The sequence below is a fragment of the Aspergillus fijiensis genome, assembly GCF_003184825.1.
Source record: "Aspergillus fijiensis CBS 313.89 unplaced genomic scaffold BO72scaffold_58, whole genome shotgun sequence".
Classification (NCBI taxonomy): Eukaryota; Fungi; Ascomycota; class Eurotiomycetes; order Eurotiales; family Aspergillaceae; genus Aspergillus; species Aspergillus fijiensis.
Window position 1 is genome coordinate 1 of NW_024469034.1, and position 59,624 is coordinate 59,624.

The 59,624-nt window shown below is 52.5% G+C and overlaps 25 protein-coding genes across 25 annotated transcripts in view; 9 read left to right on the forward strand and 16 right to left on the reverse strand.

The window, feature by feature from the left end:
• Positions 1-805: 805 nt before the first annotated feature.
• Positions 806-4,210, reverse strand: BO72DRAFT_480103 (telomere length regulation TEL2 family protein). The gene is made up of 6 exons (XM_040947610.1): positions 3,326-4,210; positions 2,932-3,276; positions 2,786-2,872; positions 2,193-2,736; positions 1,432-2,142; positions 806-1,365 (listed from the first exon to the last, which is right to left on the reverse strand). Exons 1-6 carry the CDS (start codon positions 4,179-4,181, stop codon positions 903-905), a joined length of 3,006 nt encoding a protein of 1,001 aa, XP_040797552.1. The 5' UTR covers positions 4,182-4,210; the 3' UTR covers positions 806-902.
• A 382-nt stretch (positions 4,211-4,592) lies between these two features.
• Positions 4,593-6,137, forward strand: BO72DRAFT_471495 (NEDD8-activating protein UBA3; the record flags this gene model as incomplete). Its single annotated transcript, XM_040947090.1, has 5 exons — positions 4,593-4,621; positions 4,674-4,775; positions 4,888-4,967; positions 5,025-5,321; positions 5,386-6,137. The coding sequence occupies 5 exons, from the start codon at positions 4,593-4,595 to the stop codon at positions 6,135-6,137; spliced, it is 1,260 nt and encodes a 419-aa protein (XP_040797553.1).
• Positions 6,138-6,247: 110 nt separating this feature from the next.
• On the reverse strand, positions 6,248-7,792 carry BO72DRAFT_412157 (DNA-directed RNA polymerase core subunit RPC40). Its single transcript, XM_040942476.1, has 3 exons — positions 7,705-7,792; positions 7,532-7,636; positions 6,248-7,434 (listed from the first exon to the last, which is right to left on the reverse strand). Exons 1-3 carry the CDS (start codon positions 7,747-7,749, stop codon positions 6,460-6,462), a joined length of 1,125 nt encoding a protein of 374 aa, XP_040797554.1. The 5' UTR covers positions 7,750-7,792; the 3' UTR covers positions 6,248-6,459.
• Positions 7,793-8,063: 271 nt separating this feature from the next.
• On the forward strand, positions 8,064-9,973 carry BO72DRAFT_412160 (NADH-quinone oxidoreductase subunit D). Its single transcript, XM_040942477.1, has 3 exons — positions 8,064-8,865; positions 8,928-9,648; positions 9,707-9,973. Exons 1-3 carry the CDS (start codon positions 8,194-8,196, stop codon positions 9,742-9,744), a joined length of 1,431 nt encoding a protein of 476 aa, XP_040797555.1. The 5' UTR covers positions 8,064-8,193; the 3' UTR covers positions 9,745-9,973.
• A 407-nt stretch (positions 9,974-10,380) lies between these two features.
• On the forward strand, positions 10,381-12,177 carry BO72DRAFT_451548 (ubiquitin-conjugating enzyme E2). The gene is made up of 4 exons (XM_040945511.1): positions 10,381-10,721; positions 10,823-10,834; positions 11,013-11,163; positions 11,379-12,177. The coding sequence occupies exons 1-4, from the start codon at positions 10,695-10,697 to the stop codon at positions 11,687-11,689; spliced, it is 501 nt and encodes a 166-aa protein (XP_040797556.1). The 5' UTR covers positions 10,381-10,694; the 3' UTR covers positions 11,690-12,177.
• On the forward strand, positions 11,620-12,316 carry BO72DRAFT_231361 (uncharacterized protein). Its single transcript, XM_040939855.1, has one exon. The coding sequence runs from the start codon at positions 11,759-11,761 to the stop codon at positions 12,128-12,130; it is 372 nt and encodes a 123-aa protein (XP_040797557.1). The 5' UTR covers positions 11,620-11,758; the 3' UTR covers positions 12,131-12,316.
• A 187-nt stretch (positions 12,317-12,503) lies between these two features.
• On the reverse strand, positions 12,504-13,939 carry BO72DRAFT_461969 (serine/threonine-protein kinase; the record flags this gene model as incomplete). The annotated part of the gene is made up of 4 exons (XM_040946545.1): positions 12,504-13,324; positions 13,404-13,560; positions 13,617-13,824; positions 13,896-13,939. The coding sequence occupies 4 exons, from the start codon at positions 13,937-13,939 to the stop codon at positions 12,504-12,506; spliced, it is 1,230 nt and encodes a 409-aa protein (XP_040797558.1).
• A 2,354-nt stretch (positions 13,940-16,293) lies between these two features.
• Positions 16,294-17,650, reverse strand: BO72DRAFT_350825 (uncharacterized protein; the record flags this gene model as incomplete). The annotated part of the gene is made up of 2 exons (XM_040940693.1): positions 16,294-17,418; positions 17,522-17,650. Coding segments are annotated over 2 exons (1,254 nt in total), but the record flags the coding sequence as incomplete, so codon positions are not given.
• A 715-nt stretch (positions 17,651-18,365) lies between these two features.
• On the reverse strand, positions 18,366-19,389 carry BO72DRAFT_461971 (hydroxybutyrate dehydrogenase; the record flags this gene model as incomplete). The annotated part of the gene is made up of 3 exons (XM_040946546.1): positions 18,366-18,930; positions 19,006-19,229; positions 19,294-19,389. The coding sequence occupies 3 exons, from the start codon at positions 19,387-19,389 to the stop codon at positions 18,366-18,368; spliced, it is 885 nt and encodes a 294-aa protein (XP_040797560.1).
• A 108-nt stretch (positions 19,390-19,497) lies between these two features.
• BO72DRAFT_231476 (uncharacterized protein) lies at positions 19,498-21,409 on the reverse strand. Its single transcript, XM_040939856.1, has 3 exons — positions 21,336-21,409; positions 19,915-21,269; positions 19,498-19,856 (listed from the first exon to the last, which is right to left on the reverse strand). The coding sequence occupies exons 1-3, from the start codon at positions 21,360-21,362 to the stop codon at positions 19,622-19,624; spliced, it is 1,617 nt and encodes a 538-aa protein (XP_040797561.1). The 5' UTR covers positions 21,363-21,409; the 3' UTR covers positions 19,498-19,621.
• Positions 21,410-21,539: 130 nt separating this feature from the next.
• On the forward strand, positions 21,540-23,124 carry BO72DRAFT_488859 (NAD(P)-binding protein). Its single transcript, XM_040948060.1, has 4 exons — positions 21,540-22,345; positions 22,424-22,471; positions 22,535-22,627; positions 22,712-23,124. The coding sequence occupies exons 1-4, from the start codon at positions 21,823-21,825 to the stop codon at positions 23,059-23,061; spliced, it is 1,014 nt and encodes a 337-aa protein (XP_040797562.1). The 5' UTR covers positions 21,540-21,822; the 3' UTR covers positions 23,062-23,124.
• A 1,030-nt stretch (positions 23,125-24,154) lies between these two features.
• Positions 24,155-25,256, reverse strand: BO72DRAFT_437087 (glutathione S-transferase family protein; the record flags this gene model as incomplete). Its single annotated transcript, XM_040943342.1, has 5 exons — positions 25,087-25,256; positions 24,786-25,010; positions 24,657-24,714; positions 24,425-24,592; positions 24,155-24,369 (listed from the first exon to the last, which is right to left on the reverse strand). Exons 1-5 carry the CDS (start codon positions 25,180-25,182, stop codon positions 24,155-24,157), a joined length of 762 nt encoding a protein of 253 aa, XP_040797563.1. The 5' UTR covers positions 25,183-25,256.
• Positions 25,257-26,293: 1,037 nt separating this feature from the next.
• Positions 26,294-26,588, forward strand: BO72DRAFT_499880 (uncharacterized protein; the record flags this gene model as incomplete). Its single annotated transcript, XM_040948868.1, has 2 exons — positions 26,294-26,468; positions 26,563-26,588. 2 exons carry the CDS (start codon positions 26,294-26,296, stop codon positions 26,586-26,588), a joined length of 201 nt encoding a protein of 66 aa, XP_040797564.1.
• BO72DRAFT_451552 (uncharacterized protein) lies at positions 26,542-29,417 on the reverse strand. Its single transcript, XM_040945512.1, has 2 exons — positions 27,590-29,417; positions 26,542-27,509 (listed from the first exon to the last, which is right to left on the reverse strand). Exons 1-2 carry the CDS (start codon positions 29,341-29,343, stop codon positions 26,672-26,674), a joined length of 2,592 nt encoding a protein of 863 aa, XP_040797565.1. The 5' UTR covers positions 29,344-29,417; the 3' UTR covers positions 26,542-26,671.
• Positions 29,418-30,369: 952 nt separating this feature from the next.
• On the reverse strand, positions 30,370-33,195 carry BO72DRAFT_386798 (putative serine/threonine protein kinase; the record flags this gene model as incomplete). The annotated part of the gene is made up of 4 exons (XM_040941649.1): positions 30,370-32,244; positions 32,294-32,463; positions 32,523-32,637; positions 32,755-33,195. The coding sequence occupies 4 exons, from the start codon at positions 33,193-33,195 to the stop codon at positions 30,370-30,372; spliced, it is 2,601 nt and encodes an 866-aa protein (XP_040797566.1).
• A 2,895-nt stretch (positions 33,196-36,090) lies between these two features.
• Positions 36,091-38,379, reverse strand: BO72DRAFT_451555 (aminotransferase-like domain-containing protein). Its single transcript, XM_040945513.1, has 7 exons — positions 38,070-38,379; positions 37,970-38,006; positions 37,888-37,919; positions 37,606-37,816; positions 37,464-37,540; positions 36,574-37,398; positions 36,091-36,516 (listed from the first exon to the last, which is right to left on the reverse strand). The coding sequence occupies exons 1-7, from the start codon at positions 38,211-38,213 to the stop codon at positions 36,262-36,264; spliced, it is 1,581 nt and encodes a 526-aa protein (XP_040797567.1). The 5' UTR covers positions 38,214-38,379; the 3' UTR covers positions 36,091-36,261.
• Positions 38,380-39,995: 1,616 nt separating this feature from the next.
• On the forward strand, positions 39,996-42,527 carry BO72DRAFT_499884 (amidohydrolase family protein; the record flags this gene model as incomplete). The annotated part of the gene is made up of 2 exons (XM_040948869.1): positions 39,996-40,472; positions 41,349-42,527. The coding sequence occupies 2 exons, from the start codon at positions 39,996-39,998 to the stop codon at positions 42,525-42,527; spliced, it is 1,656 nt and encodes a 551-aa protein (XP_040797568.1).
• Positions 42,528-43,084: 557 nt separating this feature from the next.
• BO72DRAFT_451559 (putative thiamine pyrophosphate enzyme) lies at positions 43,085-45,325 on the reverse strand. Its single transcript, XM_040945514.1, has 4 exons — positions 45,130-45,325; positions 45,022-45,064; positions 44,842-44,964; positions 43,085-44,764 (listed from the first exon to the last, which is right to left on the reverse strand). Coding segments are annotated over exons 1-4 (1,803 nt in total). The 5' UTR covers positions 45,132-45,325; the 3' UTR covers positions 43,085-43,129.
• Positions 45,326-45,481: 156 nt separating this feature from the next.
• Positions 45,482-48,386, forward strand: BO72DRAFT_451560 (IQ calmodulin-binding motif protein). Its single transcript, XM_040945515.1, has 6 exons — positions 45,482-45,841; positions 45,893-46,335; positions 46,397-47,213; positions 47,263-47,394; positions 47,450-47,845; positions 47,916-48,386. Exons 2-6 carry the CDS (start codon positions 45,955-45,957, stop codon positions 48,188-48,190), a joined length of 2,001 nt encoding a protein of 666 aa, XP_040797570.1. The 5' UTR covers positions 45,482-45,841; positions 45,893-45,954; the 3' UTR covers positions 48,191-48,386.
• BO72DRAFT_451561 (uncharacterized protein) lies at positions 45,486-45,997 on the reverse strand. Its single transcript, XM_040945516.1, has one exon. The coding sequence runs from the start codon at positions 45,782-45,784 to the stop codon at positions 45,554-45,556; it is 231 nt and encodes a 76-aa protein (XP_040797571.1). The 5' UTR covers positions 45,785-45,997; the 3' UTR covers positions 45,486-45,553.
• A 595-nt stretch (positions 48,387-48,981) lies between the features above and the next one.
• Positions 48,982-50,921, reverse strand: BO72DRAFT_451562 (alpha-ketoacid dehydrogenase kinase family protein). The gene is made up of 2 exons (XM_040945517.1): positions 50,680-50,921; positions 48,982-50,591 (listed from the first exon to the last, which is right to left on the reverse strand). The coding sequence occupies exons 1-2, from the start codon at positions 50,889-50,891 to the stop codon at positions 49,283-49,285; spliced, it is 1,521 nt and encodes a 506-aa protein (XP_040797572.1). The 5' UTR covers positions 50,892-50,921; the 3' UTR covers positions 48,982-49,282.
• A 2,067-nt stretch (positions 50,922-52,988) lies between these two features.
• On the reverse strand, positions 52,989-53,910 carry BO72DRAFT_451563 (uncharacterized protein). Its single transcript, XM_040945518.1, has 4 exons — positions 53,559-53,910; positions 53,450-53,490; positions 53,308-53,376; positions 52,989-53,222 (listed from the first exon to the last, which is right to left on the reverse strand). The coding sequence occupies exons 1-4, from the start codon at positions 53,571-53,573 to the stop codon at positions 53,114-53,116; spliced, it is 234 nt and encodes a 77-aa protein (XP_040797573.1). The 5' UTR covers positions 53,574-53,910; the 3' UTR covers positions 52,989-53,113.
• A 344-nt stretch (positions 53,911-54,254) lies between these two features.
• Positions 54,255-57,369, reverse strand: BO72DRAFT_530908 (K+ transporter). Its single transcript, XM_040950326.1, has 5 exons — positions 56,790-57,369; positions 56,476-56,736; positions 55,656-56,420; positions 55,448-55,594; positions 54,255-55,397 (listed from the first exon to the last, which is right to left on the reverse strand). Exons 1-5 carry the CDS (start codon positions 56,988-56,990, stop codon positions 54,411-54,413), a joined length of 2,361 nt encoding a protein of 786 aa, XP_040797574.1. The 5' UTR covers positions 56,991-57,369; the 3' UTR covers positions 54,255-54,410.
• A 270-nt stretch (positions 57,370-57,639) lies between these two features.
• On the reverse strand, positions 57,640-59,061 carry BO72DRAFT_451566 (urea carboxylase-associated family protein). Its single transcript, XM_040945519.1, has 2 exons — positions 58,051-59,061; positions 57,640-57,996 (listed from the first exon to the last, which is right to left on the reverse strand). The coding sequence occupies exons 1-2, from the start codon at positions 58,787-58,789 to the stop codon at positions 57,797-57,799; spliced, it is 939 nt and encodes a 312-aa protein (XP_040797575.1). The 5' UTR covers positions 58,790-59,061; the 3' UTR covers positions 57,640-57,796.
• A 273-nt stretch (positions 59,062-59,334) lies between these two features.
• The window catches only part of BO72DRAFT_412212 (GTPase BMS1), a 4,114-nt gene continuing 3,824 nt past the window's right edge, over positions 59,335-59,624 (forward strand). The window contains exons 1-2 of the mRNA XM_040942478.1: positions 59,335-59,497; positions 59,605-59,624. The exon at positions 59,605-59,624 is cut by the window's right edge and continues 51 nt beyond it. Coding sequence (XP_040797576.1) covers positions 59,440-59,497; positions 59,605-59,624 — 78 coding nt within the window. The 5' untranslated portion in view covers positions 59,335-59,439. The remainder of the gene's footprint in view (positions 59,498-59,604) is intronic.

A 59,624-nucleotide genomic window follows, 5' to 3' on the forward strand; every position in this document is an offset into this window, starting at 1 on the left:
CCCCCCCCTCCTCTCCCACCCAATTCCCCCGAGTCACCCTACAGGCAGGCTACATACAGGCACGATATCCTCTCCCCCGTGCGCCCCGAAACTTCATTTTCCACTATCCCCAGGGTAAGGTCTGTCTCAGTCTTAGTCAAGCATAAAGAAAGAGAAGGGGGTTGTTGGGGTTGGGGTTTGGGGAGTTGAGGGTCTATGCTCATGCACTAGGGCTTTTGCTGTGTAGGTTTGTCTGCTTTGCAATTGATGTTGGGTCATTTAGGGTTCGTTGATAACTGCCAGGCAGGGGTTGGTCGTGGTCGTATGCTCGGGGGCTAATGGCTGGATGGGTGGATGCAGTGGTAACTTACCCTAGCTTTTGTGGTTTGTGCAAGAGGTACGTGACTTAGCACTGTCATCTAATTGCAGTGGATGGTGGATGGCACAACCGGCTGGATGCTAGGCATTTGGTATGGTATGTACATGCTTGTGCGAAGGAGCATTGTGTATGTTTTACGTGGTGGGTGGGTTGAGTTCTGGTGGGGGTCCTTTTGGGACTGAGTTTGGGGTTAGTGGTGGTGGCGGCTAGCTGAGCTGTTGTGTGAGAACTTTCGGGGGGTTGTTTTGGGGGGTTGGATTGTACGAAGTGGACGGTGTTTGTGTATGCTGGGGTTTGGTGTCTGCGGTGGAGATTTTGGTGGATGTACTTGCTGATGGTGGAGGGGGAGGAGGAGGGATGTTTATGATGGGGATAGGGTATGTGTAGTTGTATACTGTACGTGTCAAAATAAGTATCATGTACGGTCCAGTCCAGTGTGTAGGTGGGATTATGGCCTTGGATGTATGTCACTGGGGCTAGAGCTGAATTCGGAAGAGAATCCACCAGATCAGCATTTCTGGCTATCCGCTGAACAAAGCTAAAGCTAATATCTGAATCCCGAGTTCACGCCCATCAACCGCCCCTGGTATCTCTCCATAACCTCCCCCAGCTTCACCATCACGCCCGCAGCCAACGTCCGCACCTGCTCGCGTGGATCGCTCGTGTCTTGCACGGCGGGCGTCCGGTCGAAGACCTCCCCGACCCAGTCGCGGAGCTCCACGACCTGCGTCGCAAACTCGGTGACCAGCCGCTCTTCGCCGGTCGTGCCGGAGGCGACATTCAGGTCGACTACGGCCAGGAAAAGTGAGAGGAGGGCGGAGAGGATGCTTGGGTCTTCGGCGAGCGGGCGGCCGTGGAGCGAGAGCAAGAATGACAGGGTTTCTCCCGTCAGGTTGGGCAGGTACGGTGTGTTGGGGCCCATGGTTGAGAGGACGAGGGTCAGTGTTTGGATGAACAGGCACAGCAAATGCGGCACGTAAAAGGGATTGTACGAGGGAGCGGTGGATCTAGCAATCAGAGGAAAGAAGTTAGTGTGCTCTCAGGTGCCAGGCTAGACATGGGGGGGGGCTTACGAGCCGAACTGCATCATCATCATTTCGAAACGTCCCTTGAGGGGATAGAAGAACCCTTGTGCCAACACCTTGTACAGATCCTTGACAGTCGACTTCTGCCGCTGCGCTTCACGTTGCTGGCGCCTCTTTTCGACCTCCATGCGCGAAGAAAACGTGCGCACCTTGAGGGCGTTGGGTCCAGACAGTGAGTCTTCCGCATGAGCTGCAAGCGGCTCCAGAGAAGCTTGCGCCAGTGACCTGGTCAGGCCTGCGATGGGTGACTCTGTCGAGTAGAAGGCTTCCAGGCTACTTGGTAGCTTCTTCGATGGGAAAGAGGCATCTGGCAGGGCTGGAAGACCAAGAGTTTTGGCATCGGCTTCGCCGTTACCAGCTAATTCGCGAGCACTTAGGCCGAGTGCGGTCAGTACAGCAGAGCGCTGCGGTTGAGAAAGGTCTCCGTCGAAGAATAGCGCTGCGAACCAGTGACCCATCTTCAGTGGCTGAGAGACGATCAACGCGATCATGCTTTGGAGCTGGTACTCGTGGAACTTGGGAAGCTTCCCCTGTTCCTGCAGGCTTACCACCACAAGAGCAAGCTCTTCGATATTCTCAGCAAGCTCGGTACCAAATCCAATCTTGCGTCGTATCAGGGAAGGGGCGGTGGAGACGGCCAATTCAAAGCGTTCGACATTCTCGGTGTCTCGTAAGTAGGTGATAAGATCGCTAATGTATCTAAAATCAAATTAGTTGTGTTGTGGTGAGGACCCGCTTTATGAGCTTACACAGGTGCTGTGGGCTTATTCCGCTGAACCAGTGTCGGATCTTCGTCGTCATCGGAGAAATCCTCATCGGGTTTCTCGTAAGGAACAAGGCCATCATCCTCGGATTCTTCTTCGGAGTCCTCGATCTCTTCGATCGCAACAATCTTGGCCGTCCTTGTGTTGCCTTTCTTCGAGGTACCTACCCCCTTGATAGCAGGAACTTTCTGTGAAGGCGTTCGTTGTGTTGACGGTGTCGACCCCTTGAGAAATTTGATCGACTCGGGGGACCCTGCATTGTCCTGCAGATTGAGCAAACTCAAATACCACTTTGCCTCATCGCCTTCCATCTCTTCAAGGTCAAACTTCATGCCCTTGCCGGCTGGCTCGATCAGTTGCGATATCGCCGTACCAATGAGCATCCCAAGAAAGCGCGCTCGCCCGGAAGAGGCTGCCAGGCGATTTGATACTGTATTAAGGAACATCCCCGACCGACCCACACGCATCACCTCCAGCGGATCAGTTTGTTGAAGATATCCGCAAGTCAGAAGGATAACTTGAGTGTTTGCTGAGATATGTCAGTGAGAGACTAGACTGGAGGTTCAAGGACACAGTACCCTCTTGACATCTGATTGGGGCATGTTGAATGTAGAGCTTGTCTCCGGACTGATCAAGGCTCTTAGTGACCAAAGAGACCATCAAATCTCGAGAACATATGTCAGTCAGTACACAAGCTAGTGACATGTTTCCTGCTCTCTCTCACCTGTCGTATGGGCAAAGCTTGTCAGCAGTGCACGGCGTAACTCGATAGTATGTATGGAGCCGCCCTGGCCTTTCGACAGCCAATCAATAATCTGTGCTTGTACTTGCGGCCTATCCTTCGTGACAAGAGAGCACAAGGCAGCAGCAGCGCTAAGCACTTCTTGCGAAACACTCTGTGTCTCGTCAGGGATGATTGATGAAAAATGCTTCTTCTCAATGTCTCTGAATATGGCTTCTATGATTGCGATTTGCTCATTCGGTCGCAGATGGTCGAAAAGAGTATAATACTGCTGGTAGTTTGCTTCGTTTACAAGAAGCCCCAGATAGATCTCCCGCACCATATGGTCTAGAGTCCACGTTAACACCGAAGATAATGTCGGAGCAGCGCATCTTACCAGTGTACCCAAGACTCAACGAGCGTCCGGTCAAAGTAGCCATAGCTTTCCAAGCCTCCTCATTATCGAGAGGCAACTTTGAAGCCATGTGACATATGTTTGTGCCGAGCCAGGAGGCATACTTGGGCCCTTCTCCCACCCACGACAAAGAGCTGACCCCATCAAGGTCTTTAATCAGTGATATCGCCTCCGCGGCTGTCGAGAGGATCCTACTAGCAGCAACGTGGGAGAGCAATTCCCTCCATGCCGCTTGTTTCTGAGCTGGATTACGATAGAGACCTTCGATATCGGTATACAGACGGTACATCAGATCATTGGGCTCCAGCAGAGCACATGTCACTGACAGGATGCCTCTAGCCTGGAGCTGATGGCCCGATGCACTCGCTTCCTGAGCAAATGACCGACAGGCGGTGATGAGAGAGCGAAGCTGGGCCAACAAGCAACTAATACCTGCAACGCTACTGAGGCATCTTAACAAGGCCGCACGTAGTTTGGAGCTCGATTTCGATCTTCGGGATTCCGCATGGACGGCATCCCAATGATCCGGAAGAGTAACGGTGACCAGGACATTTAGGATCTGCGCTGTTTTAGGACCTGGGACCCGAATGTCAAAGTCTTTCACTGTCGCTGTCTTAATTGCCGGGTCAAGGACTGCCAGGGCGTGAGCGATTTGGTCCTGGTCGGGCTTGGACTTCAAAAGCGCTAGTATATCCTCAGGTGACGAGACGTCCCGATTGAGTTCGGATACAATCCGCTTCTCGGGGGTGACCACAGGCGACGACGACTCGGCAGCCGCTGAGATGAGCGTCTCTCGATCCGGCGTGACCGTCTTCACGACTGTGAGAAGACTGTCCATGTCATGAGTGGATGAAACCGTCGATTCGGTTCGTGGTGTAGACGAGCAAAATTACCTCAGGTGGAAGGAGTTTGTATGGGATGTCATGTCACGTGAGGCGGGTGTTTTGTATTTGGAATCCGGTCCCTCGAACGATCGAGGATTCAACTCCAACTTGCTTTGCCCCTCGTCACCAACGAACTTCTTGTGGTCTCATCATCCGCTGCATTACACCCGCAGCTACGAAAGGTCGGAGAATCCGAACTATTGGCCGGCTATACCATTCAGTTTGCGTTCAATCCAGCGGTCGGAAAGCGACAGAACTGTTGTCTCTCGGCTGTACCGGTGAGGTACACGCGCCCCAGAAACCTGGAGTATCAGCAATTCCGGTGGGAATTTCTTAGCTTTTTCTTATAACTCCATCCCACCAAAATGGTTGCCATAGACCAAAAGCTCCGATGGTACAGTTTTCTGGCCCGGCGAATTACGAGCACAGATGCTGAACCCGTCCAGGAAGCACTTGTATAATGTCTTGACGAGGTCGGGCCCATCCAGTGACGAGGACTGGGTTCCTGGACCGGAGACGATAAGCACTCTAGAATCATCCAAGATCTTGTAAGTATCAGTGATTGTCTCAACCGCGCTTTTCACTAATAGAGAATAGGGTCATGTAAGCTCAAAAATAATCATCAGCGACTTGATAAGAGCTGACCGGGACCGTCCATAGAGGTGCTGGAGGCCTGGGATGTGAAATCCTGAAGAACCTGGCCTTATCAGGTTTTAAAGACATTCACGTCATCGACATGGGCAAGTTGCTCTTCATCCCCGCGCTCGAGTTGACCACCAACTAATCAACCAAGACAGACACAATCGACATCTCCAACCTCAACCGTCAGTTCTTGTTCCGTCAATCTGATATCGGGAAACCCAAAGCCGAGGTTGCGGCTGCCTTTGTGGAGAAACGTGTCAAAGGCGTGAAGATCACCCCCTATGTCGGCAAGATCCAAGACAAAGACGAAGACTACTACATGCAATTCAAGATCGTTGTTTGCGGCCTTGACAGCATCGAAGCCCGACGTTGGATCAACTCGACACTGGTCGGCATGGTAGACTTCGAGAACCCGGAGAGCTTGAAGCCCCTCATCGATGGCGGAACCGAAGGTAACTTGCGTCCCTTGATTTTCCCCCAAAGACACCCAACGGAGGCTCATGTCCAGAAAAACAGGGTTCAAGGGTCAAGCTCGTGTGATTCTGCCGACGCTCTCCTCCTGCATCGAGTGCCAGCTGGACATGCACGCGCCCCGACCTGCGGTGCCGCTCTGCACCATCGCCACCATCCCGCGCCAGCCCCAGCACTGCATCGAATGGGCCCACCAGATCGCCTGGCAGGAACAGCGCAAGGACGACACCTTCGACAGCGACGACCTGGAGCACATCGGCTGGATCTACAACGCGGCGCTGGAGCGGGCCCGCCAGTTCCAGATCCCTGGAGTCACCTTCCAGATGACCCAGGGCGTCGTGAAGAACATCATCCCGGCCATCGCCTCGACCAACGCCGTCATCGCCGCCGCCACCACCTCCGAGGCCCTGAAGATTGCCACCTCGTGCAACCCGTACTTGGAGAACTACATGATGTACGCCGGCGAGGAGGGCGTCTACACGTACACCTTTGAGGCGGAGAAGAAACCCGACTGCCCCGTCTGCGGCAACCTCGCGCGCGCGATGACCGTGGACCCGAACATGACGCTGGAGGCCTTTATCGAGGCGCTGGGCGAGCGACCCGAGGCCCAGCTGAAGAAGCCCAGCATGCGCACGGAGGAGAAGACCCTCTACCAGCGGTTCCCGCCGCAGTTGGAGGAGCAGACCCGGCCCAATTTGAAGCTCAAGCTCAGCGATCTGATCGCCGATGGCCAGGAGATCGCAGTCAGTGACCCCGCCTATACCATCGACTTCCGGTACAGGCTGGATTTCAGCTAAGAGCCACACCATATGCTGCGGGTACCGGAATTTATATAGTGCAAATGCACACTAGTTTACGAAGAATACACGATTCTCCTACGATGAGCCACGTCAAGCAATTAATAGGAGTTAAATCTGCTTTTTCTATTTCAAAAGTTGTTTCCCTGTCCGGACTCCCGACAAGTTGTAAAGAAGGTTTGTGTGGACCAACTTTTGTCCGTAAAATGTACAAACGCAGAAATAAGAAAGCACAGGACAACAAAAACAAATAGGAATCCAACGCCTGGCCAATGCATTATATAGCTTCAAATCATTTTAGGTGCGGGGAGGAAAACCGAATTCAGCGCGCAAGGTCAACGAGGCCCCGCTTCCATCTCGCGCATTTCAGCTTCAGCACCTTCACGCTCTCCAAGAACAGCACGTCGCTGTCGGCCTGGCCAACGCTCTCCACGTTGAAAATGAAGTGATCACGAACGCGACCGAGCTTCACCTTGCCCTGGAACTCTTCGTGTCGGAGACACTCGCGGCTGACGGTGTCCTTGAAGGCATCGCGCACGACGGCCTTCATCTCGCCCTCGTGACCCTCGTAGCCGCTTCCCTTCTGCGACGCCTCCTCCCGGGTGACCTGCTCCAGGCCGATGACCCCGGCGGGGAAGCACTTGACGAACTTGCGCGCGTCCTCGCCGACGATGGGGCGCAGGATCTTGATGTCGGGCAGGAGACGGTAGGAGGCGGTCGCGACGGGGGAGAACTTGGCGTGGTCGGCGCCGATGCCCTTGATGACGTGCAGCTCCATGTCGATCTTCTGGCCGGGGCGCAGCTTGGCGATGAGGATGTCCGGGTTCACGGGCTGGATGGCGTCATCGCCCACGAAGAACTGCTCCTGCCGACCGACCGGGTGGAAGGTGATGTCCCGGGCGTAGACGTGAGCGTGCTTGTAGAGCTTGCGGGGGTCGTCCTCGCCGGCGGCGGCGTGGGGGTTCTTCTCACACTTGACGTCCAGGCGCAGGACGATCGTGTTGAAGTCGCTCGGGGTGCTGCCGCCCTCCGGGTCGTCCTCGGTGGGCTTCTTGAACCACCGCATCCAATTGATGCCCTCCACGGAGCCCTTGAGGGGGATCAGACCCAGCCGCTGCGCGAGCACCTCGTCCTGGATGACGGAGGTGTTGTTGTGGACGAACACGAATTCGATGGCGATGCTGGGCACCTCGGCCATGAGGATGCGGCGGAAGGCATTGGCGATCGAGGCGTCGACGCCGACCAGCGAGAAGGAAGCTTCGAATTGCTCGTTCCGGTGAAACTCGACATTGAAGTTCTATGTCGTGCGAGAGTAAGATACGTTAGCGCATGCGCGCAAGAAACAAATTGGCAGTGAAGGAAGCTGGACTTGAGTTTGAGCTGGACGAACATACATCACGGAATTTTTGCAGGTTCCATTCGTGCGACTCGCCAGGCCAGTGACCGGGGAAATCTGTCGAGGCGAAGTTGGAGACGGTTTCGGGGTTGATATCGACAATCTGGGAGCGCAATTAGTACGAAGGGTCAGAGAAGATGTTAGAAGCAAGAGCAGAAGAGCCAGGCATACCCGTCTACGTTGGACTTCCTCCTGCGAAGCGATGAGGGGTGCCATGATGGGCGAGAAAAGTGGGGGAATTTAAGAAGGTGACGGAGGGACAATAATTTGAAGCGGATTCTCAGAAAAGTTCTTTGACCGCAGCGGCAGTATTTTTCTGCAGGGCCAAAGGCGGCGAAGAGCGGGAGGGGGAGCAGAGCAGAGCTCTCTATTCTGCACCCAGCGGCAATGGCTGTCGGCCGCACTAGGGAGCTGAGCAATAGAGGGCCGAGCGGGAGACCAACCAGAGACGGCCTGATGACCAGAAAGCTACCCTCACGTGACGATCCAAAATGTATCTCGATTGGAAAGCGCAACCTCCAGAAGGCGTCACTGAGCCCGCCTCAATTCCACATCCCCAATTCCCGCATCTCCACCCCTCCTTCCAACACCTCCATTGTGTCTGGGCTGAGGGCTGTTCCGCCTCTTCTCACCCTCGTCCTTTCTACCCCGCTCTTCCGAATGGCTGCTCCCTTCGCTCGCCTGGCGGGCAATGCGCCCAAAAGGCTTTGCCTCCGCCCCTCTACCTTCTCCAGAAACACTGCTCTCCCCAGATGCCGCTCGATCACGACGACTCTGCCTCGCCGGCAGGCCGAGCCGACCAGCTACCAGGCGACCAAGCTCATTCCAACTGACCCGACCTTTTCCTCCTTCGCCAACAAGGAAGGTGCTTCCGAAGACGATTACGCCGCCGACATGGAGTCCACGGACACAGGGGCTAATCGCAAGATCCGCCATTACACCGTCAACTTCGGTCCCCAGCACCCGGCTGCTCACGGTGTGCTTCGGTTGATTCTGGAGCTCAATGGTGAAGAGATCGTCCGCGCAGATCCCCACGTTGGATTGCTCCACCGTGGTACGGAGAAGTTGATAGAGTACAAGTCCTACATGCAGGCCCTGCCGTATTTCGACCGATTGGATTACGTCTCCATGATGACCAACGAGCAGTGCTTCTCCCTGGCTGTTGAGAAGCTGTTGAACGTTGAGATCCCCGACAGAGCCAAGTGGATTCGTACCTTGTTCGGCGAAATCACCCGTATCCTGAACCACCTCATGTCCGTCCTTTCACACGCCATGGATGTTGGTGCTTTGACGCCTTTCTTGTGGGGTTTCGAGGAGCGTGAGAAGCTCATGGTAAGCCGCGCTGTCCGCGTCAATTGAGCTCCATTGAGCTAATCTGTGATCATTTATCCTAGGAATTCTACGAGCGAGTTTCGGGTGCCCGTCTTCACGCTGCCTACGTCCGCCCCGGTGGAGTTTCCCAGGACATCCCTATCGGTCTTCTCGACGATATCTACCAGTGGGCTACCCAGTTCGGTGATCGCATTGACGAAACCGAGGAGCTGTTGACGGACAACCGTATCTGGAAGGCCAGAACCCAGGGTGTCGGTGTTGTCAGCGCCGCCGAGGCTCTGAACATGAGTTTCACCGGTGTCATGCTGCGCGGATCCGGTGTCCCCTGGGATATCCGCAAGTCTCAGCCCTATGATGCCTATGACCAGGTCGAGTTCGACGTGCCCGTTGGTGTCAACGGTGACTGCTACGACCGTTACCTGTGCCGTATGGAGGAATTCCGCCAGTCCCTCCGCATTATCCACCAGTGCCTGAACAAGATGCCCGCTGGTCCCGTCCGTGTCGAGGACTACAAGATCTCCCCTCCTCCTCGTGCCGCCATGAAGGAGAACATGGAGGCTCTGATCCACCACTTCCTGCTGTTCACCAAGGGTTACTCTGTGCCCCCCGGAGAGACCTACTCCGCCATTGAGGCTCCCAAGGGCGAGATGGGTGTGTTCCTGGTCAGTGACGGTAGCGAGAGACCCTACCGCTGCAAGATCCGTGCTCCCGGATTTGCTCACTTGGGTGGTTTCGACCAAGTATCTCGTGGTCACTTGTTGGCCGATGCTGTCGCTATCATTGGTATGTTCTGCCCGTTCTTCACTCACAGGAAGGAAACAATCAGCTAATTGTTCTTTAGGTACTATGGATCTTGTGTTCGGTGAAGTCGATCGGTAGAAGTTGGATGAAGCGTGGCTGAGTATCTCCAAGACCTGTAAAACAGCTTCAGGGCACGTGATTCTGATATGTGGCACCCAACTATTTTCTTTTGCTATTTAGAAGCGAATACAAATGACCAAGAGAGAAAAAAAAGATTAATTGTCTATATCACTTGTGCGTGTATGGGAAGTGTGTGGGAGCAGGGAGCTGTGGTGATATATCAGTTGTACCAATTGGTTTTCATGGCGTTGACTCCGTTTGTTCTGATTTCCTATGTTTTCTGTCTCGTGCTGCACTGTGACCATGTCTCGAGTTTTCCTTTTATATCTTTAAATCACCCTGTGTATAGTGACCTCAAAAATTTTGACAAGTTTTGACACTGGAAACATGGTAGTGAGTAACAGGATGATTGATGATACAGAGTACTAGGCATCTAGTATCATGGGTGAGCTGACCTAAATTGGTCAAGAGGGAAGAGAAGTTGACCTGATCATGTACTGTATTGCATGTGGTATCTGCTGTACAGTCCGTCCCGTCTATACGGCCGACAGGACGATCACGTGGGAATACCAAGATCAGGTGACGGGGGGCCTCGGGCAGATCTCCAGCTGATCGACGGGCGGAGCTACTCTTTCCATTCCATACTTACTTCTGGGGGAGCCGCCCGAGACCAGACGCCCTCTTTCTTCGCTTCATACAATTTATCTTGTATAAACCTTTCTGCCAGAGAAAACACCCCCTTCCAGCTCGCAGACATACCTTCTTACTCTTTTCGAGACTGCATTCCTGTTTTGCATCTGCTCCACCCATAAAGTTCCAGACGTCATCTGCAAATTGACCGTACGACTCGACTCCGCAGAGCCTCACTCAACGGCCACCGGCTTTTATACTTGAACACCGCTGGAACCCGGAGTTGATGCCTTTGATCTTCTGAGAGTGTGTGCTGTGCAAGATCCCCTTTTCTCAAGATGTTCGCTACAAAGCGGTTAAGCAAGGTATGTTCTTCTTTCTTTCTTTCTTTTTTTTTTTTGTGTCTCTCCGCATGTTCCCCCGCGAAGACAAATTTCCCCGGCTAACGTTACACCGTCCGTCGCAGGAGCTTATCAAGGTATGAATGAGTTGACTTTGCCTTTCCCCCTCTCCCCACCACGGGTCCCTCAACAATCATGGGCTCTACCTCCAATCGCAAAACCTCGGTCTCCTCGACATCTAATATATAACACACCACACCCCTCAAAAAGACCTAGCACACCAGCTAACACCCCGCGCCTGTTCGTGCCATACAGATAAAAGAACACCTTCCGCCCGGCATCTCGATCGTCAAATCCGACAACCTCGAAGAATGGCTCATGGACATCAAAGTGCTGGACGAGAACCCGCTGTATCTGAACGAAACCTACCGGTTGAAGTTCACCTTCAGCAATAAATATCCAATTGGTGCGTTCCCCCCCCCCCCTGCTGCCACAAGATAGAGACTCGGAGAGAGAGGGGGGTGGGGGGTGATGGATGCCCCGCGATCTGAATCCAAATTCCGCGCTGCTCTCCCCAAGGCTTGAACCTCCCCACCACCATCACCACCATACACATCGGTACCCGTGTATATATATATATGAGAATACGCATCGCTAATGCCCCCCGGGGGAAAATAATAGAACCCCCCGAAGTCCAATTCGTCACCACCCCCGCCGCCGCCGATGAGAATAACGCGACTGCAACCACCCACCCCCGCCGCACCATCCCCATCCACCCGCACATCTACAGCAACGGGATCATCTGCCTCGACCTCCTCAGCTCGGCCGGCTGGTCGCCCGTGCAGACGGTCGAGAGCGTCTGCATGAGCATCCAGAGCATGCTGACCGCCAACAGCCGCAACGAGCGGCCCCCCGGCGACAAGGATTTCGTCTCGTATAACCGCCGTCGGCCCAGGGATATCAATTTCATGTATGATGATGATAATGTATAGCCCCTTCCTCTTCCTGTTTCTGGGGTCAGGATTCGGGGGGGAGGGGGAATTGGGGGTGAGGGCGATTGAATGAAGAGGGTTGACAGGCGGGACCGAAGGAGTGAAGTATCATACTCGAGTGATCTCTTTCCCGCGGTTCGTTCTTGGGTTCTATTCTCACGCCTCTGTCGTCTGTTGTGTTTATCATCTGCATGGGGGGTCTATTGGCGCGGGCGTATCTGGAGTTTTTCTCTTGTTCTTGTTTCTGGTTTCGAAATCCCTTGGCTGGCTGAGGCTGAGGCTGGGATTCACACGGATCTCCTACATCTCCCATCTCCCACCTCCCACCTCCCACCTCCCATCCTTCCGCTAGCATTTGGACTTCCACATCCACATATCTTCTTACTGCCTCGCCTAATGCTTCCCCGTCTTGCCTTGTCTTGTCTTCTGTTTCATCTGTGAATCCAAGAAATGAACCACGATATCTCTACTAATACTATTCGATGACCGTCTTCTAACTCCGTTAAAAACCGTACGATGTAACCAGCTAGATGCAAAATCAGATTCTCGTTCACAAAGATGGACATAACCCACTAGAAGACAAGGAAACTATGGACGGGGAATCATTTGAAAAGAAAAGAAAAATGCAGAAGGAGCATTCTCCACGGTGTGTGTGTTCATGGTGTCCAAAAGAAAAACAGGAATAGAAGCCAATGACCCCCACCCCCAAAGCAAAAAGTTGCACACAGATAGTGGGGTCGGAAAGACATCTCACCCCCTCTCTGCCCCTCTCTATCGAGAAACTTCGCTAAAATTCGTAGGACTCAACCACCAATCAAGCATGAGAGGTCTTCTCGCGAGCCTCCCGCTCCACGCGTTCGCGCTCCTCGGTCTCCTTCGCCTCGCGCACCTTGGCAAGGACAACCTCCCGGAAGATCGCGCCGCGGGCGACCTTGCTAAGGCTGCGCTTCTTGCGGCCCGTGGCGTCGCTTTCCGGGGACGAAGGCGCGGACTTGCCGTTCGGGGAGGCGGCCGCCGGGTCGGTCGAGTGGGGGGCCGCGGCGTCGGCCTCGCCGCCCGCCACCTCGACGACGCTGGGGATATCCTCGTCGTCGTCCTCCTGCATCTTGAGGGACTCGATGCGGTTGGCCAGCTTGATGATCTCGATGCCGCGGCGCAGACGCGACCGGGCGATGTAGGCGCGGATCTCGGGCAGCAGGTCGCGGTCGCTGGCGGTCTCGCCGGTCAGCCAGGGGTGCTTCAGGGCGTCCTCTGACGTGACGCGCTTGGCGGGGTCTGGCTGCAGCATCGTGAGGATGAAGTCCTTGGCGTCCTGGGAGACGTCGCGCCAGTAGCGCTCGTGGAAGATGATCCGCCCCGAGCGGCACTCCTCGATCAGGTCGGTCAGGTTCTCGGACCGGAAGGGCGAGTAGCCGCAGAGGAGGGTGTAGGTGATGACTCCGAGGGACCACATGTCGACGGCCTTGCCGTGGCCCTTCTTCAACATCACCTCGGGGGCAGCGTAGCCGAACGATCCCGCCATGCTGGTGAGAACTTCGCTGGGGCTATCCAACATCTTAGCGATACCGAAGTCGGCCAGAACCAAGGGGGAATCAGGGGCGCGGGTGAGGTATAGAAGGTTCTCGGGCTTCAGATCTAATGCGCACATTTGGAAATCAGTTTTCTGCGCAGGGCAATTTCGTAGAATCTGGAAGCGAGGCAGGAGCGCACTCACCTCTGTGGACGATGTTTCGCTCGTGCAGGTAATGTACGGCACCGAGCACCTGTCGGATGACTCGAGACGCATCCTTCTCTGTGAACTTTCCGTATTCGCAAATGCGATCGAACAACTCTCCACCTGTGGCCAGTTGCGTGACGATGTAGAACTTGTCCTATCGAGCTGTTAGAGGGAGAAGCAACGACGGGGCGAGCCACTGCGTTGACCGACCTTCGATTCGAACCAATCGACAAAGTGGACGATGTTGGGATGGTTCAGAGCCTGGAGCATCTCCAGCTCATCGTAGACCATGCGTTCGTTGCCTCGGACATTCTTCTTCAGGATGATCTTGATCGCGACTTTCCCTTTGCTGCTATCCGCCTCCCGGACGATACCATATGTGCCAGCACCGAGCGTTCTTCCGAATTTGTAGTGGGATCTATACCGAAAGAGCAAAATCACTTATTAGTACGCCTTCCACACGATATGAAGCAGGGGGGAGAACCGTACTTCTTCTCGTAGCTTTCCGGCTGTCCAGACAGCTTGTTGAGCATATTAGAGACTAAACGAGAATCCCAAGGTTAGCGCATGCTGGTCGAGTCATTTGCTTGCAAAGGACAGCGACAGATCAATGCACATGAGCTACACACACTCCCAAGGCAAGACAGATGGACGGTATAAGGAAAACGGAGACAACAACAATGCCTCACGAGATTGGCGGACCAAGAAAGCAGATCAGAATGAGAAATCCACCCCAAACCCGGACACTGGGGTCACAGAGAAAGGTGATTGAGAATGAGGCATTCATGGGGGAAGTTGTGAAGCATGAGAGCTCCAAGACACCACCACCAGCAAGATAGGAGATAGGATAAGGAACAGCGATAGCGCTTCAAGGCAAGCGAAGCTACCACGAGGCGTGGACCATGTCTCGTGGGACGGGGGATGGGCGATGAGAAAGCAAGCATGAAAGAGGCTGACAACGTACAACTCATCTCGACGGGTGATAAGGCCGATTATCCTGGCCTTAGGATCTAAAAAAGTAGTGTGCGGTGGGTGGGCTCTGACCAGCGAGCGCGCGAAGAATCGATGGGAAACCCCGCACGTGCGAATAGTAGCGGGGCGGTTCAAACGAGGTCGGAGAAAATCCCGGTCGAGAGTCGTGGGAGAGAGATTGGACTAGAGGAGCAGTGATTACGGGTGAGTCTCTGACCAGATCAAAAGAAATAAACTGCGTCAGGTGTGTGAGGTAGAAAATCCAGGGGGAAAGACGACCAGACAAAATGTGGATGAGCGATAAGGGGGGGAGACGTGGGGGGAGGGAGTACTGTAAAGTGTAAAAAAAGAGGGTGGAGGAGAGAGCTGAGGGTGTAAACACGGGCGGGCGGCAGCGGTACTGTACCTGAGGCGTTAATCGGCAATGCACGTGCAAGGCAAGGCAATGCAATGCAGAGTGAGAGAGTGAGAGATTCAGGCAGGAAAAGTCAATAAGAGCGAGGTATCAGGGCCAGCGAGGGTTTTATTTGGAAAGGAAAGAGAGGTGAGAGTCAGGGAGAGACAGCGAGACCTCGATAGTGGATAGTGGGGAGGCAGTGGGAGGAAGTACGAAAGTCCAAGTTCTAGCCCGTGGGTGGTGGAAAGCACAGCCACGGCTACCTTTACTTTCCACTGACAAGGCTGCCGCATTTAATGGAGCTTCCCTCTGTATGTACAGTACTCCGTACACTACATAAACTTCCATTGTTTGCTCAAGTCAACTTAACTTATCGTGTTTGACGTCAACTCCCAATTGGAACTGAATCTCAGCCCAATGGATCAGGCCAATACAAGTCCGTCTCATGACCATTGGAGGGTAGGTAAATCTACTCGAAATACTAATGCAGCCTTGCAAATCAGGCACCCCGCCGAACTCGCGCACTGAACCTGAAACCGCCAGTCCCTGACGCTAAATCAGCCCTGTTTAATTAAATCCCCAGGCGGTGTCCCCCCCCTCTCCCTCTCGCCCAAATTTTGTGCCGCCCACGGATGTTATAGGAGAAAGGTACATACAGTACGCAGTCATACTGTCCATACTCCATAGTAAGACATGTGGGAATCCACAAACGCCCACAGCAATTGTCACTGCTATGCTAAAAGTTTACGCCGTGTCAACTAGCTAGCTATATTTAGCAATTCGTACTCGTACTGCACACTGGCTAAACCACAGACAGCGACATTTGGCCCCCAAGGGGGACAAAAAAAATTCAAGCTTGCACCTCGAAATCGGATCTATCTCAATCGGAGCTGTAAATGAGTACAACACTACCTAAATCGACTATCACCAGCCACAAAAGTCTGTAGTTCAATCGCCCGGCACTGATTGGATCGTGCAGGCTTGGAGCCAATCTGTCGTCTCTTTTTTTGCTCGGAGCCCTGTGAAACAACTCTGACACGTCCCACTAGCTCCATGGCCCTTTACTGCTAGGGTTGAAGGAGTTTTTCCCAAAGCTGTGTTTCACTAAGTCGATGCATGAAAGTCTCGAGGAAGAAATGAATGATATGCATGAATGCATCGTGTGTCCACTTATCGATTCCCGATTCATGTAATGGAAGGTGCAGTGGCTATCTGGTTGCCCTAATTAGTGCTCTCTTTTGGTCTCAGGAACCAGCCCATCGATGCAATCGGAACCAGAAAAGTTTCTGCATCTCCTTAAAGTATAGACAGCCCCGTGCGCCGGCTACCCTTACAATTCTCACCCCAATGCTAAGTTAACTGTACAAACGACGCGACAATGCTATACATATGCAATTCTCAACGCCAAGCGCAACCCTCAAAAGATCGCTGGACCGACACGCCAGAGGCAAACAAGCTCAATGCAACTCAAACGCCAAGACATCTATGCAACCAGTAAAAAATGGATCACTGCACTTCCTTCAGGTATAGCTCTTCCAAGACTCTAGAGCAGTAGGCCCGGTAGTACTCCTCTCCCTTCCACCCTCGCCGCTGAGACTTGGTTCCGACTGTCTGCCACCCTTCACTGCGTAGCCTCTCAATCCGCTGCTCCATGCTCTCTGTGACGAGTACTCGTCCCGAGCTGTTATCAGCAGACTTGGCACGAGATACGGCCGACGAAGAAGTCCGATCCCTCTCCTTCACAGGACTGAAGCTCCAGAAAGATGCCGAACGTCGGATACTCTTCGACACCCGGCGAGCGTGCTGCATCTCGGTTACTTCCTCAATCATGGCCCGGATTGTGGTGATGCTCGAGGTGATCTGGGTGTTAAGAGAGCGTATACTGCTGTTGTAGTTTGAGATATGGTTGGTGTACTCTGTGGGGTATGGAAGAATTCTCCGCCCTTCTTCCAAGCTAGAAATGGCTTCTGCAAAATGTGTCCCGTGTCGAGGCTCGGGAGAAGGGGTTCGAACGGGTCGTGGAGCAACTTTGAGAGGAACCTTGGAAGGTGGACGAGCAAGAGGAATCTTGCTTGTGCCGACACTGCTGGCTGCTGGGCGATTTGTCCAAGCATGTAAATCACTGGTCTTGCTTGCTTTCGGTGCATCACCACATGTGCCTGATATGCTAGAAATAGAAGCCCCGGAAGGTTTTCTGACATTCAAGGGAGAGGGAATCAAGTGGCTTTGACTGGCGCTTGTCGCTAGAATCCCTGTGCATAGCCCTTCTTGAAACTGCCTGTCTTGATCATCGCCATCGTGTGAGACAAAGGGATCCCCATCCACGCTGCCGTAGATGAGAGATCGTTCGATCATGTCCGCAAGGCTGCTTGCAAGGCTCGAGGGCCTAGTTCTCGATCCCGGGGAGTCAGAATACGAGGACGAATCCGAGGGGACTGAAGTAAACAAAGCCTCGGAAATGTGTGAGTAGCGCTCAGTGGTTGGGACTGGGCTCGGCAAGACAGCACTGCAGTTGGTGAAACAGTCTAGAGCAGAGTGCAGCAATGGGAGCTTGTTGCGAGAATAATTGTGAGCGGAAAGGCCCATTGCCTCATAGCAGATGGCGCTGTAGAAATAGAGGAACGTCTGGTAAACAGGATGGATCTGGAAGGATCGGTGTAAGCACTCGACTCACGCACACCTCCGGCTCGCTCGGGGTAATCATTTCGGATCTGGTCGACTCGCCTCCCAAGAGCTAGATACTTACTGGCTCTGGCGCGGTTATGAGCAGCTCCGAGACGCGCGCAGTGCACTGCTTGTATTGTCGCTGGGCATAGAGACGTTTTATGGCACGGAGGGCAACCTGCCATCCTGCAGGTGATTGAGGATAGATGGGAGGGCTGGATGGAGGAGAGTTGATGCTCTTCTCAGCCATGATGGGCGACACCATAGCCAGACCAGAAGAAGGAGGCGAGTTAGGAGCAGTTGAATTGCTGACTAGAAAGGTGGTTGCGAGGATATTGAGGTAAGCTTTGTATAGATGGGGCAGTCTCCACAATCACGTCTCTGACACGTCCAAGCGGGGCGTTCGTGTCGTTTTGGTGTCTGGCGTGTGAGCTGAAGGGTGTGCAATTATAAGAATAACTTTTGTCCTTCTTTGATGAGGTCATTTATGTGATGGGTAGAGGCTTTCCGGTGGATGGGGAAAGGATGAGGAGGGGATGACGCCTCACATGCCTGTAGTTCCGGCATGCCATGCCTTCCTGATTAGGAAGTGAATGTCAACCCAATCCACATCCCGAAATCTGACAGTGCATGTCGAACGTATGGCTAGCATTCCTATCCTTACCAGCTCGGTAAGTCCTCAGCCCTCTCAAACTATCTAGTCCTAGATGCCTACTCCGTCTGATGCTGCACGTAACCACCACTGATCTTTGCGATCGTGTCAGACTACTGCCCCATACCCTTTTGGCATGCGGATAACTCCGATCACATCGACAGGCCATGTACAAGTCCACTGACAGATGATTTCAAAGAAGTTCTCCTAACAAACATCATATAGGTATTCATTCACTGACATCCCGTCGGAAAAAAAGAAAGAAAGAGTACATCTAAAAATCAGTCTGATCCACGATCCCCTCCAGCTCCGCACAGATCGCCAACCTCTCCTCACAGGCCTTGCGGATGGCACTGATAGCATCCTTCCCAATAGGCAACCGCAAAGGCAATTGCTTGCCCTGCCATCGACCTGTCCCCTTAACCGCCTCAACAACCACTGCAGCTGCCTTCGCAGGATCGCCCGACTGATTGTGGTTCGAGGCCGCGCAACCAGCCGCCACCAGACGGTTCATTTCCGCATACTCCGGCAGCTGGCGGGGGGCCCGGTAATGAATGTTGCCGGGCGCCATCACCTCCGTGCGAAAGTAGCCGTAGGTGAGGAGCGATGTTCGGATGCCATAGGGCGCCAGCTCGAGGGCCAGGTTGGGGACGACGGTCTCCAGCAGACCCTTGCCACCCGTGTAGCTCGAAGCCCCCGGCGCACCGTAGTAAACTCCTACGGTGCTGGAGAAGAGCACGGTTCCGGATTGCCGGGCACGCATCAGAGGGAGAAAGGCGCGGGTCAGGTTGAGGGGACCCAAGGCATTAGTGCGAAGGGAGTTGATGAGAAACGACTCGCTAGAAGAGGGTAACATAGTCTTAGGTCTTTTGAACTGTCATGACGGATTTAGAAGTAGGTCAGGCGGGACAAACGTGATTTCTTCGAAAATTCCTGCATCGATATATCCTGCGTTGTTGACCAACACGTCCACTTTGCCAAAGATCCCCCAGATCTCGCGGGCCTTAGTGTCGAGTTCTTCTTGCGGTCTGCTTACATCTAGCTCGAACACAGCAGCGCCCGCGTCTTTCAGAGCCGAGAGACGGTCTCCACCGCTGACACCGTCGCGTGGGCGGGCAGTCGCGATGACTTGGTCACCCTGTTTAATGTGACCCTTCTGATTAGCATCCGCATAGCCGTATCGAGGAAGAGGACTGACTCACCTTGTCCAAGATCGCGCGAACCAAGGCCTCACCAATGCCGGAGGAGCAGCCGGTGACGACCCAGGTGAGAGGTTGTGGTTGTTGTTGATCGGACATTGTATGTGTATGCGTGTGTAGGATGAAAACATCTCCCAGAGGCGGGGAATAGAAAGGAAGATGTGAAGTGAGAGAAACGAAGAGTACGAAGAGGGGGAGACAGATGCAGTCAGCAGTCATAGAGATGAGAATGTCATCGTACACTAAGCAACTTAGTCTCGCGTAGTCTATGCACTAGTCACTGTATAGGTAGCTAGTGCCGAACTTAGCACCGATACCTAGAGAACCCTGCTCACTCGAGCCTATCATTGACAGCAAGCTTTCGCTTCACCTTATGAGCGGCCTCGGTGAAAATATCTCGAAACCTCTTTTTAGCATCCGATGGATCCTCTAATATGAGGTCATTCAGCCAAGAAAGGGCAGCATCAATCAGCTCGATGTCTAGTTCGACTTTTTTATGCCGAATGTTGTGGAGGCTGTTTGCTGTCAACAGCATTGTAGCAGAAATGTAAGGACAGGTTGTTATCCTGTTGTGGTTTTAGCGATCACGTACACACCTTCCGAAAAGGGAGTAGGAGTTGATACCATCGGAACCAACTGTCTCGCGACCAGATTTCCTGGAACAAGAGCACGAAGTCTCGAGCCTCGTGTATAAGTCCTTCCCAGCATGGCGGTATCTGTAGAGGGCTGATGCCTCGACTAAAATTGCGGACCCCTTTTATCCATTGCTCGTCCATCGCCTGAGCTCGGTTAATGAGCATCCTGCACTGCAGCCCGCTCGAGTGAAGCACACAGAAGAAGCCCAGACTCGCCGGCTTGCTTCTCGCGGTCAAGGTGACAACCGCGGCGCCGAATTCGAGCGGGATGGACGCTCTCCATTCATCTAATGCGACACTAATACTATCTCGCAGCAAGGTCCTTTCCAGCGGGCTCTGCTTTGAGGCTTGCGTCGAGTAGAGATACCTATAGATACGACCCTCGATGCTGGCGAGCTGAATCCGAGCAAAGAAATAACTCAGCTTGGCTTTCCCATCATCGGTGACAAGGGTGCCAGCAGTGTTGTCATTGTCATCCAGGGACACCGGCAAGGAAGAAGGCAAGTCCACGTCAATATCGTCATCGAGCTGCACGGGGGGGATTTCCGCCCGCAGGCTGAGATCTTTGTCGAGGATGTATGCGATCCAGAAAACGCGGGCGTGTTGTCTCCTGTGTACAAGGTCAAGATGCGCTGATGCAGCACGGTTATGTAGGCCCAACTTGTGTACAAGACGCATTGTGGCGGATAGCAACGTCAAAGCTGGAGTCGGGTCACGCGCCGTCTGGAGCACCATCACCATGCCTAGAAGTGTCTGTACATTCAATAGGGAAACATCTCCCGTCATCACCGCTGAGACAACCGATTGTGCGTTGCTGAGATATTCATTGGTGTGCTCAGTCTGACGTTGGAAGACACCCTCAATCATGCTACTGGGCCTGTGTTGGCTGGCCAGAGCGAAGACGGTATTGATAGCAGCCCAAACGAGTGGATCGCGTTGTCGCGGGTGGAGGGCATAACACTGCCCAACCATACGCAAGAGTGTGTCAGCATGGAAAAGCGGTAGAGCCGTGTTTACTGTGTTGAGAAAGATTCCAACCATTGCCATAGCCTCTGGCAGTGGAGGGAGCTTCATGGTGTCAATTGCATGGTTCGGATCCTTGGGCGATTGATCGTCAACCGGTGCTTCTCCTGTGATCGCCCTGAGCCGCTCGGCTTGATGAATTGCCCGACTTTGCGCCTTTGGCTGAGATGGGAAATTCGGCGTGGCGCGACGTTGTGCTCTCGGTCTCGCTTTACGGCGCAGAGCAATGTGTGTACATTCGGTTGCATAGTTGATGCAGTTGGAGCAGCGGGGCTCCTGCCCGTCGCACTTGATCTTGCGAGTATAACATAGGTCGCATGCCTGCTCGAAATACAGTTAAATGATGTTTTTTTTGGGACAAAACACGGCTTCCGAGTTAGTCCCGACCTTTCTTGGACGATTACTGGAGTCCATTGTAGCTTGTCGGAATTGTCTTCTCAGGAGATACTTGCACCTCCATGGAGCTGCTGCTTGGTAATTTAAGTACCCCCATTAACTCAGCTGCTTCCGCGGAAGCAGGCGGCCAGCTGACTAATTCTGCGGATTGGTAAGTTAACCCAGATAGTAACTTCTTCCCACCCAGGGCCATCACTCGTAGCCTTGAGAATACTTCTGTGTTCCAACTTGATTTCCTTAGTCTTAGATGCGGGGAATCCTGGTTCCGTGGAACCTGCCGGTATCCTACTGGGTACATCTCAACTGAGAGAACAAGTACAAAAACCTGACGAATGCGACAATCACTATGTATATTCCGGAGTGCATTCCGATTCACTTCTACCCATACAGCTGAACCCCTCTCCGACTCATTCATCATTCATTTCTTATCTTCGTACCTGTCATTCGTGTATCAGACGCCATTGCACGCTAGAAAAAAATGTCCGTCCCTGACACCTCCCGCATTATAGTGGTCATGGGAGCCACAGGCAACCAAGGAGGAGGGATCGTTCGTGCCCTGCTGGGCTCCCGGACACCGGATGGAGGTCTTTGGCACGTTCGAGGGATCACCCGAGATCCCAATTCGACAAAAGCGATGGAATTCCTGGCCAAGCACCAGACCATCGACCAACGCCTGTCGCTCGTCTCCGGGCGCGTCGATGACCAAACGTCCCTCCAAGCCGCCTTTGCAGGCGCATACGGCGTGTTTGCCATGACCTCCGAGACCCAAGCTGGCAGAATCCTGGACAAAGAAGAAGACCTGAAACATGAGGTTGAGGCAGGTCGTCGTATCGTCCTGGCAGCGGAGGAATGTGGTGTCAAGCACTTCGTCTTCAGTAGCTTGCCGGATATGGTCCGCGCAACCGAAGGTCGATACCCGAATATCCATCACATGAACAACAAGCATGAAGTCGAGAAATTCGCCAAGCAGAGGCTCGGCGCGGTGACTTGTCTCATCCCGGGTTCGTGATTCTGCAGCAGCAATTGCTGTGAGGGTCCACAGCTGCACACCTTTCACTGACAGTTGATTTGTTGCATAGGGTTCTTTTATACCAATTTGTATTGGCCTCACTACTGTGACCGTCAATGTAAGTTCAGTTTGAAATACTCAGTACTCGGTACAGATTTGACTTAAGGTGATAATTGCATAGCGGACGGTGTTGTTCGGTTTCGCATCCCTATCCCCAGCGGCCAGGTTGCGCAGTGGACTGATCCGATCCATGACATGGGTATATTTGCATCCAGTAAGTTTCTGTCCCCGAAAATACACAGTGTCGAGCTTCCGAGACGCATTGAAGTACGACTGAATTGTTAACTTGTTCGGTTAGGGGTATTCGAGCTGGGTGCTGAGAAAACCCGCGAGAAGACGTACCTTGTGCTAAGCTCTCGAGTCACCCCTGTTGAGATGATAGAGACGTTCATAAAGGTCACTGGTCAGCCCGCAATTCATGATCCAATAACCGCAGAGGAATTCGGAGAGAAGACAGCTCCGTTCGTTGGGCCGGCCTTTAAGAAAGATGCCACCGAGATGATGGAATGGGCTGCCATACTGCCAGCGGACAAGATCTGTTACGGGGCCTTCGCTGAGCATGAGGACCACTCCTTTGAGGAATTGGGGTTAAAGGCATCCTCTTTTGAGGAATGGCTGCACCGCAGTGGCTGGACGGGTCCAGCATGAGGAATTAGGAAGAGGAATATAGGCTTATCTGAATCTGGGAGTTCACTCAATCCAAGTTGCGTTCACAGGCCAGAACAACTGCTTGACGGGATTAGATTAAACCTGTACTATTTACTGGACACTGTTGCCGACCACAGTAGCCAAGATTCGGCTAGAGATATGTTAGGATTCGGCCAGAACTAGAGTAAGCCCAGGATATCGTGGCAAAAGTTGCGTTCCTCGCGGAGTTGTTGTTTTGTCATCGACTAAATGAGCAAAGGCTGATCAGCTTATCGCAAGCCTATAGAGACAGCTTTCGTTGTAATCACATGAAAGCGATGTCAATTTCTTCTTCTTTCACTCCTTGCAAAAGCTCTCCCCAACATACCAATTATTTAGACGAGCCAGCGGCATGCCCTTGAACGACCCAGCATCAGATCACCGATTATCGTCCGTGGCACTAGCCTCGCCTCTTCTTCAGAGTCTTATGAATGAGTCTTCCAGAAGTGGACAAATAGCAAGGTATCGAGCAAAGGTCGTTCCAGGTAGTAGTTTGAGCATCTTGTTACATGTGCAAGTGACGATCCCACTCGCCATTCGCTATAGAAGCAGAAGTAGAAGTATTCTATGGATGATAGTCGAACCTACCTGCAGTCTCTCCCGGGCGGCGATATACTCTCGACTACGCACTAGCCTTGTTGACCCGCCATACCACAATCAATAAATTTTTCGGAGTTGACTCAAAGCTCGGGCTTGAGTGACAAGAAGCCTATCCAGCTCTATTCGGGGGTCTTTTCAACAGCCGGGGATTTCTTCTAATTTGAGAATGGCGAATAGCCTAGCTCGCATTGAGTCGTCACAAATCAAGAGAATCCTCATTTCAAATAGAACAACTAACAATGCTAAGACTCAATCCATAGACCACTGCCCTTCCAAACGTGGAAAGAAACCACGAGAAAAGAAGGATAATGGAAGAGCAGCCCTAAAAGGACGTCTCGCACATACACGACGGATACATGGCCTCTCATGATAAGAAGAATGTTCTGGGTCCGCACTCATACGATGCCCAAGCCCAAGCCCAAAGAGTCCAAATCAGCCTGAACCAAGTCCACAATCAGACCTCCGCGTCCCGCTTCATGCCCTCCTGAATCCAAGCCCCAGCAGCGCGGCCCTTTGCATTCAACTCCTCGTCCGACAGCTTATTGAGCTCCAGATAAATGTGCGGCCCGGGGGCATTCCGCCCCTCCTCAAAGCCGGGCCGCTTCAACAGTTCGAAGAGCCATTTCTGAACATGCGGAAACTCGTCGATGCTGGACAGGCCACTATATTCTGTCCGACTGTCAGTGTTCTGTGTTGAAGACGGGGAGGGGGTGCATTCACGTACTGTAAGCAGCCACCCAGTTCCACAGAGCGATATCCGCCACCGTGACCCGGTCACCGACCACGTAGCCGGATTCACTTTTGGCCAGGTGGCCGTCCAGAACGCGATACAAGCGGCGGGTTTCGTTCACGTAGCGGCCGATGGCGTACTCGTGCTTCTCGGGTGCCATTCCTAGACAACCAACCAGGTTAGGCACGTCTCCTGTAATCAAATGCAAGCATTTGTCTTGTCTTACTCGCGAAGTGGTTGGCTTGGCCTTGCATCGGGCCCACGCCTCCCATCTGCCACATCAGCTATGTGTCTGTCAGTTTCGAACCGATGGAAAATCTTCGTGGCGGCTGAACGCGGGAATTGCAACACTGACCCAGTTGACGGTCTCCCAGTACTCGGGAGAGTCATAGGGGTATGAGACCTTGTGGTCTTTGTCGTACCGGGCCACAAGATACAGCAGCATGCTGCCGCTCTCGAAAAGCGTGATCTTGTTACCATTCTCGTCCTCGTCGACTAGGGCAGGGATCCGACCATTGGGGTTGATCTCGAGAAACCATGGCTCTTTTTGCTCGTGCTTGGGGATGTTGATTGGGTGAAGCTTTTGCGGAGGTTAGTTGACATTGTCTCTTTGGATTGAACGTTAATAGATTCAAATTCAGAGATGCTGTACCTACCTTGTATTCCAAACCCAGCTCAGCTAGTAGAATGGTGGGTTTCAGACCGTTAGGAGTGCCCTCGGTATAGAGGGTGATACCGGTTTTGATTCCCATATTTCAGCTCTCTGACTAGAAATGTTCAGGTGGTGATGTCGACGGGTGAGAATGCAAGACAAGGAGAAGACAACTGTTGGGAATGGTAGAGAGGGAGGAATAAAACTCGAAGACTCCCACGACGCCTATATATAAGTCCAAAAGATCTTTTGTTGTTTATTTGCTCCGTACTCTCGTAATCTTCGTAGGGGTTCTTCTGGTCGGATGACATTTCCAGGGATGCTGACGCATCTCGGCTTCCGAACTCATCTCATCTTTGTGATTGTTAAGCCCGCGATGGCGATATCTCATCACCGAGGAAACTAACTTACTGGTAAGTTGCAAGGCAAAAGCCAAGAGTGCTACACCTATACAATGGTTGTGTTGTGACTAACTAAGCAAAGCGGCTTTTTGTCAGCGGAAGCTCCGTCGGAACCACAGCCCTAATTCCACGGAACATGGAGTCTAGGGCGCCCGGAGCATGACGGTGCCGTCAGTTTGTAATACGCCAACCTGGGCGTTTCTGTATTCTTGATCTACAGTGCCAGGTTTATTAAGAGTATATCACCAGTGAATTTCTCATATGCTGGATAGTTATAAATGTGGCAGTGTTATGAGCATCAGTAGTAGGCTGCATTTGTATAATGTCTTGTGCATGCACACAACTAGTAAAGCGGGAGGATGAACTGAGAAAGGGCGTTCAACAGAAAGTTCTGATATTGAGCGCAGCAGAGATCTGGTTAGGACAGAGAGCCTGACAGGCGAGTTGTGGTAGATGCTGCTGCTACTTGGGTTGATAGTAATCGGACGGTCGCCAATGTGAGTGTCTGACTGGAAGACCTCCACTGTGAGGCGCTGAGCCAGCATTCCCCGGCAGGTTATCGTGTGTTTGAGAAGGGGAAAGATCAATCATTTCATCTCGAGCCTACTACTTTCGATAGCTTGCGTCAAACCACGAAAGGATAAATAGCCATAAGTTGCTGTGAGTTGGCGAGTGCATCCATGCCTACTAGTGTTTGGTTCGTGCTGATTCAAGATTTCTTTGTTGCTTAGTGCTTACTTCGTAGGTACTGTGCTTGAAATACACTTATACATGATAGTTACCTGGTAGTGCTATTGGATAGTAGTATAGATGGCCTACCTCAACGAAGCGGACTTGAACACTCCGCATTGGCAGGCGGCGTTCTACGGGGCGCCGTACGCTCGCCTCTGCGCCGTCAAGGAGAACTACGATCCCGACGGGATCTTCTACGACTGCACGGCGGTGGGGAGCGAGGCGTGGGTCGAGCAGATGGATAGGCGGTTGTGTCGGGCTGCTTGAATTCCCTTTTTCTTTCGTTCTACCGAGTGAGTTTTCTCAAGAAGACCCTAAACCATTAACTAACACCCGGCATCTTGTAGCTCTTCCCGGGAGTATTCTTCTATAAGGCTTGCAACAGCAGATAAAGGAAGGCAGCCTTGCCCTAGTACGTACATCCAGGATACAGACAAGGGGTACAGCGCAAGCCAATCAAGCATATAACCGATCCAGGCCTGGCGCCATCACGTCCAAGGAACTAAACGAACAATGTGCAAATCTTTCCATCGTCCCATACCGGGCGGCAGTAGCAGCCCCCGTCTCCCCCCTACCCTCCATAAACCTCTCTTGGACTCGCCTCTTGTCATTCTGTGCAGGACCTAGCTCAGGACCTTTTGGAATCTCACCCCACATCACCGTCTTTTCGGCCGCGCCCTCACCATCCTCCGGTGGATGGCACAGTGCGGACAAAACCATACTACAACCCCCGGCTAGCGGCATTCCGCTCTCAAACCGCCGGAACCCGAGCCCTACAACCACCAAGAGCCCCGCAACAGCGACCCAAATCGTGATGAAGATCGCTAACGGGGAGTAGCAGCATCCCCGCGCCTCATCCATTACGTATCGCTGGGAGATATCGACCCGCCGGATGTGAACAAAAAAGAAGCTCTGGGATAGAAGCCAGTGAAGCGAAGCGGATGCCGTCAGCAGCGGGAGGCTGTACCGGTAAGGCAGAGTCAGGTAGTAGGTCGATCGTTGTTGGCCCTTGGGCCAGGAACAGCGGAGTGAGCGGCGTCGCGTGGCGTACCGCTGGAGCTCAGCGTCAAGGAGCATGCAGGTCAAGACGCCGTTGGTCACAAAGTATAGGATGGACAAGCCGAGCTGGGGAGTGTTGGCTAACAGTACAAGGGCGAGGATGTTTGTGGTGTTCGTGTTGGCTAGATAGGATTCCGAGTACTTGCTGAAGCCGATGGACATGGCCTCGTGGAAGGTATCGGAACCGATGCCGTGGAAGAGAAGGGCAAAGCTCACTGCGATGCATGATATGTAGCTAGGAGTTGGGTTAGTGGGATTGACAGGTGTAGATGGGGCTTCTGTAGGGAAGGCTCGTCGGGGTTGACAACGACTAACCAGAATAAGGCTATTACCCTGCGAGGCCAGCTGACAGCTTGATACCATCTCTGTCGCGGAGTAACCTCTCTTGGGCGAAGTTCAGTGGTTGTCTGCGGCGCGGATGATGATATTAATATGTTGTCTATCGGGTAATTCAAGGATCCTGGGCTCCGGCCGAGACCTAGACTAGGAGCTGGGCTGGAGCTACGGCTTGAGCTCTGTGCTTGCACCCAGTACCCTGTTTCATGACCGGGAGTGAGTGCAGAGCAGCCCCAGAATTGCAGTCCTTGAGCCACCTCTGCGCGAGAGAGCAAGCATCGACCCCGAGTTGTTGGATCAGGTCGGGTGAGGAACGAGGCCAGCGCGTCGCCTGTAGTCAAAAGTAGAATTCTACGCCTGGCTCCGACTGCTATCATCATGCAGCTCAGTTTGATCGCATTACAAATTATGACAACGATTGCAATCGGTGGGCTGAAGAGCAGCTGACAGCGCTGTCGGCTTTCATCCATAAGACAGTGCGAAACAGGGACCTGTGGATATATTCCAAGCTCCAAGTCGCCTTCTTCGAAGAACTCGAATGTCGTTGCGGCTGCCCAGGAGCTGTTCTGCCAGTGTGAGGGGGTGTCTAAGTACTCGCGCAGAGCCTCCTGAGTCGGATTGTATTGCGAATTGTAACTTAGCAGACCCATCACGTCAGCCTGCAACGCAGTGCTTGCGTTACTTTTGTCGTAGGGGTTCCACAGACTTTGGAAAGAGTCATCGGCAAAGTTGAACTGGTATGGATGCCCGCTCGCGACAGTTGTGTAGTTCCACACGCGATAGCTCCAATAGACTGGTTCCACAGGGTAGTAGTTCTCGGAGGAAGGGTTTTGTCCCCCGTCTACCCACAGACTGCTCGTATTGTGAAAGTACTTCCTGTCAACCACATAGACAAGTGTATTGTATAATGTCTCATCGGCCCGCTTGGTCCAACAATCCTTGTCTGTCAGATTGGTGAAAGTTCCATCGAAGATCCGCTGTTGCATAATCGCCGGATCGAGGCCAACTCTGGCCCGGAATCTCTCGCGGCTCGCCGCGTCGTTGACCAAAGACTCGTTCGACGAGAGGTCGTGCGGGATCAAGAGCTTCCCGGAGTCGAGCTCCGCAATGGATGAGTAGATGACCGAGTTGTATATCATATGGATCGGAGTGGAACTGAGCAGCAGTAGCCCCCACAGAACTTTTCGTTTGGGACCCATTATCGCAAAATTGCGAAAACTAAAGGTCCCTATATTCAGCCAGCGCGAGCGCGCGTGGGCCCGGTCGATATCCGAGCGAGAGGGCGCACCTAGGCACTGTATAACATAGCTGCTGGCCCCAAGTAAAATCGTTCCGAAGACGTTGATCACTACATGTATGCCCGTCGCGGAGCGATTTGCCAGGGAGCAATTCCCCGTGAAGAGCTCGACCGTCTGAAATTGACCGTGGTTGCTCGACTGGCGATAGGCGAAGATGAGTGCCACAATCAACATGATGGAATTGACGGCCAGGATTGTCGCAGTGATCCAGGAGCAGATGACGGCTCCCTTGAGCCACTCTCGTCCTTCTCGTCCTTCTCGGCCTTCATTGGGGTCTTGTGAAAGACCGTGAGGGAGCCAGGTCTTCCATCGTGGCTGCTTTTGTTGCTGTGTGTTGTTTGATAATAACGGAATAGTCGTATAACGGAATTGACCCCACCAGGTAGAAAGAAGCCCGGGGGCCCCTTCCACGGGTTTGTCGTTCCCGGCACTCATAGTATGATAGTCAACGAGGGTCGCTTGTGTTCATAAGCAAGGATGAGAACAATTGAGCGTGAGAGAGACGGGGTGGTGACGGATTCAGCGGCGCCGACCTCGCCATTTTGCCGTGGGCCGAGCGGGTTACTTTAGGTACTTTTAGTGAGTCTGACTGCATGGCGCTAGACAAAGACAAGACCTCATGTCAAATTACTGACTGCAAAACATTCAACTAAAGGACTTCAATGGACCATTTCCGTCCAATCTCATATCAAGAACGCCGAGACTCAGCCCATCTTACTTTAAATTGGTAAGGTAATCTCAGCCGCAGCATCATTATGCTACCACTCAATTGGCCGCTGCGTCTGCTCTTTGACCAGGCTAATCCCCTTACATGATGTCTACTTTTTCAGGACCATACAATTGTTTGTACTGATTCTTTTCCTCAAAGCCTAAAGAATGGTAGCCGCAACATTCATAGATTCATCGAGATCAAGCCATGCACTCGGGCGATTGAGATCTGATTCCCCAGCATATACAGCTACAGCATATCATAGGTCAATCTGGTGTTGGTAATAGAACCAACCATACATTAACCCACAGAACAAGGTTGCTTCTAGACTCGGCACCAAAGCCCGTCTCACCCGTGGGCCGTGCACCTCATCTCAGCCACCCATCCGTCCAGCCTCTCTACTCAGATCGGGATCTTACACTATCAATTATACCAGCAGGGAATCTAGATTTGGATATCACGTGTGAATTGCATTCTCTCTATAAGTACAGGCCCGTAAATGCAAGATCATTCGTTCGTGAAATTCATGAGTTCCATCATTCTCACTCCGTCGCGTCAAATACATGCATGAGCCAGCATACCCGAATTTTCGGCATACGGTTCCAAAAAAACGTTTTTTCTCCAATGCACCACCTGTTGATTTTATTTTCGTAACTTCAAGTAAGGGAGCGAAAAAGAAAATTCGGTCTTGGGTTTCGGGGTTGTCTCGTGTCGTGTCTCGCGGGCGGTCGCCGTCTGAAAGATAATGTCCCTCACTCAGAATGTTCCGGGGTCGAGACCATGTCGGAATTGACCTCCGCCTCGGGTCCAACCGTGGTCTGGGAGATTGCACGTCCGGTGGCGTTGAGAGCATGCAGGAAGCCATCGAGCATTCGGTCCAGTTCCTCTTTGATGGCGTGGTCACCGACACCTTCCGTCAGGGCATCAAGGCGGGGGAGAGGAACGTCCGGGAAACGAACGGGCTCGGTGTCTTCGGTGGATAGGATGGGGAGGTTGCGTCTGGCGGTGGGGAGCGGCTCGGAGGTGGGGGAGTCCGTGGTAGAGGGGAAGGGGGCGAGCTCGAGGTCTTTGACGGGAATGGCGGTGGGGAATGGCTCCGAGTGGGAGTGCTGTTGCTCGGGATTTTCATGCCAGGCAGAAGTCGATTCTTCTTCTTCATCGGGTCCCGGGCCATCAAAGACATCCGTTTCTTCGTCTTCGTCGAATGACATTGTGGGGAAGTCCGACTCGTCAAACGTCTTAGGCTCCGCAGCAGCTGGAGCGCCAGGCGGGGTGGAGGGACGGTCGAAGCGGAATGGATCATAATCGGTTTCGGAGCTCGCAGACACGTTGGAATCAATGGATCGCGAGGTGGAAGGCCGGGAATCACCGGGCTCCCCGATGCTCGAGCGTCGAATGGTGTCCGAGGTCTGCAGACTCATGATGGGCGCTTTCAGAGTGTTGTTGCGGGTCACGTCGGCATCGCTTTCGTGGCTCACGGGGTCATCGTCGGCTGGAGCAGTCATGACTGGGAATGTCCACTCCATTGTAGCGCGCTTCTCTGAGGTGTCTAGCTCAGCTGGCTTCGGCGCCTGCGCGGGCTCGGGCGCGGGCGCGGGCGCGGGCTCAGGCTCCTCCTCTGTCGCAGGTTGCATGAAGACAGGGAACTTCCAATCCATGGTCGGAGGTCGTGGGCCGGTTGATGGCTGGAATGGCACATCGTCAGCGTCACGAGTGCTGCTCACGCCACTACTGGAAGATCGAGAGCGACCATCAGTGGAGTTGCGCTGTTGACGACCGCTGGATCTATTGGCGCGAATGGTATCGGCGTCTGCGAGCTGGAAGGGCTGCGCAGATGACGCTCCAGCCGCATAATGCGACGAGTCAAAGGATCCGATGTCAATGTCGATGAAGGTAGAGGTGACGGAAGAGCGATCGGTCTCTGTACGCAGGGGGAGGTCGGATGCGGGGGGTTTGGGTTCAATAGGAACGAAGTCATTCTTTGTCTCATAAGTATAGCTTGGCTTTTCTTCATTGAAAAGACCTTCCATGGCTTCGGCACCACGACGAACCCGCTCATCGAAGTTCGCTTTGTCTTCAATTGTCATTTCCTGACCGCTCGGTTCATCAGGGATGTCTGACATGGATTGAGGTTTCGTGGTCGGGCTGATTTCTGCCTCCAATTCAGCGATAGAGGCCGCCAGCTGATCGAGATCGATGACAGAGAAGCGACGCTCAAAACCATCAGTGGTACTGAAATTCCAGTCCTCGTCACTAGGCTCGGAATCTGGCATCTCTGCAGCGGCAGCACCGCCAGGGTGAAACAGCGAGATACGTTGTCCACCCCGCTGAGACCACTGATAGTACATGCGAACAAGCTCACTCAGGGACGAAGTGGGGTGGGTTTCCTCGGTATCAGCGATGTATGGATGGGTCAGAATGTCTACCATTGCAGGTCGAGAGACGGGGTTTGATTCCAGGGCAAAGGATACGAGACTCTTCAGGCCGTCACTGTACTTCGAATTGTCTAGCTTGGGGGTGCTGCGATTCAGCTGTCTCCCGATCTGCATGCGTTCTCGGAGGTTCGAGTTGGGAGGATTGCCCGTGGCGATCTCGAAAATCGTGCATCCGTACGCCCACACATCGATCTAGACCAGTCAGCAATGATACTGTCTATGCGAAACACGTGTCACTTACCTCACTTCCGTACTGGTGAGCTTCGCCGCGGGTCGAGAACATCTCTGGTGGCATCCAATGAGGGGTTCCGATCCAGGTCGAGCGTTTGTCCAACTGAGACTGAAGGACGCCAGCAACACCAAAGTCGCAGATCTGGAGTTTTCCTTCTTCGTGAATCAGGACGTTTGCGGCTAGGAAAAGAATGTCAGTAGAGACTCTCAAAGAGGGCTTGGTCCAAGTGATCTCATACCTTTGATGTCTCGATGTATGATGCCAGCATTGTGGATGGCACGGAGACCAGCAGCTAGTTCACGTGCAATAGGGATAATGAATTTTTCTTCCAAGCGGTCGTTAGTGGCTCGCATCTAAGAGGAGAAATCGTCAGTGATCAGTTGCAAAGAATGCTAGGAAATGTGGAAGAGAGACGAGACAAAGTGCTAATGTTGGAACATCAGACCGAGTAAAAATCAACGGAAACTTACCAGGGTTCTAACACTGCCACCAGGGCAATATTCGCAAACCAGCCACAGCTGCGAATGAATAGAGATAGCCTCGATGAGTTCATTAATGTTCTTCGCGCCAGATTCTTTGACCTGCTTCATCACTTTCGTTTCACGGATGAAATCGTTGATTGATTCGTCTCGAAAGTCCCGCAGAGATTTGTAGTCGATTGAGTCGATGTCCAAAACCTTGATCGCGACGAGCTTGCGGGAGGGAAGCTGGTGACCTTTGTAAACTCGACCATATGAGCCTTTGCCAATCAGTTCCTCGAACTCGTAGGCAGGAACATCCGATTTCGCTCTCCGGCACATCTCTTGGACTGCAGAGCTCTGCTCACGAGCGAGCTTGATCGCTTCAGCCTTATGCTTGGTGATAGCCGCCATGGCGGGGTCGAGGAGACGAGAAACACGGGGTGGATTCATTTTGTCGAGCGGGGAATGAGGTGCAGGAGTGTCGGTTTTATTCTTAGGGGTGATTCGGAGCGGTGCCGGGACAAGAGAGTCGTCGAATGAAGATGTGTCACCCGATGTGTCAGGTCTGCTCTCTGGGGAAGGGTGCGGAGTAGAAGTAGAATGAGGGGGTTTTGTCGGTGTGGAAGTAGAATGAGAGATTGAACTTGACAAGATGGAGGTGAGGTAGATAATGTTGTCAGGCGACGCACTTCTTGGTGATGCTGGAGTACCCTCGACGGGTGCCTGAGGCTTCGATAAGTGTGGGTCTCCTGCTGGCCGAACAATCTCAGGACAGAGCAGGCACCGTATTGCAGGCCCACCACTCGATTCACGGGAGTGAGAGTTGCTTGGTGGTGTCTGGCCTGTGCTTCCAGGTGTGTTTTGACCGGAGAATAGTGGATTATTGGACAACAAGTACTCTTCTGCCGACGTCAAATGTTCTTCTTCGATAGCGTCGCTGTCGCCTTGGCTTTTTCTCGAATGGAGATGGAAGAATTTCTTGAGAGATGGTCGCTTAGGAGTACTGCCTTCGGGAGAATGATCTTTTGCAGGCTGGGAGTCCTGTGTCGAGATTGCCTGCGCTTCTTCAATACGTAATTTAGCGTCTCGAAGTGCAAGCCGCTCGATGAGTGGCAAGTTCTTCGAGTTTTTCTTGCGCTTGTCCTTCCGTGAGACGCCGGTCTGCTCTCCAGAGCTTGGCTTTCGATGGCTGGGAGTCCCACTACCTCCAGACCCTGTCGAACCCTTGGAGCCCTTGGAGCCCTTCGAATCCTTCGAACCTGTCTGTCTTTTGTGGAACCACTTGAATCGCCTCGAGGCTTTCTGTTCCTCTTCTGTGGGCGGTTCTAGTGGCGGAGTCTGGTTGACCGCGTAAGGTTTCGGGTCCCTGGCCCCGTCATGTTAGTGTTGAAATCTAGTTATAATAATATAGTCGAAAGCGTCTGAACGTACTTTTCACCCTCTGAGTCTGAACTGGACTCGCTTAGTAGAACTGCAATCTCATTAGCTAACCACCGCAGGCTAATTTGTGATGAATGACTGACAGCTGGTCTCAGGTTCTGGGTTGTCCCCTCCGGTCTTGTCTTGGCTTTCGTGCCTTCCTTGGTATCTTCCAACAGTAGTCTGTTGGACCTCTGTTGGATATTCGAGCGCGAGATCGGGCGACGCTCTATCGATAGGCAAAGAGTGTTAGCACGCTTTCGACGAGATAACGAACGATGACTGCAAACCCGTAGATGCCTCTACGTCGCTCTGAGAGCCCGGACTCAGCCATGGTCAACCCGCAATGCTGGTAGAGGTAGGATGGAGGTCTTGGTTCAGGAGAGTAGAGAAGCAGAACGGATAGGTAGTGGAGATGGAATCATCAAATGATGAAGATGAACGATGATGATTCCAAAGGATGGTGTTGATATATGGAGAGGTTGATGACAGAGGGAGGTTTGGTGACGAGGAGAGAGTAGAGGAGAAGAAGAAGAAGAGGAAGAAGAGAAGGAACCAGGCTCGAAGGAAGTCGAGCCAGGAGGGTATACGATTCATCCTCGCGGTCACACACCTTGTAGCTTAGTCAATTGACTGATCCAGAGGCAGTTGTATCGCCTGTCGGTGGTGTATGTGCCCAGTCGTCAAGTCTCCAAAACGAGCACGGCGAAGACTTCGGTGTAGCGACACGAATTCGAGCTCCACGCCCAGTTTTCAGTCAATTTTTGTCGGAGAAAAGAACGTATACTATGTTCATATTAGTCTCTATCCATATCTATACTTCATTTTGCAATTGAGGGTTGACAGAACGGTCTGTAAACTTGTAGATACTCACCGTCGTTGATACTCCTTTTGTGTTGATATATGCCTGTATATCGGCAGCTGCCACGCGTGATATGTGTAGACGGGAGCGCTAGTCCCAAAGGCTTTAGTGTTGTTTCAAACTGAGAAAAACCGCTCCGGCCCGGATGTCAACAGTGAATAAATGCACTGGAACAACAGCCTGCTGATCGATATCCCCAGCTTCCGCCAGTGAGTGGCTGGATAGAAACCGGTAGAAGATTCGAGTAGATTCGACTAGATCGAACCAAGAATCACCGAGAGTCGATACTAGGTAGGACGCAAGGGCCTCTCAAAGCACACCTTGTGGGTTCGTGCTGAGTTGGCACAATGTACAGTGATATGCTGATCTATAGCCAAGTTAGTTCTGTATTCCATACCTACGGCATAAGAAACAGGACAGCGCAAATATCTTGCAAGCTTCGACAAGCTATAGATCATTCATCTATGATAAAGTAACCTTACAGACTCAAATCCCAGCTGAGGAGCTTGCTGGCATGGGGTTGTACAGTGTCACGTGATGAATGAGAACACAGCAGTAACAGAGCGCTTGAATTGTGCTTGACCTGGGCCAGGGAACCCCGACAAAGCAAAACAAATAGCACGTATAGGGGATATGCTCTTCCACAGGAGGCTTGAGGTCGAACTTACCAACAAGTAGCTCCCTAGTAAACCAATCCAGCTGGCTAACAAAGGGGTGAGGATACAACGAGTCCAAGATCAAGCGTAGAGATGACAGGAAAACAGACGATGAAAAAGAAACACTAGGGGTATCAATGCTGTAAGACTCAGTCTAAGATTATAAATTGTCAAAATAGCTCGCCATTATCTCACCATGGACCGGATTTCCGACATGTAACGCGTTATCAGGGTTGAACAACGTTCGATTAAAGTTCCTAATCAATCGTTCGACTTGTGGATCAGGGGCGGAAAATTGTTTTTACGCGGCTATGCTTCTCGCTTGGGCTACGAATTCAGATCCGGACCGACCACATCGTGCTGCAGTAAGCACATGCAAGTAATAGTCATGAAGTGATGGTAGATTGCGTTTAAGATGTCTGTCTAGCTCTAGCTTTGAGATTATTAGGAAGCCAAGATCGTAAAAAAAGGCATGTCAAGTGCCTAGAGCACCGGAGTACCTCCGCCCCCGTCGCCTACATGCTAAACCTCTTCTCATATGTACTTATCCAACCAGGGTATCAAAAAGAAGTTACACGTCTAAAGATCAAATTGCACCCGGAGAGCGTTGCCGAAACGTCGGATGGCTTCATCGATGTTCTCAAAACTGGCGGCAGCGAAAGTTGCGCGGAAGAACATCTTGCCCTCGCCAACTTCAGTGGCCATGAACCAGCTACCTCTGGAAACAAGGACCTCGTTGTCAACAGCAGCAAGGAAGATCTCTTCTTCAATCTGATTACGAGTCTTGCCTGCCGCAAGGCCGGGATGCTTTTGCCAATCAATGCCAATCCAGTGCTAGAAAACTGATCAGCTTGTCGAAATCCACTCATTATAAGGTATTTGAGCACTTACAAACATGCCCGCTGCGGGTGCAACCCAGCTCGCAATTTCCTGTGGGAGGTGCTTCTCACAAGCAACTACCAAGGTATCCCTGCGACCGGTATATTGCATACGAAGGTTGATCAGCCAGTCAAGGTACCCAGCATGACCCCAATGCTCGTCCAGAAGCTTGAAGAGAAGAATCTGCGAGATACCGCTCGGGTTCTGGGCAGTAGTCTCACTGTGACGAATATAGCGCTCGATGAACTGCTCCGGAGCAACCAGCCATCCGGCACGCGATCCAGGAGTGAGAACCTTAGAGAAGGATTCAATCCGGCAAACGCGGCCATCAGTATCCAAGCTCAGATATGAAGGGACAAGCGATTTAATGAATTCAGCGTGATTGGCCGGGGGCGGTGCAGGAGTGCCGTCGGCGCCGGTGTAGGGCTGCATCTGCAGGAAGTAGTACGGCTCGTCTTCCACAATGAAGATGTCATGCTTCTGAGCGACCTCGTACACAGCCTTACGCCTCTCAGTCCACTGAGTTGCACCCGTGGGGTTTTGTCCCGTCGGGATAGTGTACAGTACGCGGGGCTTGCGGCCACCGCGAGTTGCCTCATCCCAGTTGCTGAGAGTTTCGTCAAGTGCCTCGGGCAGAAGACCCTGTTCGTCCATCTTGATCCCGACTACCTTGAGGCCGAGAGGAAGCGCGGTTTCCTTGGCACTCGAGAAAGTGTATTCTTCCATCATGATGTAGTCACCTCTGTTGCAGAGAATGCGGAGGATAGCATCCCAGGCGAAGGTACCGCCAGGCGTCAGACAGCATTGCCAATCGGAGTAAGGGGGGTTGTGGATAAGCTAAACGCCAAGCATCAGTCATGAACAGAGCTTCTAGCAGTGTGCTTTGCCTGTCAGTGACATACCTCTGTGTGTTCCGTGACGAACCGCAGCAATTGCGGGGAGCCCGTGGCCTGGCCGTAATTAAGCGCAACCTCCAAGTCTGATGAAAACAGTCTCAGCCATTGAATAAGCTTCTCAAGAGGAAAGCGGTCATTTAACACTCACCGTATAGACTTGTTCCGTCACGCGTGTCTCCCTTCTTTGCAGTCAAAACGGCACCGGATTTGCTGCGTTCTTCGGGAGAGAAGCCAGGAGGGGTCGGAACCTTCACGGAGAGTTCATCGAAGGGGAAATATTCAGGAGAGGGAAGACCGCCACCGAGGGAAATCAAGCCCGGGTTCTTGAGATACTGCGCCGCACCCTTTAATGTTGAGGTCTAGAGATATCCAACGAGTACAAGTTAGCTTCGAAATAAGCAGCCGAGCCAGTGGGGTTTGACGGACGAACCTTCCGAGCCTTTGCCTCGATGGAGAAGATATCTGGGAACAAATCAGGATTCAGTCCGAGGAACATAGTGGCGGATACTAACCATCCCAGCGTTTGGCTTGTGGCTTGGTATAGCAGTGCTGATAATAGTAGATGAGGGGTTAGTTCCGTGCGCCATCAGCAAAGCCAGAAAATGGACGTACTGGGCTTTTGAAGAGGTCACTATGGGTCGCAGGCGCAACGCCCAAGGGAATCTTTGCGCTCTTTGCTCTGAGGGCCGGGATGGCGTCGACTGTCAATGGTCCGGCAGCGGAAGCCGAGCCCGAGTCAACGGCCGCGGGGCTCATGGTCGAATTGGAAGCTGGAAAAGATAGGTTGTAAGTGGGTGGTATTGTTGTATGTTTCGCACTTTGTGTCGGAAAAGTGCAGAAAGAACAGTGTGAAGGGAAAGAGATGTTGCAACACCGGAAGATGAGTGGGAAAGAAGTGAGAATAAAGAGAAGGAAAGGAAATCGAGTCACACACTCCGACAGCTGCCCGTCCGCTTTTTGCTCCGCTTTGGACCAGCTCGGGCGGACCGGTTCCGCCGGCAAGCGTCGCGCACTGCAACGGCGATTTGTCCACGATAGCAATCTGCGCTGCAGGACTGAGTACAGCAGCTTCCCCTGGCAATTGTGATTGGCAAGTGAGGGTGATATCTCAGGAGCAAGTGGATCAATCGTATTGACCCTAGAAGGCATGGTAAAATCTTTCTATCGAATTGCGAATGCTGTCATCGGTAAGGCGTGGCGGGGTATTGTATGTACTGTATGTAATCCAAATACCGCTCTCCATACATGTTCGAGTTATTTCCGACAGATACGGATTTGATGCCTTTCCCCGCATCTGCGAAAACCTGGGGTAATCACGAATCATTGCATCATGTGCAGTCCCTTCACTGAATCCCTGCGAATCTGGATCTTCAAGCAGGGATCTCCCAAGGATAGAACGTGACGACAATTGGAGGGGGAAAGTTGAGAAGTGGTAATGGTGCATATCGGCGGTATGACAGCCCCACGCCTAGATAAGGCTATCGCCGGCATCGGAGCGAGGCTTATCGGAGATCCGATCAGCCATCAACCAACAACCAAAGAGGTCAGTGCAGTGCAGTGCCCATGGTATCATATCGCTGCCAAATGGGTCAAATGAGGAACTATAACCGAGAAACTTTCAATGCACAGTACCCTTGTTGCGTAAATATGACAATATGATTTGATTTGTAATGGGAAACCCTGTGCATTCACCTAGTCTTACAGTAGTCACAGGCGCAACTTCATTAGTGTACTGTACAGTACGTGGGGTTTCTATACTGTATCGGTGGCCTGGTCGTTCGCGACCCGGAAGAGCCTCGCAGAGAAGACCGTGATTCCTCGGATATAAGATTCGAATCACTCGATCAATCTAATAACTAATACTGTCCTTGTTTGAGAGTGGTCCTACTGAGTCCAAGTAGGTATGAGTGAGTGAACGTCTGATTAGTCTCTCTATGATCATGCTCAAGTAGCTCTTCCACAAGGATTCTACAGTAGGTCAATTAATATGGGCTTTATTTCCGCTCTCTCAGACAAGAAAGACGACCCACCCGACTGGGCAACGATTTAACCACCACAAATCCTTATGGCAGCCTTCTTCTCCTCTCTGCAGTTCTCAACATCACTTCCAGTTCTGGCTGAGAGCGTGGGTCATTAAATGAAAATAATGGTCCAGTATTTTATCACCATCATTGGGATCTGTACTGCAGTACTCTTCTTGTGGGTCTCCACTTGAAAACTAACCCCAGAATATCTCACCCGGTCTCTAAACTGATGCTAATGGCTTCTGGCCCAAAACTTCTCACACCGCGCAATCGTCATCCATCCATCGAGCCAGATAGCACGCAAGGACCGCCAGGCATTAAAACAAGATCCGTCACTGATGCCTGTCTCGGGAGCGCTCTGGTTAAGGATGGGTGGGTAGACTATCGGGTAACCCCAAGGCTCCTCGCGAGGCGTCTTGGTAAGGTCTGTAATCGGCACTGTGATTCGCGAGTACCCCATGATGAACCGCCTATACCAATCGCGAATCCAATAAACTTCAGCAGTGAGCGCCGCATGCTCTTCGTGCAAGCCTGGCCGTCCACGGGGCGGTTCTTGCGCAAGGAAATCCCCACCCCGGCTGAATTGCGATACCTGGGGTTTGATCCCTCTTCGTCAAAGTTGCAGGTGCCGCGATCACCGTCGCAGACGGAGGAGGATGCCTTCACCAAACAACTGCGACGGATCGGTGCTTTGGAATGGGAGAATGAAGACAGGTGCGAGGAGGCGTACTTCGGCGATTCGCTGGACATAGGCCTCCGCAGATTTCGGCAGGCAACCTACGGGTGGCCTTCGAGCGGCAAGGGGCTCTGGACGTGGGAGTACGATGCTCACCCACGCCGGTTGGAACAGGAGGCCGAGCAGCGTGAACTGCTGGCTGCGCTGAAAGGGGCTCAGGATATGGATGAGCAATGCGCGATTCTTGAGCGATTGGGGCTGGCAACTTTCTATGAGGATCCAGCGGACTATCTTCGGCTTGCGGACCTTTACAGGGTCAGATGCAGAGGGAGAGTGTATGGTATGAGGGAATTATGACGAATGGCGGTCATGGTGAACTGGAATGGGGAGTATCTACGGGTCAGTGGAGGGCCGTTCGTGACCTCCAGTATCCGGACCGGAACACCAATAACTTAGCATCGAGCTTGGAGTCGGGTATAGTACTACAAATATATATGAACTTCAATACTATAATCGCCAGGATATCTGAAACTAAGATTAAAAACAGTGTTTTGTTTTTGTTTTGTCATATATAGCCTTTAGAAAGTCCCAATTAATGTCTTTATTCTAGTAAATTTGAGACAGAGCAAGCACAATATTCAGATATTGGTTAAGAGTATATGGCACCCGAAAGGTGCACTGCTAGCACTCTGAAGCGCTGTAAATCAGAAAGATATTTGACGATAACGCGCAACCCATTGACAATACCGGACGCAGTATGGATAAGTAGCATGAGTTTCAATGTTACGTGCGGAGTGCAGCATCAACATGGCTAACTTCCCCTCACTTCCCCTCTCGAGAAAGCCACATCAGTCATCCCGGCATAAGACAAGCATTACATCGCGCTCACCATCACATGTAATACTCACCTCAATGCTCATCCAACATCTCACCGATAAACTAAAGTTCTACCCCGCAAGACGAAAGGCCTGGGAAGACTTGACCGAGAGTCGACATTGAATCTGGAACCATGCGACCCCTTTCCATCCAAGCCAGAAGCTCAACTCCGAGCTCATCGAGCCACAATGCTGGAGAAAGGAATTGAGGACCGGCCATTTTCGTCATGGGCCATCATGGTGAATCTACCATGGTTGAATCCCCAAGTTGATCTATATAATGACCCTTGAAGGATGGACAAATTCGAGAAATCAGGACATCAGTGTCTCCCGGAGTCATCGACGTTTCCAACTTTATTTCTATAACCCAATCACGCAAAACACCAGCATTCTGTCCTTCATCAATCTTCTACGCAAGACCTCCAAGCCCCCCACCAAAATGCGCGGAAAGGTCACCATCGAGGAAGCCTTCGAGATCCCGTCCGAGGCGGATCAGAGCCGCGACCAGGCGGCGATTTACGTGGCACCGGACGACCTGGAGCGCTACCTGCGGCAGATCAAGTCGATCACGGGGGAGCGGCTGAAGATCTCGGAGGACAACGGGATCGGGTACACGGTGCTGTCGCTGACGGTGCCGGGGATCCAGGGGATCCGGGAGCGGGAGAAGGCGGAGTCGCACGCGCGCGAGGTGAACAACTACATCGCGGACAAGATCAAGGACCACCGCGACCGGCTGGGCGCGTTCGCGGCGCTGTCGATGCACGACCCGGCGCAGGCGGGCAAGGAGCTGCGGCGCTGCGTGAAGGAGCTGGGCTTTCACGGGGCCCTGCTGAACGACGTGCAGCACACCAACCAGCGCGGCCGCTGCCTGTATTACGACCAGCCCGAGTACGACGAGTTCTGGCGCGTGGCCGTCGAGCTCGACGTGCCCATCTACCTGCACCCGGCCGCGCCCACGGGCGACAACTACAAGGAGCACTACGAGAACCGCAAGTACCTGGTCGGCCCGCCGCAGAGCTTCTGCAACGCCGTCGGCCGCCACGTCATGGGCCTCATCACCAACGGCGTCTTCGACCGCTTCCCCAACCTCAAGCTGATCCTCGGCCACCTCGGCGAGCGCATCCCCTTCGACTTCTGGCGCGCCAACCACTGGATCAACGACGTCGAGCGGCCCCTCGCCAAGAAGAACGGCGACACCATGTGCGAGCGCGACGTCCTCCACTACTTCAAGAACAACATCTACGTCACCACCAGCGGCCACTTCAGCACCAACACCCTGCGCTTCGTCGCCGAGGAGATCGGCGTCGACCGCATCATGTTCAGCGTCGACTACCCCTACGAGAGGCTGGAGAACGGCTGCGGTTGGTTCGACAACAACTCCGACGAGCTCAAGAAGATCCTCGGCGGCCGCGACGGCTATCTGCGTGTCGGCAGGGACAACGCCAAGAACGTCCTCAAGCTCTCCAAGTTCAAGGACTCCGACGCCCCCGTCTGATCTGGATGGCTTTTTAGGAGTCAGCATCAACTGATTTGCCTGCTTGCTTTCGCTTTTGCTCGATTTCGAGTCTTGGCTTCTCTATTCTTCGTGTCTTTCATTGTTTCGTTTGTGGGTCGTAGGCTGAAAATTGCGTGGAACATGCGCTGAATCAGGGGTGGGGGCGGGTTTGCTAAGACTGTGAACACTCCTTACTTAGGTAACTCATCTAGTAAGTAGGAATAATGCATTGTTTGTTTCCTTGCTTGCTTGAATCATGTGGGAACGTTACTCATCGTATTGTATAGCTCGTAACAGCCGTTAGAGTAGCACAAACACACTTGATTTTTAGAAAATAGGGCTCGCTATTCACAAATAACAGGGGAACATGGCACGTGGTACTCTGAGCGCTCTAGCATACGTCTGGTCCTCTCAAGGCAACGCTTTGGATGCCCCGTCAAAGACAGAAGCATTGGGTTAATTCGACTGTTTTGTAATCCAAGCGCGACTAAGGCAATCTGACGAGAACTAAAGTAACTTGATTCATATCGATCTTCTTTGCAATAATATATAGACTCCCATGTAAGTCATCTTTGCTAGACATACGATTCAAGTTCAAAAACTCAAAGTTTCGGCTTTGCCACATATTTGCCCTCCGTCCCATCCAACTGCGCTTCCAACACAGCCGTGGTGCCATCCTGCACACTCTTGATGGCCTCGGGCAGCAACCGACGGAGCTCCGCAACCGTTGACGCCTGCGCCGCCCAGAATTGACCTCCCGAGGCCGCCTTCGCGATCCCGGGGTAGTCCGGAGTGGGCGCGAAGGAGATGTTGAGGTCTTCGTTGGTGGCCCGGGAGCCGTCACCGTTGGGGTGCACCAACAGCATACTCCTCCGCGGGGCATTCCAGCCCTTATTGTTCAAGACAATTGTCAGGATGGGGATATTGTACCGGCGCGCCACCCAGTACACGGAGCCAGGCACCGAGAAGAGGTACGTGCCGTCGCCTACGATTTGACAGACGAACTTGCCCTTGTTGTTCCCCCCGTGTTCAAGATCGGTCGCGAGCTTGATGCCCAAAGCACCGCCACCAGACCATCCAAGACCACCGCCGCCGCAGTTGATCCAGGATTTGGGGATAGTTGCCGCGATTTGATCGGAGACGATCCCAGTCAGCGTCACGGACTCGATCGCCCAGATGGTGTCAGCAGGACAACCTCCCCGGAGCTGGGAGATGAGATACGACGCGTTCAACGGCGCCCCGTCCCCGCCTGCTGGGACCACGGCCATATCGGTGATTGCCTTGCGCGTTTTCCTGAATTCTTGCTCACGACGTTCGCCCCGCGTTTGGTTCTCTGCCGTGTTGATAGATTGTTGTAGCTTATGATTGGATGCAATAAAGTCGTTGATCTGCTTGAACGCCGTTGCAGACTCCGCCCGGTAAGTTGCACTCGAGTTGATATAATGCACAGGTATCTGTTGCTTGAGAGGATCCACGTCGACGTGGACAATTTTGGCGGTGTCGGAAGGCTTGCAAATGGTAGGAATCCATGGTACGTCGCAATCGGCAACCAGAATAAAGTCAGCCGTCTTTATCGCATCATGGATTCCAAACCGCATTCCTAGAGATGCTGCATGGTCACCTGGGAAGCACATGTCGCAGCCACCAGTATCTAGAACGCGCAGGCCCTTGAATGTGTCGGCTAGAGTGACCAACTCCTTCACTGCCTGGGGGTTGCGGCCTGAGTATCCTACGATTGCCAATGGCTCTTTGGCAGCCGCAAGCTCAGTAGCAATCAACTCCACTCCTTCCGAAGGTAGTGCTGGTGGAGCAACTCGTACCCACTGGCTTTGATTGATGGAGTACGGGGTTATCTCCTCCTCCATGACTTCTCGAGCACCAGCCAGGTAGACAGGGCCCTGAGGGTCGCTTGTGGCGAACTGTAAAGCCCGATTCACCATCTGTTTGATGTTCTTGCCCGAACGGATTTCTCCAGCATAACGACAGTACTGAGAGACGATCTGCTTCTGGTCCGGAACATCTTGGATCCAGTGGATGTATTCGGTGCGAGAACCCCGCATCTCACCCTCAATTGTATAAGGAGAAAGACCGGCAAAGATCAGAACCGGAGCACGACCACAGGAAGCGTTGTGGATGGCTGCAGCGAGACCTTGCGTGCCCACATCGACGTGAACAATCACACATTGAGGCTTGCCAGTCAGACGCGCATAGCCATCGGCCATGGAGAGAGCCACCATCTGCCAAGAACGAAGGATTGCGGGGTTAGTGCGGAGGTGCTTGAAGCCGAGAGCCTGGCGATAAAGAATCAACCCACCTCATTGGGACATGTTACAATCTTTGGGAACTCGGTGGGTTTCTCTTTCTGGCCTTTGACCATGGCTTCTAGGATTGAGGGATGATCGGAACCCAAATTCACGAAGACATGAGTGACGCCGGCCTGCCAAGTCAGCTCCTGCTGTGAGAGATGTGGTCATCGAGGTCCAAATTAGCATACCTCCCACAGAGCCTCGAAGAAGGCAAAAGATGCAGTGTAGACCCTGCCGCCGGAGAACCGTCAGTGATTGCCCGCTTGCTTGGATATTCATTCATGAATTGCACCTACATGGTGATGACTTCAATCAAGATCTGGGGTTCAGGATTCGATATGGATGAGAACAAGCGGGGGAAGTGGGATGTAAGGGGGATGTAGCAGAGAAGAACGCATTTTGACTGATTGATAAAGTAAGGGCTCGGGTTGAAGTCCGAGCAGTGGAGCTTGAGCCCGAGGTTAAGATGGGGCGATGGAAGGTGGATTGTAGATTGTGAGTGAGGGGAAATGATGGAATTGACTTTCTGAGGTATGAGTAAGCCACTTTGTAGCAGCAGTAAATCTTCTAAGCGAGGAGGGGAGGAGAAGCATTCTGCCGTACCACCCCTTCTTTCCCCGCTCGCTGCACTGGACTCAAGTACGACTACACCACTGTACATACACAACATATGCACTGACCTGCACCAATATTCTCCGAGGAACTCGACTCTTTCTTACATCAGATGCAAATCAGCCCTATGCAAGTTCTTTGCCGGGTTCCCGCCCTTTCTTGGAGCTTGTTTCCAGAGCCAAGCCGGTTACGAGTGGAATGGATCCATCTGGCACTGGGGCCGATGACGTGGTGGCTCAGCCCAGCAAGACAATACTGCTCCCATTTTTCGTCATTTCCATGTGCGACTGTGAAAGCAACCCCTGCAATGTGCAGCTTCCATGGACTTAAAGGATCCATTATCACTACTAATTATACATGATAGCGTACGAACCATCGCACCAGAACACAGCTTAGGTAAAAGAGATTTGGTCAGTCACATAAATTAGTCGCTGACATGCCGCGTAGGCATCACAATACTAGCACTTCTACTTTTACGTCACAGTTTGCCGGTGCGTCGGTGATTATTTATGGCGGCCCTTTTGCGACCGGACGATGGTGCCTCATCCACTTTACTGCTCTATATTAAGCTATCCGGGGCCCTCTTCTCCATATGTCTGAGTACCACTGTTATCTGGTTTTTTCGTCAGCCCAAAAGTCCCAATCAGTTTCGCACCACCATGCTACCGGACAGTGTTTACAGGCTCTGCCATGAAGATCAGACCGTTACATCCGAGCTGTTACGTGATCCCTCACAGTCACCCCCAAAAGTCTTTCACCACCTCTACAACGATCACAAATCCAAAAATCATTCCGACTCGAAGGAGTCTTTAACCGGTAGAGATGAACTGCAAAAGGCGGCGGAGTGCGGGAACTGGGGTAATTCCCAGCCAAGCAAGCTTTTCCTTCAGGTCAGTCAGCTCGATAAACTTCTAGATGGCGGGGGATGATTGCTGACTACTGTGATGCAAGATTTACCACGATGCTCTCTGTGCGTTAGATAAGAACCCAATGGCGGGCGTCGTCTCTCCGCCATTAATGGGAAGTCATGGTGTTGTACCTTTGACCATTATCGCTCCCTTGCCAGATTTGTGTCGACACATGGCGAATTGCATTGTGCGTGCGGAGAAGGAGGTCTTTCTGGCAACTAACTTCTGGATCCACTCCGACGCATCCACGCTTATAACCAATGCATTCCGTGAGCTTTCCAAAAGAGCAGGCGAACGCGGTGAGAAGGTGATTGTGAAGATGGTGTACGATCGGGGTGACCCGCAGCAGCTGTTCGAGAACCATCTGCCCGTACCCGAAAAGAAGTACAGCGGCGGGAAGGTTAAGCTCCCCTCGTCCGAGGAGATCCCTAATATAGACCTGCAGGTCATTAACTACCACCGACCAGTGTTTGGTACATTCCATGCCAAGTTTATGGTCGTTGATCGTCGAATCGCGCTGCTACAGAGCAGCAACGTCCAGGACAATGATAACCTGGAAATGATGATTCATGTCGAAGGGCCCATCGTCGATGGTCTTTACGATACAGCATTGATCTCTTGGGGTCGGCCCCTGGAGCCCACTCTGCCGATGCTCGCGTCGCCAGCCACGGGTGCTGCGATCCCCTGCCAGTCGACCGTGGAGCTGGACCATGCAGCACCGGCACGCGGTCCTCTTCCTGAGCTCACCGTACAAGAATCCCACTATGATACGAGTCTAAAACATGAAGCAGAGCGAATGAATGGGCTACTTGAGCCTCGTGACGGTGAAAACAAAATTCAAGCTGTCACTCGTCGTTTGAGTATGTTGATCCTCGCAACTCTCATTGCAGATTGCTGACCGCGACCAAGATACTACGATTCAGCCAAATACGACGGGTGACGCTTCGGAACGTGATCAAGAGCTTCAGATGCAGCCTTATATTGTTCTTCCGCCCCATGATCCTTTCCCAATGGCTGTAGTCAACCGAGAACCTTGGGGGGGTAAGTCCAGTCGCGCGCCATTAGCAGTAGATGGTCACTAAAGAAGCGATACTAGCACCGAACCACACGAGCGTTCATACCCCTCAGAACAGCAGTTTCCTCGCCGCCATTCATAATGCCCAAGAATCGATCTTCATTCAGACTCCGAACATGAACGCGGAACCCATCGTTCAGGCTCTGCTGGAGGCTATCAAGACTCGCGGCGTAACGGTCACTGCATACTTGTGTCTGGGCTACAATGACGCTGGAGAGCTACTTCCGTTCCAGAATGGTACAAATGAAATGATCGCGCATCGGATGTACAAATCGCTGGAGACCGATGAACTTCGCTCCCGACTTCGAATCTACAACTACGTCGCCAAGGATCAGACCAAGCCCATTCACAACAAGTTCAAGCGGCGCAGCTGCCATATCAAGTTAATGATCATTGATGATAAGGTGGCCATCCAGGGTAGGTCTCACATATCAGACGTTTTTGTGTTGCGACCATGAGTTATTTCTGATCTAACATCATCATATAGGAAACGGCAACCTCGACACACAGTCCTTCTACCACAGCCAAGAAGTGAACCTCCTTCTCGACTCACCGATTGTCTGCCGAGCATGGAGGGAGGCTATTGACCGCAACCAGAACACGGCTCTGTACGGCGCAGTCAGCCCGGAAGATGGCTGCTGGCATGATCCTACCACCAATGAGATTCCCGAGGGATCCATTGGCACTGATCCTGGTCGCTTCAGCTGGGCGAAGGGCGTGGTTGGCGCTGTTCAACGTGTGCGTGGTGCAGGAGGATTTTGATTAACCCTATACTTGCTATTACTTTACGACATCTTGTTGATATCTACTCCTCACTGTCTAATTTCGGATCTTTTCTGGTGTATATAACCTTTGACCTGTATATGCTAATGTGAACAAGAAGCTGCAATTTCGATCGGGGCCATGCTTTTGGTGAGCTAAAGTCTTGTTCAAAGCTCCAAGTCTATTTGAACTTTCTCGACGTGCCATAAATTACATGTCAACAGACCAGGCCAATAGCTATTCTTCTGGAAAGCCATCTTCTCAACAGGTGAGAAGGAGTGGACGTAGTTCGTGTCAGGTCTGGCTCTTTCGGGCCTGGGGAGGCTCTGGGCTACATGGCTCTGTGCGAGTCTAGAAGAGACGACTACGATGCATTACTGTGTCTTTGGGTGGTGGTCCACGGTTCGGGGTGTTATTACTTCTTTGGATGAAAGTCGAGGCCAGTCAAAAAATTTCCGACTCCCATGACTGAGCGGAGCTCCCGAACTATCCTCGGTCGGTTTCAGTGCTAGATCTCCATGAGAAGCACCAGATGGTCCTGCATGAGGATTGCTTACAGAGACAAGACAAGCAAACATATGAGAAGCTTCTATCTCAAGTTTTTCAATCCATGATTGACTAACTAATCAGGATCAGCTAGAACCATTTACATTTACACGGGGTGCGTAATATAGGTATAAATATTGCCCGTAGGGCTGAGCAAGGACGGTGGGTCTACAAGCCCAGAACAGGGGAAAAGTCTACTGCTCTACAGGTGGGTTTGACTCCGGGAATGAATACCAGGTAGCTGAGCAGACAACACGGTCGCTGGGCCCAGTCTACAATCTTCCATTATTCTACTTATCTCTTCCTTCGGAATTGGTAGTGATAGGGTTGCTGCTCCGTCTAGTAAGCTACCGCCAGAATCTTAGGCAAGAGTGGTAACTTCACCCAGAAAAACAGCATATGCAGGGTGATTCCAGCTAGCTTTAAATCACACCGTAGTATCCTAACTACCTACTTACCTCTAACCAAGTTCCTCAAAACAATCAAGAGTGAACACGCCCATGATCCTCACCATCCAGGCAACCTGCGAAAGGCATAGCTTACAAATCACGAAACGTTGCCCACTCCCTGCAACGTCAAATACACATCCGTGCCCCAGCCCCAGAGACTCTGAATGGCAATACTGCCCCCAAAGTACTCCGCGTACGCGCGACTCAACGGCAGCCCGTACCCGAGTCCGGCGATACTGCTTAAATGTCCATTGGCTCCTCCACCACTGGTGGACGCAATCGTGTTCAGCGCCTCCATGCCTTCGTTGCTCTCCGAGCCCCCGTTGTGCTCATCGTACTCTGAGAATGTCGTGAAGCTGTACGACCAGATATTCGGCAGCACTTCGGGAGGGATGCCGCCGCCGCGGTCACGAATGCGGATCGTGATGCACTGCGCGGACGGCGGCGTGGTCCAGGCTTTGATGGATTCGTTGGCGTCGGCGGTGCCGACGACGGTGTTGTCCATTTCGAAGCCTAGGTCTGCCTCGGATTGTGGGGGGCACGGGTGTTCTTGTTGCAGTGGTTGTTGCTGCTGCCAGCCTTTCGTGGTCATTCTGGCGAGGGGATCATGGTGGTGATGATGGGAAGAGGGGACGTCCGGGGCGGCGGCGATGGTGACTTCGATGGGTTCGTGGCCGTTACCGGACTCGACGGTCGCGCGGAAGGCGTTCTTCAACAGCTCTGTGAGGATGTATTCCACGTGGACCGGGACGTGCGCGAACGAGGCGTCCGGCTGGCCGCCGATGACGAGCCGGGGCCGCACGCCGTATTTGAGTTCGCAGATCTCGCCGACGAAGTCCTCGCAGAGCTTGACAATCCGGGCCGGTTGCAGGGCGGTGTCAATCACTCCGATGTAGTTGGACGGAGCCGCGGCAGCGTCCTTGGCTGGTGGGGATGATTGCGGTTCTCGTTGTCCCTTGGGCTCGTGGTGGCTATCCCGGATTGGCTGCGAGGCGAAATGAAGCGCCAGGTGTTGCTCGGCGATGAGGCGGGTGCCGATGCGGGCGCGGAGGTGGGTGTCCAGGAAGCGGGTAACATCGGTGGGGTCGATGTAGCGGCGACATTCGAGAAACCCGCGCGCGAGGATCGGGATGGTGTTGGTGTGTGTGTGCACTAGGTCGGCCAGGACATCGGCGAACTGGGTCAGCTCTTCCACGGTAGTAACCTGGCGCTGTTGGTAAGGGAGGAGGGTGGAGAGTGAGTGGAGGTAGTTGTTGTAGATCTGCGTGACATGGGGGTTCGAAACGACGATGAAGGGGAGGTTCCGGAGGGCTTCGATTCGTGACGCCAGCCGTGCTGGGAGCAGGGACAGGGTGAAGTTGGCCGAGGCGAGGAGGGCATCCTTGGATAACGGCGGTCTTCCGTGTCTGGAGCAGACGCCAGCATTAGTATCTACAGCGCTGTAGTTTCGATGCAATCTCAGGTTTGTAGTATCCAAGAGGCCAGGCAACTTACTTGAGCAAGTCTGTCAGCGTCAGTGGCCGTCGACGACTGGCTGCAAGGCGTGCGACTTCATCGTTAGCCCCATATGCGAAGGGGTGTTGAGAGGCTGAGACGTGTCGGAGAGATGACGCCGACCACGGGCGTGTCTTAGGAAGGGTGCATAGTTGTGTGCGCGAGAGTCTGGCACCCACAGACGGCATCTGCAAAGCCCGTGGTAGTGTCATCACGGTTTGTAGCCATCATTCAGCTTCAAATCGGGGAGGTTAACTTATCAGTAATGACCTCACTGCGTCCCTGCTGGGGGGGGTTTCCCGCACATTCTGCCGAAAGGCGGTATGCTAGTTTCCAGCCAGTTGTCCCCGCAGATAGCCGATAATGTCTTATCTTCCCAATCGCATAGCTGGAGTCCATCTCATTTGCCTATTTACTGGAATTGCAAGGCTACCATCAGGACATATGCAGTGTAACAATATGATTACTTCCCTTGCAGTCATTACCAAGAGACCCGGTGCATTTATCACTGCTAACAGGCGGTTATACCCGCTTGCATGCTCCATTTGCCTCCCGATTGCCTTGTCTCTACCATTCCTACTATATCGGACTGGTATGCCTAACCAATATCCATGATCATGTAAAAATGTATTTCGCTCTATCAACCACTAAACTACAACAAGTGGTACTATGTTAATGCTTGATCTTTCCTATGTGGGTGAATAGCCTAAGCTTCCCTGGCTTGAGCTGGAAGGCTGTTGGTAATAACCTGGTATGTATTCACCTTCCACCATCTAAATCTATAGGTTCACAATAAAATTCGTACTCAAGGTTGCTATCGGTTACTCACCTAGATAATATATTGCCTTCTACTTGTTCTCCCTTTCTCTCCTCTTTCTCTCCTTCCTTCTCCATTTTCCCCACCATGCTCTCTACCACTTTCCACCTCCCAACATCCACCCATCTAGGCAATCAGAAAATAATATCATACTTCTACCCTCCCGGTGGATCGTGCAGCCCCAAGGACAAAAGGAAAGGGGTGTGATAGAGTAGTATCAAGGCTACCGATCCATCAGCAAGGTAGGTATTGCTTCTCCTGTTTTCTAGATCCCACCAGCTAATCCGCTCTGGAAAGGTGTCAATTTTACAATCCCTCAACTACCAAGGCGTGTTTGACCCGACTCTAGGCCTGAATTGTGATGCACATATTTGGAAAGCATGGCTGCCTCTTTTTCCCCACGATTCAAAGGTTACTACATTCTGTGCGGTGGACGTGTAGCCCAGGTAAACCACCTTCGGCGACCTCCCGCGGGCGAGCTTAACATATCACATATCACGTCCTGAGATCTGTCATCCGACTGCGTGACCCAGATCACCAGCGCGGTGACTGGCGACTATGGTGTTGGTGTTCGCTACCTTACATACAGCAACGACTGGGGAGGCTTGGGCAATATGGCCGCAGCCTCTCAGGCTTTGTTGCCGTATGCGTCGAGGCCAAGAAAGCGGATATCTTCAGAAACGCGGCACTCCAGCTGATCCGCCTGTCTAGCCATGTGCTACCACGAGCGAAGGTCAGACGGGTATACCTTTACTGCAGCAAGATGAGAGCGATCTCGCCATTGTCTACATTTTCATGATAAGCCAAATGGGGACAGCAGTAAATTTTGTCACCAACGACAACCCGCGTTAAGGGAATACAGACACAGAGAGTAAAGGAGACTCGGTCGAGTCCTACGCCAAAACCCGCGTTAGGGGAAATATTCGACCCAGTTCTGTACTGTTCGGATGGCGAAGAAGAAGAGGAATAGTTTTTCGAAGATTTCCGTAATTTTGTATTGGGCAGACGAGGCATGTTGTGATCTTTCTTGCCTTTTCCAATTTGCAGACCTGCATTGGCTATCGCAATTGAGTTGTTAGCAGTCTACTTTTCACTGGTCAGCCTGAGTACAAGTCTCCGGGAGTCCACTGGTGGAAGCAGCTAACCAGTAGCTAGACATTTTCTTTTGTGATTAGTTATGTATATATATTGCTCAAGGCTCAGCAGATCGTCAAATATCAGTATAGAAACTGTATTTGTATTACACTCAGAGCCACCATAAGCGGCACTATCACGCGGTGGCTGCAGAAGAGGGCTTGGAGACTTGTATCCTGGCTGACCAGGGAGCGTAAGGTCGCGAACAACATGACTTGTAGATTCATTACGCTAGGAAAAAAGATTTGGCGCAATTGATGTATGTTATCATTGACAAAAAAAAGAGAAAAGAAGCAAACGACACAACACCGCGCTCAGCTCGGAATCACCGCACAGCGGACGATCCGGTCCTCACACTCATGATGCTAAGCCTCCTTGCTCTACAGTGAACTAAAATGATTTCGTAACTCGTACATGAAACACATCCTTTAATCCCCCTTCGTTGTGTCCGCAAGTCCAGTGAGAGGGAAAGCCGGAGGACGCTTATTGAGTGCGCACCTCGCCGTCCTGCTCGACATGCACGTGTTCATTGGCCTCGAGCGAGAGCACGCTGTCCTCGGGGTACTCAACACTAGCGCAGTAGTCAGCTAGTCTGCCCTCTCGAGGTGGTTTCGGGAGTGTGGGTTGTGCGGAGTGGAGTAGTTGGGTAGCGGGAGGGTGGGTGTTGGCTGCCTTACGTGAAGCCCTTGATGAGAGAGTACTCGTGCTTGATGGTGCCGCCCTTCTCGGTGGCCTGCTGCTTGGCCCTGATGACAGGAGGAGAGGGTGTTAGCTTGTGTTCATACAGGAAGTCACTGAACAAGGTAGAGGATCGCTTACTTCTCCAACTCCTCGGGGGGAGAGTCCTTCTTCAGGGTGACCTGAAACAATGGTTAGTGTTTCCGAAGAGGGGGGGGAGGAATCAGCGGGGAAGTGGAGCGCAACGAACGTTGTAAAGAGGCATTTTGGTTGCGGTGTGGTGAAAGGCAGAGAGCCGTGAGAATCTAGTGAGAATGATGGCTGGATGGGGGAGTGGTTTATGGAAAGTAATTTGAGGGAAGAAAAGCGGTGCCCGGGGAGGTGGGACGAGAGAAGGTTTTATACTCTGTTGCGTGGTTCTAGTCTCAATAGGCAACCCTCTCTGCGGGGGGGAGGGAAGTTGCCCGTTGCCCGCACGGCTGATAAGGGGGTGATGGTAGGTAGGAATGATGGTGGTGGTGGTTACAGCCACTAACTAGTCGACTTTACCAGTAAGAGGGGGAGGGGCATCCGTTTTTTTCTTTCCCTTTCTTACTACTTGCGCCATGCCTGACAGCATGTGTGTCACTTGGTCAACTTTAAGTTATTCTAATTGTCAAGTCTACTACTGATCAGGCTACAAGCGGAGTGAAGTCACCCATTGCGATAAGACGGTTGTTTATCCCCCACCAGAAAAGCCATGACGCATGCGCGATGACGCTATCGGAGGGTCACGTGGACGCCTGGTTCAAAGCCCCTCGGCTCAGCTCAACGCCTTTGTCCCAATCGGGATCTCTTGTGAGGATCAACGATCTTATCCCATCTCATGCACAGTGACGACAAGGGAACCCCCCCCCCCGGTAGATCAGTCTGTCAGAAAAACTTGTTCTGACATACTATACTACTTGCGAACTCCGAGACATCAAGAATGAATTCAATACTGGATATTAATGTCGCTCGTGCCTATGATTCGTTGATTCGTGATCTCTGTACAGTCTGTCGTGATAGTATTCCCCATTACCTTGGGTCACTTCCTATTGGTGATCAACCACTATGCACAGCCTCAGATATCCTTCAGAAACCCAACTTCAATCACCCGTTCTGCCTCGAGACCCAAAGATGCAATCTTGGCCCTGGTGTTATCTCTGATCCACAAGAACATCCAGAGCACCAGACCGCGGAACATATTGGTGCCTTTCTTGATCCTCATCTGCTCCTTGCCGGTGATATAGAGGATGCTATGCACACACGCGCGCTCGAGCTTGTTCAGCGGGTCACTATATCGTACCAGGCTGCTGGACTGTGCTGCCTCCGATCCACTTTCTCCCTGACTTTCTGTGCTCGGAGATCGATGTCCACTCATTGCGACTCCATCCAGCTCCATGCCGTGCCCATTGTCGACAAGGTATCTGCGGACCTGATCCGTGATGGTACTGGCTAGATTCGGAGTCATGATCTCATCATTGTAGCCGTAACGGACCACAAGCCGATAGCAGTTGGGGATGGCGAGCCGCGAAACGGTATACCTGTCTTCCACGGGGACTGATGGCGTCTCGAGGGGTCGCAGGTGGAAGAACACAATTACTTCCGGCATAGAGGTGAGCTTGAGGACGAATTGACTGAACACGATAGGGGTGGTCTCGCCCGCCTTGTCGAAGAAGATCCCGACCCCGGGGTTGGTGCTCAAAGGGACTCCGTTGAAGCGGTCGGTGAGACGCATCCTACCATCTGGATCTTTGGTCACGAAATGTGAGGTAGGGAACCGATCCTCGGCCTCGGCAAACCACTGCTGCTCTTTCCCAAACCTCCATAATAGGAACACGAGTGCTAGAATGGTCGCTAGCGCTAGAGTGAACCATGCACCTGTAGGAACCTTCGTGAGTGCTGATGAAAGATATGCCCCGTCAAAGCAAGCGATCACAAGCCAAGGTATAAAGACAATGAATGGGCTGATGCGCCACACGAATATTGCTACCATCGAGACCATACAGGTGTCAAAGAACGTGACAAAGATGACACAGACACCGTATGCATTTCCAAGGGATGTGGTCTGCGTTGCGTCAGAGAAAAGAGCCATAGCAAATTGAAGAGGTAACATACGTTATTGTAGATCGACGCTACCAGGATCGTCCCAACCATCAAGAGCCAGTTGACAATCGGAATATAGAGCTGGCCGTGGAACACATCGGACGTGTGTACCACTTTGATCTGGGGAAAGTAGGATAGCTTCATCACTTGTGCCAGAAGCTGCTGTTGCATCAGAACATGCATCACAATCATTGTCATCAACAAGAGAAGAGTCCCATACCTGGAAAGTTGCAGTGATAATCGCCTGCGATGCAACGATCGCCGCGAGAATGGCAATAATCAAGGCCGGATAAATAGTACCCGGCGGCGCTGCTTTATAGAACGGGTTAGAGTAGGCTTCCGGGTGCACACTGATGTATGCCGCCTGCCCTATGTACGCTAACAGGAGACATGGGAAGGTGTAGCACAGCCAGCTGATCTGAATTGCTTTCCGACTGAAAGCGCCCAAGTCGGCGAAGAGAGCCTCAACCCCAGTGAAGGCGAGCAAGGTTCCGCTCAGCATGCGCCATCCAGACTCGCCATGTCGAACAAGGAATGTGAAGGCGTAACCCGGGTTGAAGGCAATGAAGACACCGGCATCATAATGCGCGAGATTGTAGATGCCAAACACAGCATTAAACCCCAGCCAGATAATCACGATTGGCGCAAATGCAAACGTCATCTTGGTGATGCCAAGCGGTTGTATCAGAAACAACACGACCAAGATAGCATCAGTCACGCCAATGACGGTGCCTTTGGAAATGTTGGGGGAGACGATCTCAATACCCTGCACGGCTCCTAGGACGGACTGAGCTGGAGTGAGAAGGCCATCGGCCAGGACCATTGTAACCGCCAATACGCCTACCACTTTCAAAAGATGCCTTGCAAACTTGCTTGTCTCGAGGCTATGTCTGGCGTATCTGCTGGCTCTTTCAAGATCGTTCGACAGGTGTCTTTTCATCTGGACAAGCGAGGCTTCTCGAGGATCGCGATGGGTTATATTCATCTACAGCCAGCGTTTTAGTCCAGTACCTGGCATGTCTTGAAGATGACGAACTAACATAGCGACTGAGTAGAGAATACGTGCTGAATGTACCACCCTCGCCGTCATTATCAGCATGGAGCACAATGAAGATGTATTTGACAGTCACCATCAAAATTAAGGACCATATGATGATGGAGAGGACGCCGATGAGATCTTCTCGCGAAGGTGGCGCGCTGAATGTCGATGAATAGACATAAAGCGGACTGGTCCCGATATCACCATAAATCACACCGATGGACTGATATGCGAGCCACAGAAGCATCTTGCCTTTGAACACCTGCTCGCGTCAACTCTGACCAGCCTCAATGACTACAAGGACGTCAACAATACCTGCTTCTGCTTATAGTCGCCTGGCCTGCGCAGGCCGGGGTCATCGTCATGCTCCTCGACCGTGCTCGATCTCTTCTCAGACTGATTCAGACAATTGTTCCAAGGACGAACATTGTAAATCGTATCGTACGGCTGTGAAGGCTCTTTGTGGACCTTCTCGCCTACAGTAGGCGCCTTCTCAGCCTCAGATTCTGAGTCCATGCTAATAGTGTGGGATAGTGACAGCCCGGGAACCGCTCGACAAATGTTAGAGAATAGAGAACATCCGGACGAACACAATCAGGCAACAGTCAAAACTTCGGATTCGGAGGAGTAGTTGCATCAGCTGAAAGGCAAGCATGGTCAAGCTTATGGCCGAGCTCCTGGTATTTGTATCATTCGTTTCAGCCTCAAAGTCAGCGGGAGTAGCGATTCCATGGTTCCAGACATTCTTTTCTCGATGACAGGCCTGTCGCGACGGGATATCTCGACATCGACAAATTGCAATTATCCTACCATTCGTATCCTTATCTCTGTAGATTCCTTTTTTTTCAGTTTCTCGAAGATATAAAGCAAAGATAAGCAGGATAGCTAGCTGAGCTTTTTCTTGTACGAGGCATTTTTCATGACCAGCGCTGCTCTCTCGATCCTCTCGGTGCGGGATTTGTTGACACCAATGGCTCCCCAGCCCCGCGCGATAAGCTGGACAAGCATCGTGGCACATGGGATCGAACTCTCACTCCGACTTGCTCAAAGCTCCAGATCGAGGTATTACTGTGCAGGGATATTCGAGGTCAATATTCGTGTCTGATATCAGTTCCGTGGGCGGGAGTGGTCGTCCTGGCCACACCCGTTCCTCAATCCTTGGTGTCGTCGAACGCTTGAACAAATCAAGTCAGACCAATTTTGGACTATGCAATTTGAATGCCGCATCTATCAGTTTCAATTCTGTGTGCAAATGGGGAAGCATTACTCTACTAAACGTACAGAGCAATAATCTAAGCTGCAGAGACCTCATTCCCCCCCCGTTACAGCCCAACATACCCCGTTCCGTCCCTCTCCCTCTGAGGCATCTTCATGCCATGTGCGCCCAGATATTTGGGACTCTGGGGTGCGTTCCATCCTTGCAACACCGTCGCGTCCGCGAGTTTGTATACTTCCACCCCCAGAGGACGAGTTGTAGCCCCCATGTCCGCCTTTTCCTCCCAGCCCCATTCCGACAAGTCGCCTGCGGAGCCTCATTAGCTACGTTACAATACACCTCCTAAAGACTCTCACTTACCTCCAGGACACGCGGAAAGCGCACACAGAACATCCACCTCCGCGAAGAACTCAAAGTACTCCCCCGCTTTGGCCGGCGAAGTCTCCATGAAGTATTTGCCCTGCTCATCCAGTCCCGTCACTTGGAACACGTTGAGCACATCGTGCACATCGAGCTCGGTCAGCCCATACGGCACCACCGCCCGTGTCAGGTTCGAATGGCAGTGAAAGTCGAAGCTCTCGCCGCCCATGACGAGGTTGACGTAAGGGTCGCAGCGAGTGCCCAGGAGGTCGTGCACGCGTCCGCCGAACTGCGTGGTCCCAAAGCCCTTCCCTTCTTTCTTCTTGCCCTCTTCGTCCAGGATCTCATGAAGCTGGCCGCCGGCGAGCGAGTCTCCGGTGATGGAGACCAGGGGACGCAGGTACGGCAGGTTGGACCAGAGCCGATCGCCCACGGACACGTGGGAGGCATGGATCTGGCGGGTACGTGCAGCCCACAGTCGCTCCCGGGGGTTGTTCGCGTTCCAGATGTTCAGGTCACCCACCTGCGGCCCCTTCGGGGTGGTGAGACGGCAAATGTGGCCGGCGGGGACCACCCACGCTTGCCCGGAGCATGGTCGGATCGTGAAGGATGACTCGAGGACGCGCTGGGATGGCTCGTTCGCCGTTCTGGAGATGGATCTGTAGACTTGCGAGATCGCATGGACCCCTGAGTCTGGGGGAGCCGTGTATGCGGGCGGTGGGCGACGTGCAGGAGCCATATTTCGCGGGTGCTTCTTCCTCTGGATCTACCTGAGTTTGTAATGGGAACGAAAGCCCTGGGATATGCAAACAAAGTTTAGGAATTAGGATTCTGACTTAAAAAACAATCTCGGGAAAAGGAATCCGGCGCCATTAAATGCATCGTGGCCCTGGGAACTGTGCCGATAATCGCACTCCTACTCGTACTTGAGTATGAGCCATCGTATTCGACCCCATACTACCCCGCTCATATCTCACAGTCGTGACCTCTTCTGGCAATGGCGACGACGAGGCACCGGGCCGACATAGTGGGGTTTAGACCTTATCGGGTCTCGCCCGGGCCGGACGATAAGTGGGAGGCAGTTTATCGATAACTCATCAATTAGTCATAAAAAAGTTCCCCGCCTGAATGGATGCCTGGCGCAGTTTTCTGTCGGTAATTACCGCCCGTTGGTGCGCTCCGGGCGGAAAAGACCCCGGGACTCGGAGAAAAGCTTCTTCCGGCAAAAGAAAATGGGAATAATAATTTTGGTAGCCAAGCTTTCTAAAGACATTCGGAGCAGTCTTGCAGATTTGCGCTCAACTTTTTTTTTGGCTGTGTCACGGCTTCGAATCAAGCGGGGAAAGTATTTTACTCTAGAGGTCTTCTAGACCTCTTACTTTTCCCACAATGGAGCAGCAATCGAACAGGTCGCATCGAGCCACCAAGGAGAAGAAAAAGTATGATGGTATGTAATGAATCTTCTTGCGCATGCCTCCGGGATGAAGTTTATCGACTTGCTCCAACATCGTTCCTTCAACGTGATCAGGTAGCTGACAGAAATCACTTTCACAGGACCGAATCCTAAAGCTTTT

Coding starts and splice junctions, on each gene's coding strand:
- BO72DRAFT_480103 (XM_040947610.1), bottom strand. CDS start 4,181: ATGGACAGTCTTCTCACAGTCGTGAAGACGGTCACGCCGGATCGAGAG. Junction 2,873..2,931: donor AAGCTTTGCCCATACGACAG/GTGAGAGAGAGC, acceptor TATGTTCTCGAG/ATTTGATGGTCTCTTTGGTC. Junction 2,143..2,192: donor AATAAGCCCACAGCACCTGT/GTAAGCTCATAA, acceptor ATTTGATTTTAG/ATACATTAGCGATCTTATCA.
- BO72DRAFT_412157 (XM_040942476.1), bottom strand. CDS start 7,749: ATGGCACCCCTCATCGCTTCGCAGGAGGAAGTCCAACGTAGACGG. Junction 7,637..7,704: donor AGGAAGTCCAACGTAGACGG/GTATGCCTGGCT, acceptor TTGCGCTCCCAG/ATTGTCGATATCAACCCCGA. Junction 7,435..7,531: donor ACCTGCAAAAATTCCGTGAT/GTATGTTCGTCC, acceptor CGCACGACATAG/AACTTCAATGTCGAGTTTCA.
- BO72DRAFT_412160 (XM_040942477.1), top strand. CDS start 8,194: ATGGCTGCTCCCTTCGCTCGCCTGGCGGGCAATGCGCCCAAAAGGCTT. Junction 8,866..8,927: donor AGGAGCGTGAGAAGCTCATG/GTAAGCCGCGCT, acceptor CATTTATCCTAG/GAATTCTACGAGCGAGTTTC. Junction 9,649..9,706: donor CGATGCTGTCGCTATCATTG/GTATGTTCTGCC, acceptor ATTGTTCTTTAG/GTACTATGGATCTTGTGTTC.
- BO72DRAFT_451548 (XM_040945511.1), top strand. CDS start 10,695: ATGTTCGCTACAAAGCGGTTAAGCAAG. Junction 11,164..11,378: donor CAGCAATAAATATCCAATTG/GTGCGTTCCCCC, acceptor GGAAAATAATAG/AACCCCCCGAAGTCCAATTC.
- BO72DRAFT_231361 (XM_040939855.1), top strand. CDS start 11,759: ATGAAGAGGGTTGACAGGCGGGACCGAAGGAGTGAAGTATCATACTCG.
- BO72DRAFT_231476 (XM_040939856.1), bottom strand. CDS start 21,362: ATGGACTCCAGTAATCGTCCAAGAAAG. Junction 21,270..21,335: donor CCAGTAATCGTCCAAGAAAG/GTCGGGACTAAC, acceptor TATTTCGAGCAG/GCATGCGACCTATGTTATAC. Junction 19,857..19,914: donor CGAGACAGTTGGTTCCGATG/GTATCAACTCCT, acceptor AAACCACAACAG/GATAACAACCTGTCCTTACA.
- BO72DRAFT_488859 (XM_040948060.1), top strand. CDS start 21,823: ATGTCCGTCCCTGACACCTCCCGCATTATAGTGGTCATGGGAGCCACA. Junction 22,346..22,423: donor GGTGACTTGTCTCATCCCGG/GTTCGTGATTCT, acceptor TTTGTTGCATAG/GGTTCTTTTATACCAATTTG. Junction 22,472..22,534: donor TCACTACTGTGACCGTCAAT/GTAAGTTCAGTT, acceptor ATAATTGCATAG/CGGACGGTGTTGTTCGGTTT.
- BO72DRAFT_451552 (XM_040945512.1), bottom strand. CDS start 29,343: ATGAGTGCCGGGAACGACAAACCCGTGGAAGGGGCCCCCGGGCTTCTT. Junction 27,510..27,589: donor AGGGTAATAGCCTTATTCTG/GTTAGTCGTTGT, acceptor CCCAACTCCTAG/CTACATATCATGCATCGCAG.
- BO72DRAFT_451555 (XM_040945513.1), bottom strand. CDS start 38,213: ATGAGCCCCGCGGCCGTTGACTCGGGCTCGGCTTCCGCTGCCGGACCA. Junction 38,007..38,069: donor GTGACCTCTTCAAAAGCCCA/GTACGTCCATTT, acceptor TACTATTATCAG/CACTGCTATACCAAGCCACA. Junction 36,517..36,573: donor CACCCGCAGCGGGCATGTTT/GTAAGTGCTCAA, acceptor TCAGTTTTCTAG/CACTGGATTGGCATTGATTG.
- BO72DRAFT_451559 (XM_040945514.1), bottom strand. Junction 44,965..45,021: donor TCTTCGAGGCTCTGTGGGAG/GTATGCTAATTT, acceptor CTGACTTGGCAG/GCCGGCGTCACTCATGTCTT. Junction 44,765..44,841: donor TTGTAACATGTCCCAATGAG/GTGGGTTGATTC, acceptor CGTTCTTGGCAG/ATGGTGGCTCTCTCCATGGC.
- BO72DRAFT_451561 (XM_040945516.1), bottom strand. CDS start 45,784: ATGGATCCTTTAAGTCCATGGAAGCTGCACATTGCAGGGGTTGCTTTC.
- BO72DRAFT_451560 (XM_040945515.1), top strand. CDS start 45,955: ATGGCGGCCCTTTTGCGACCGGACGATGGTGCCTCATCCACTTTACTG. Junction 46,336..46,396: donor CAAGCAAGCTTTTCCTTCAG/GTCAGTCAGCTC, acceptor CTGTGATGCAAG/ATTTACCACGATGCTCTCTG. Junction 47,214..47,262: donor AGCTGTCACTCGTCGTTTGA/GTATGTTGATCC, acceptor ACCGCGACCAAG/ATACTACGATTCAGCCAAAT.
- BO72DRAFT_451562 (XM_040945517.1), bottom strand. CDS start 50,891: ATGACACTACCACGGGCTTTGCAGATGCCGTCTGTGGGTGCCAGACTC. Junction 50,592..50,679: donor ACGCTGACAGACTTGCTCAA/GTAAGTTGCCTG, acceptor CGTCTGCTCCAG/ACACGGAAGACCGCCGTTAT.
- BO72DRAFT_451563 (XM_040945518.1), bottom strand. Junction 53,377..53,449: donor CCCCCCGAGGAGTTGGAGAA/GTAAGCGATCCT, acceptor TCCTGTCATCAG/GGCCAAGCAGCAGGCCACCG. Junction 53,223..53,307: donor TCTCTCATCAAGGGCTTCAC/GTAAGGCAGCCA, acceptor TCGAGAGGGCAG/ACTAGCTGACTACTGCGCTA.
- BO72DRAFT_530908 (XM_040950326.1), bottom strand. CDS start 56,990: ATGGACTCAGAATCTGAGGCTGAGAAGGCGCCTACTGTAGGCGAGAAG. Junction 55,595..55,655: donor TTATCACTGCAACTTTCCAG/GTATGGGACTCT, acceptor ATGCAACAGCAG/CTTCTGGCACAAGTGATGAA. Junction 55,398..55,447: donor TAGCGTCGATCTACAATAAC/GTATGTTACCTC, acceptor GACGCAACGCAG/ACCACATCCCTTGGAAATGC.
- BO72DRAFT_451566 (XM_040945519.1), bottom strand. CDS start 58,789: ATGGCTCCTGCACGTCGCCCACCGCCCGCATACACGGCTCCCCCAGAC. Junction 57,997..58,050: donor GCTTTCCGCGTGTCCTGGAG/GTAAGTGAGAGT, acceptor GAGGCTCCGCAG/GCGACTTGTCGGAATGGGGC.